The sequence below is a fragment of the Hakea prostrata genome, chromosome 2 (assembly GCF_041222555.1).
Source record: "Hakea prostrata isolate BN-2017 chromosome 2, UWA_Hpros_2, whole genome shotgun sequence".
Lineage (NCBI taxonomy): Eukaryota > Viridiplantae > Streptophyta > Magnoliopsida > Proteales > Proteaceae > Hakea > Hakea prostrata.
In genome coordinates, this window is record NC_142601.1 from 10152697 (window position 1) to 10213644 (window position 60948).

At 38.1% G+C, this 60948-nt stretch overlaps 2 protein-coding genes across 8 annotated transcripts in view; one reads left to right on the forward strand and one right to left on the reverse strand.

The window, feature by feature from the left end:
• LOC149023678 (photosynthetic NDH subunit of subcomplex B 1, chloroplastic-like) overlaps positions 1–3660 on the reverse strand; it is a 4502-nt gene extending 842 nt beyond the window's left edge. Inside the window, exons 1-4 of one of the 7 annotated variants that reach the window (XR_016171553.1) lie at positions 3309–3660; positions 809–1072; positions 602–670; positions 340–425 (exon numbers count right to left, since the gene is read on the reverse strand). Coding sequence is in view for 2 of the 7 variants with exons in the window: in XM_089144202.1 (XP_089000328.1) it covers positions 340–425; positions 602–670; positions 2207–2332 (281 nt within the window). In the remaining 5 variants the exon portion in view is untranslated. Of the gene's footprint in view, positions 1–13; positions 426–601; positions 1880–2206; positions 2576–3308 lie in introns of those variants that run through there. The other 6 variants (XR_016171552.1, XR_016171555.1, XR_016171554.1 and 3 more) reach the window with 6 other exon arrangements.
• A 22513-nt stretch (positions 3661–26173) lies between these two features.
• Positions 26174–58336, forward strand: LOC149023679 (uncharacterized). Its single transcript, XM_089144204.1, has 18 exons — positions 26174–28313; positions 28430–28498; positions 28599–28845; positions 28982–29090; positions 31196–31288; positions 31403–31484; positions 31588–31647; positions 31733–31785; positions 31872–32038; positions 44745–44955; positions 52555–52612; positions 52893–52949; positions 53064–53306; positions 53536–53600; positions 55913–55969; positions 56083–56176; positions 57369–57509; positions 57601–58336. Exons 1-18 carry the CDS (start codon positions 26532–26534, stop codon positions 57709–57711), a joined length of 3699 nt encoding a protein of 1232 aa, XP_089000330.1. The 5' UTR covers positions 26174–26531; the 3' UTR covers positions 57712–58336.
• The last annotated feature ends 2612 nt before the right edge of the window (positions 58337–60948 follow it).

Here is a 60948-nt window from a genome sequence, read left to right on the forward strand (position 1 = left end):
AAGAAATATGCACCTAGGATCAGACATTGTTGTTGCTCATGAGCCGTAGAGGGTGTTTGGAGAGAGGAGTTATTGGAGACTTAGAAAGTGAAACTACAAAACAAATTTGATGCAAGAGTAAATTGTCCGGTATCAAAATCCGATTACTGATTAGCCAATGAAAAGAGATAATTAGAACAAAAAGTCTAAAATCCTTAAGAACAGAGAAAGAAAGCAAAAAGCATATCATAGCAAAAATGTACAAGTGCAAATGCACATATTAGGGGCGGGCGTCAATAAGTTATTTTCTAAGTAAGAGTTAAATTTCCTGAACAAACTTTTACGGAAGAACATTATTACCTTGGTTTATCGCGGGCATTTGCTAATTGGATAGCTGCAATGTTGGTAGCTATTACACCTACAGAGTCATTTATAAGAGTTGCAAGCTGATTCAAATGCAATATAGCATGCATGTTAGTATTGACTATAAGCTACTCATTCGTTAACTGCAGCACATGTTTTGTTGATTAGACAAATCTGAAAAAGCAAGTTTGGGTTCCACTTATGCTTCAGAATTCAATTGGGAAAGAAGAAAAAAAGTTTATGAAAGAAGGGTACAGACCTGTCCAGGGGTAGTTATAAACACAACACTGGCATCTTCTCCAATTTCTTCTTCTACATCTTCCCTTTCCTTCTCATGTGGAATTACAAAAACTGGTTTAACATCCTTGTCCAGGGTGAAAAGAAGAAATTCAATAATGCAAAGGTGATAATGCATTTATTTTCACTAAGTACGCAGTGCTGCTTCACTACATACTACAATCAATACCTGATGGCCTCAGCTATCTTAACCCAGACTTGGACTTGGATGGGTAGCAAGCTATCAGTGTCTCCTCTAGATTGCATTGAAGCTTTTGAATCAGACAGTATCCCATGTATTACAATATACTTCCCCTTCACTGCACCAACTTTCTTATGTCTATCCTCCACAAAATCCTTGAGCTTCCTCGAAATCGAAACTCTATAAGGGGGAATTGGTTGCCTTGGCACTCCCCGCCCTAGTTTTGCCAACCAATCAAGCATTTGATGATACCTTCATTGAAGTAATGCACATCCAACAAATTCAGTAACGTCTGAATGTAAAATCCAACCTGCTACAATGCAACATTTCATCTCCAACTTACATGTGAAATCCACCTTCTTATAGGTTCATTCCTTCTGCTTTATGTTTCTGTCAACATTAACCCTACTCCAGCAACATTCACATTTAAATAGATGTAGCTAACTTTGTCCCTGGCTGAAGTCATAAACATAAAGGCTGCATGCCCAAATCCTGCCAATTTGGTTGATAAGACCATGTCATAGTACCTACCCTATCATTAAGTGCAAGCACACCTGCATTAAGACCCATCTCAGAGGAAGAGAGAGGTATTAGGTATACTATGTGCGTAAAATAAAAAACAAGAACTTTTCACCCATTGATTTCAAACGCATAGAGTATAATCTTATTTAAAGAACGCGAGCTGATTAACTCATCATAGTTAGCATTTGATGAACTAATATAATGAGGTCAATGAATAAAGATCATAAAAAAATTATGAAATATAGATATTAAGATGGCGAAACACCTCTGTGAAATCAAAGAAATCAAATAGAATCTGATGGAATTCTTTATCATTAACCACATCCATGAACAATAAGTAGTTATGAACTGTCAGTAGCACCCAGTAATGGGATTGGCAGTTTTAGTTGTTATGAACGTAGCAATGATTCAAATAAACCAAACTTCGTTAAAAGCACTTGAATTGAGTCACGTCAATTGCTCCATTCTATTCAATACAAAAATCTGCTGCCAACTCCTATCTTTTCACAAAGTTCCAATGGTTCCACACAACTTAGGAACCTTTCCCCTCACCCCACCTCCACCACTTACAATGATATTAATTCCAAAATTCGTGGTTGAACCATCCTAGATAACTTTCCTCATCTTGTCACCAGTAGTGACAGGTTCCCCAGAAAACACAAATTTCTTGTTCCCAATCGTTCCTAGTCTCTGAGATTCAATTATATGAACATTCTCATCTATGCTACAGAATTGACATGACAGTAACCATGGTATGAATTGCACAAACTTGTCAAAGGATAAACAACAACAGGAAAATAAATATTCCAGAATAAAAAAGAAAACCTAATGTAACAGCTAAAAATAAGATTAAAAAGAGGTTACCTGCATGATCTCACGCAAACGATACTCGACATCAGGGGCAAGAGCAAGTGTAACATCAGGAGACAAATTGTTAATACCAATACTCTGTGTGATGACCTCTATGGTCTCTTTAGGCACAATACTCATCTTCTTCTAATTCAGAAGTTATTCATCGATTTTTACACATTGAAAGCTTCACTCAAACACTGTAATTTGTCTTTCCCTCTCCCTCCAGCGCCCAATTTAATGGTTTGATCAGCTATCTTTGAGAGGTCTAGTGGAAAGAAGAAAAGAAAGAGAAGCCGCAGCCCTTCTCTGGGATCCGGCAATGGCCCCTCTCTCTCTCATGGAGCCCTCTTCTCATGGTAATCCACTTCCCGCCTCTCTTTATTTGTGTGAAAGATCCCTTTCTCCCAACCCCCCCCCCTTCTTCTCTTTATTTGTGTGAAAGATCCCCTTCTCTCTGCCCCCGGGGGTGTCTTCTTTATTCTCTCCCTTTTCTGTATGGAAGTGTGCTGCCTATTTCCCTTTTTTTCCCCTCCCTTCACCCTGTCGACAGCCTTGCTGTCCCACCCCTTGTTTCTTCTTCTTTTTTTCTTAACCACTTGCTTGCAGGATTCTTTTCCTACCCCTGTTACAGTAACGATGCTGCCTCTGTTTCTTCTAATTTTATTTGTATGGAAGTCTCCCTGCTGCCTATTTCCCTTTTTTTCCCCCTCCCTTCACCCTGTCGACAGCCTTGCTGTCCCACCTGTTCCTAGTCTCTGAGATTCAATTATATGAACATTCTCACCTATGCTACAGAATTGACATGACACTAACCATGTGTATGAATTGCACAAACTTGTCAAAGGATAAACAACAGCAGGAAAATAAATATTCCAGAATAAAAAAGAAAACCTAATGTAACAGCTAACAATAAAACTCAATGCAATAACATAGTGATTAAAAAGGGCAATTCCACAATGATTTTACATACTTGAATGGTATTTTTCTTAACAGTTAAAAAAATCAATCAGATTTAAGAGCAGCCCAGGAAAAGAAATCCAAAAAAAAACAATTTTGATTCACGATGAGAAAACTGAGATCCTAAAAAGATAGAGAAATCAGGGGATAACGATACCTAACACCAGCATCACCAACGATTCCAATTGCCATACCAGCAGACAGTCCGGCAAGACCACAAGAAAGGTGGGCGTAACCATCAAATAGGTAATTGGCCGTAGGGTTTATTCTATTACTGATGATGACAGCAATAATCAGTCCATAAATACCTAAAACTCCAGCCATAACAACTGGAACGATCGATTTCTCTACCAACTCCGATCGAATTGGAACTGACCCTCCACAGTTTAGATCCAATGTATTTGAAGGCACCACGGTTTAGATTGAATTGCTGATTTATAGAGAAATTCAGAGAGAGTTCGAGTGGGATAGAGATTGAAGGGATCGAGAGACTAATAGATTGAGAGAGACTGAGAGAGCTCGAGAGAGAAATCGGGAGATAAATCGAAAGAGAAATTAAGAGATTAATAGCGGGATTAAAATTAATAATAATTTATACTAAAATGTCAAAATTAGCCTTGCAAAAATAACTAAAAAAATAACAAATAATACAACATTATTGGTATTTGGAACAATGATAAGGACAGAAAAAGATTTACGAAAGAGATTTAATATATATAAGAGAGTAAATATATTCTTTTTACATGGTGATTTCTGCAATGAGAGAACAAATACATGGATTTAGAGCGAGTTCGAGAGGAAGAGGGATATAGAGAGCGAGAGACTGAGAATGAGAGAGGTTGTCAGAGATAGTGGTGATTTAAAGAGAGATTCAGAGAGAGTTCGAGAGGGAGAGGGATAGAGCGACAGAGTTTGAGAGAGATTGAAAGAGGTTAAAGAGATGAATCGGGATTAAAATTAAGGATAAATTCATAATAATTCATGACTACAATGTCCACATTATCCTTGCAAAAATCACTAAAGACATAACAAATAGTACAACATTATTAGTATTTAGAAAAAATCTAAGGACAAAAAAGGACAGAAAAAGATTTGCGAAAAATGTAGAGTACATGCTTTTATTATAGTAGTATGATTGCTTGCATTTATTATTATTGATGGTAAAACCGTGAATCTTGTGACGGATCGCATCCACGAGTTGTCAGGTGGGACCAATACCAGCGGGTGGGGTGTGACAGTTATGATCCTGGTTAATGGTAGGGCCTCATATAGGGTTTATTGCAAGGAACTGTAGGTTGGAATGTCCTAATGGAAAATAGACTATGGTAAGTAAAGGTTAGTATGGTCATTACAGTAAGAGTCTTCGCATATAAATGGATTAGGGTATGTCATGACAGGGTAATGAAGAATATTATTTTCCAAAATTCTAACTCTCTCCACTCTGGCGTTTTTCTTCTTCCCCAATCCCCAAATCTTCCGAATTCTACTCCCAATCCCTCTAAATTTCCTCTACTCTAGGTTCCCAAAATTGGAACCACAACATTAGTCAACCCAAACCTTTAAGGTTGCATCTGCAAAAAGGTTACTTCATATGCAATTAAGTTTTATTCACTGCTTAATAGAACGACAACATGGAGAGAGAGGAGGAAAAATCATTGTGAAAAATGAGCTCAATTATAGGTTTATATAGAGTCCCAAAAGTTGTGGGTGAAAGGGTAAGGCCATCTCTCTTTTGTAAGCTTACCTGTTCAAGTCACCTCCCTAAGGGAAGGTACCTCTCAAATGACATCTCCACATTTCCAGCCAACATTGAACTTTCTAGATCAGGGCCCATGACAAAATGGGTTTTCTGAATCTAGGCTATGACGACCCACGACCCATTTTTCAAGTCCCAAGTTTCAAATCATATAGATATATAGCTATATAAGCATGGTTGGGTCTAACTAGCATTAAAGCTAGGTTCACGTCGCACATGGGTTTGCATCGTACTACGTGAGTGCGATCCTTAACCACAAAGGCATATAACATAGCTTCTTACTATATAAATCAAATAACCAGCTCCTTACTATTCGATGTAGGACTAAAGTTCCCCGTGACAAAAATCATAAGATAAAACGATGTAAATATCTATATATATATATATATATATATATATATATATATAAAATAATATACATAAGTTTTTAACATTTTTCAATATTTTGTTTTCCAAAAAAATAGGGAATCTTTATTTGTTTATATTTTCTAGGTTGAAGAAGGTTTACTAACCCCTTTGTTCGTTTGTGGTAATGAGATTTAGTCGTTGGGCTGAGAAAAAGTAATGAGGTTTAGTCAATCACAGCTTGGAATTGGGTAGTCTTAAATTGACTTTAGCCTTTTCTTTTCTAATATGCCTTCCATAATATTTCTGTTCTAGAGTTCAGTTCTTGTATAAAACTCTTTTTAAATAATCTATGCTCATAGATATTTTTTTTGTTTGGAAACAAGCATTTGATTAACTGTTTTAGAAATTCACAATTAGGTCCACAATATGAAAAATCTAATTTTTAAATAAGAGAACAAAGTAGGAGAGCAAGCTAAAGGGATTTGCAAGTAGAAGTGAGATTTCTTGTTATGTGGTAACTATTTTATTTTTGTAATCATACTTTTGATCTTTTCAGTTAATATTACACTTCTATGACTTGAAATGAAATGAATAAAAATAGACACAAATCAAGTTCAACCATATAACAAGAAAATCCATGTAAAAGTAGATTCAAACAATTACAAACCTGTTAACATAATATAGACACCAAACCATAGCCAATCGAATTTAAAAAATTTATAATGGTTTGGTTTTGTTTTCCCCCAAACTAGAGGGAACAAACTAATACTACACACGGACCTGGCCACCTGGGTTAGAGAATGGGTTATTGTAATATATGTAACAGGGGGCATTTTGGTCTTTCTACTGGTATTTAGGATAGACTATGCCCTATGTATTAGTTAGAGGGGCAAGTGTGTAATTTCAGCCCTTTTATTTCATGATATGTAATTGGGGTTTGGGGTTTACGGTTTCAATTGGATCGAAACACTCTCTCTCCTCTTCTTTCTCTCGTTCTCGGTTTCTCTGGGTTCTTGTTCTTCCTGTGTGCAAGAAGCTTCAGTTGGATGCTCTCCCATTGATCTTTGGCTGTGTGATTGACTCTTATGAAGGTGGTTTAATAGCTCTTGCTGTTGGAGCGTGAAGGTGTCTCTGTGATGCTCTCGGTTGTGCGCTCAAGGAAGGATTGAAGCTAGGGTTCATCTGTGGTTACAGGTGTGGTTGTTCCTAGTCTTGGTTATTATCTTTCTTGTCCTTTGTATAGAGTTCTCTCACTGATCTTAGGGCTGTAATCCTTCTCTGTTATTCGATGATTGCATGAGCTTGGTGAGTGCTCAACTCATCCTTAGGCGTAGGTCTCTGACCGAACCAAGTAAAACCCTGTGTCTTGCTCTAATATCTTTCTTCTCTTCCTTTCTTTGTTAATCCGCTGCATATTAGGTTAGATTTTCTTAACAGTTTTGGTATCAGAGCTTCATTTATGTTCTTGGCTAGACTTGTTAACACCTAATTAACCTAGTTTACTCTGTTCATACTATTTTCTGTTAGTTCTAATCATTCTATATGCTTTGCAATTGCTGATGATACCCTTGTTGTCCTATTATTGAAATCTTTGCCTGATTCTCATGTTGGTGTTAAGAATGCTATTAAATATGGTAGAAAGTCTATAACTCTTGATGTGATGGAAGCATTGAAAATTAGGGATATAGAATTGAAAACTGAGAGGAAGGTAAAGCATGTTAGTGAGGGTTTGTATGTTAATTCTGACAATAGAAGTGTGTATGAAACTAAGAAGAAGTTCAATAATAATAATAAGAAAAAGAAGAAGCTTGTTGCAAAGAATAGTAATGCAAGTACAAATCATAATTTTAATGAATAGTTTAATAATAATAAAAAGATTTGTTATTATTGTAAGAAAGAAGGACACATAAGAAAGTATTATAGATAAAGGCTTCAAAAGATACAAAATGAGAATGGAAATGAGAGAATGGAAGCTACACATGTAGTTGATGTGACAAGTGATGCACTAGTGGTTTCCCCTTGTAGTGATCATGATGCCTAGATCTTAGATTCAGGATGTACCTTTCATATGACTCCTAGAAGGGAGTGGTTTTATCACTTTTGAGTCCATTAGAGGTGGTAAAGTGTTAATGGGTAATGATCATGCTTGTGATGTTGTGGGGATTGGATCAATTAGACTAAAATTGAATGATGGGACTGTTAGAGATCCAGAAAAGGTGAGACATGTACCGGACTTAGGAGAAACCTGCTGTCCTTGAGTCAGCTTGATACTAGGGGTTTTCATTACACCTCTAGGGATGGTTCTCTTAGGGTTATGAGGGGTAGTAGTGTAATATTAACTGCTGATTTGAAGAATGGTTTATACTTCTTAAATGGAAGTGTGGTTTAAGGGGCTGCATCAATCTCTAGTGGGGTTCTTAGTGAGGTGGAGCTTTGGCATAGAAGATTGGGTCATATAAGTAGTAAGGGGTTTAGACACTTGTATAAAAGTGGCCAAATAAGCCTTAAGAAATTTAGCCCTTTGACTTTTTGTGATGTGTGTGCTATGGGTAAGCTTCATAAGACTAAATTCCCTCATTCTTCATATAAGACCTCTCATGTGCTTGAATGTATACATTCTGATTTGTGGGGAAGTCCAAATGTACCATTGTCTCTTTCATGTGCCCAATATTTCTTATCTATTATTGATGATTACTCTAGAAAGACTTGGCTGTATTTTCTTAGAGATAAATCAGTTGTCTTTGATAAGTTTCTAGAGTGGAAAGTTTTGGTTGAAACTCAAACTGAAAAGAAAATCAAGAAACTTAGAACTGAGAATGGTCTTGAATTTGTGAATGAAAAGTTTCTGATTTTTTGTAAGGAACATGGTATTACTAGACATAGAACATGCACTTATACTCCTCAGCAGAATGGAGTGGCTGAGAGGATGAATAGGACAATCATGAATAGAGTTAGATGCATGTTGATTGAATCTAGCCTAAGTAAGAAATTTTGGGCTGAAGCTGCTAGTACAGCTTGTTATGTCATTAACAAATCTCCTTGTTCCTCTATTGACTTTGAAACACCTGATTTTAGGTGGAGTAAAGTACATATTGATTACAATGTGTTAAAACCCTTTAGTTGTGTTTGTTTTGTTCACCAAAACAAGGGTAAGCTAGAGCCTAGGAGTAGAAAGTGTGTCTTCCTAGGGTATCCTTTAAGTGTTAAAGGATATAGGCTTTGGTGTTTACAAGATAAGAAGATTGTAATTAGTAGAGATGTTAAATTCAATGAATTTAAATTTTTGAAAGTTTATTCATCTAGTGTTAGATCTAACTCCCATGATCTAGATAAGACCATATTTGAGGTGGAGTTAAGGGATAAATCTGAGACTGAATATGATGATGTAAAAGCTGGTAGTAGTTCTTTAGAGGTTAAAGAAGAGCTTAAAGATGAGGATCCTTTAGATGGTTATTTATTGGCTAGAGATAGGTCTAAAAGAGAGATTAAAAGGCCTTCTAGATATGCTAATATGTGTGAATCTAATTCTAGTCCAAATCTGATTTCTTATGCTCTTAATGTGGCTGACCAGCTTGAGGGATGTGAGCCTAGAACCTATAAAGAGTCTCTTGGATGTGGGGATAGCAAGCATTGGCTTGTTGCCATGGAAGATGAGATGGAATCTTTGATGAAAAATCAGACTTGGATTATTGTTGATAGACCCAAAGGAAAGAAACTAATTGGTTGTAAGTGGGTTTATAAATTTAAGGCTGGTATTCCTAGTGTAGAACAACCAAGGTATAAGGCAAGATTAGTAGCTAAGGGTTATTCTCAAGTTGAAGGAATAGATTATAATGAAGTATTTTCACCTGTTGTAAAACATACTTCTATTAGAGTTCTTCTTGCCTCTTGAACTTGAACAATTGGATGTTAAAACTGCATTCTTGAATGGTAAGTTAGATGAGCAAATATATATGGTTCAGCCTGAGGGCTTTGTTGTGAAGGGGAGTGAGACTAAGGTCTGTTTGTTGTTAAGGTCATTGTATGACTTAAAACAATCACCTAGGCAATGGTAGAAAAGATTTGATGAATTCATGCTTAAAAATAGTTACAAGAGAAGTTCTTATGATAATTGTGTTTATTATTGTGAGTTTAGCTCTAAGTCTTTCATTTATCTCTTGCTTTATGTTGATGACGTGCTTATTGCATCAAAGGATAAATCTCAGATTTGTAAACTTAAGTCTATGTTGAAATCTGAATTTGAAATGAAAGATTTAGGGGCTACTAAAAGGATTCTTGGCATTGATATTCATAGGGATAGACCTAGTGGTGTTTTAACCTTGTCTAAGGTTGGTTATATTCATAAACTTGTTAACAAGTTTGGACATGATAATATTAGAACTGTTAATACTACTCTTGGTGCTCATTTCAAGCTTAGAATGGATTCTAATGCTACTGTAACTGATAGACCATATCAAGAATGTGTTGGTAGTCTCATGTATTCTATGGTTTGTTGTATGCATGATATTGCTTATTCAGTTGGTCTTGTTTGTAGATACATGAGTAGGATATGTGATTCACATTGGGATGCAGTTATGTGGTTGTTGAGATATTTGAAAAATTCTGCATCTTATAAAATTGTTCATGATAATTCTTGTGTTAATAAGCTAGGCATTATTGGATATTGTGACTCTGATTTTGCCTCTGATTTGGATAAAAGAAGATCCATAACTGGATACTTGTTTACTATTGGTGGGAATCTGGTGAGTTGGAAGTCCACACTCCAACATGTGGTGGCACTTTCAACCACTGAGGCTGAGTACATTGCCTTGTCTAAGGCTGTTAAGGAATGCATGTGGCTTAAGGGGCTTCTAGGGGAGTTTGGTTTTCATGACTTGCATTCTCTTGTTTATTGTGATTCCCAGAGTGCTTTGTGTCTTGTTAGGAACAGTGTGTTTAATGAAAGAACAAAGCATGTTGATGTAAAGTTACATTTCATTAGAGATATAATTGCTAAGGGTTTAATTGATATATGTAAGATAGATACTTCTATTAACCCTGCAGATATTATGACTAAAGTTGTACCTGTTGATAAGTTTAAGTCTGCTTTAAACTTGTTGAAATTATTATCTCTATAGTTTGCTTTACATTGTTTTTATATATATTTGATGGGTTGTGTTTACTCTCAGGTTTATGCATCGGCAAAATAACAGAGTCAAGGTGGAGAATGTAATATATGTAACAGGGGGCATTTTGGTCTTTCTATTGGTATTTAGGATAGACTATGTCCTATGTATTAGTTAGAGGGGCAAGTGTGTAATTTCAGCCCTTTTATTTCATGATATGTAATTGGGGTTTGGAGTTTACGGTTTTAGTTGGATCGAAACACTCTCTCTCCTCTTCTTTCTCTCGTTCTCGGTTTCTCTGGGTTCTTGTTCTTCATGTGTGCAAGAAGCTTCAGTTGGATGCTCTCCCTTTGATCTTTGGCTATGTGATTGACTCTTATGAAGGTGGTTTAACAGCTCTTGCTGTTGGAGCGTGAAGGTGTCTTTGTGATGCTCTCGGTTGTGCGCTCAAGGAAGGATTGAAGCTAGGGTTCATCTGTGGTTACAGGTGTGGTTGTTCCTAGTCTTGGTTATTATCTTTCTTGTCCTTTGTATAGAGTTCTCTCACTGATCTTAGGGCTGTAATCCTTCTCTATTATTCGATGATTGCATGAGCTTGGTGAGTGCTCAACTCATCCTTGGGCGTAGGTCTCTGACCGAACCAAGTAAAACCCTGTGTCTTGCTCTGATATCTTTCTTCTCTTCCTTTCTTTGTTAATCCGCTACATATTAGGTTAGATTTTCTTAACAAATATGCTGTTTAATAATTCTCAAGAAACACAAAGAAAAGCTACAAGAAGAAGCACCCCTTGCACATTCACACTGTCCCTGACTCCAAAAGAGTGTGAGCACCGGCTCCAAGTTTCTGGTCTTCCTGCCTTTCGGTGAACACATTAAAACGGATTCACATCCTCTGTAATTCCTATATACCGGAATGGGAATGAGAATATTAATGTTGTCAAATGGGTGCGAATCCAAGACCTCCCCGTGGGAGGTTAGGCCTTTAACTGCTTTACTAACCCATCATTGGCACAATCAGGAAAGATCGAATTGTAGGGAATTGTAGGGAAAGGAATTACAGAAGATGTGGATCTCGCTAAAACTCCGTTCACATTATCCACAATTCCCACCCCTACACTTCCCTGTAATTCCTATATAGGATTGCGACATGTGGCAACTGATTATCCAATGGTCAAAATTAAAATCCAATTAGGAACTTAATCTAATAAATCCCTACAATTAACCCCGAAGGGTGGCTCAATTGGCAATTGTTTTATTCTCTTTTGTTTTTTGTTTTGGGATGAAGTCCACATATAGTAATACATGATGAAAGACTAGGCTTACAATTGATAGAGATGATGAGGATCTGTGGATTATATATGACGATATGATAAGGACTTGTGGATATAGCCAAATGACATGCTCTTTTTCATTTTTTTTTTTCTTTTCTTTTTTTTTTTTTTTTTTTCATTTTTTAAAATTTTGTCACTATTTGAAATAATGATAATTGTATCATGTCGTCCATATACCTGCTGACATGTATTGGCTTTGCACCATGTTGATAATGATACCAAATCAATTTATTTATTTCCTCTTTTTGTGGTGAACATAACATTGACTGCTTGAAACAATGGAGAGAAGATCTCTAATTTTGATAAGTACATTGCTTATCCTACATTCACTTGAAAATATATGGTTGTTATACAAGAACCGTTTACAACAGAATTTAGTTGAGAGAATATTCAAATTTAAATTTAAAATTGAATTCAAAATTTAAATTCAAGGACTAACAGATCTGTTATGGTCTTTCATCCTCCTTCAAATTCTGCATTGGTAAGTGTAAGAGTTTGTCTCTATGCTTGAAAAAAGCTTGTGACGTTAAGCCCTTAGTAAACACATCTGCAATTTGATCCTCTGACCGAACAAAGTGCACTTTTAGGGTGTTGTTCTGAATCAAGTCTTGGACAAAATGGTAGTTCACTTCTATATGTTTTATGCAAGTATGTAGCACTGGATTTTCAGCCATTTGTGTTGTAAACACATTATCACAATAAATTTTCATTCATCTTGAAAGTTGTGCTTGCAAATCATGTAGAACATAAGAAAGCCATAGTAACTCAGATGTTGTGACAGCAAGGGATTTGTACTCAGCTTTCATACTTGATCTAGATATTGTAGGTTGTTTCTTCGAAGACCATGATAATAAATTATCTCCAAGAAAAATGCAAAACCCACTAGTTGATCGGCGTGTGTTTGGGCATCCTGCCCAAAATGCATCAGTGTAAGTAGTTATGAAAGAAAGTTGGGTTGGTTTCAAGAGAACACCAGCACCAATAGTATGCTTGACATAACGTAAAATACATTTTGCTGCTTGTAGATGATCTTCTCTAGGAGATTGCATGAACTGACACATGTGATTGACTGCATAGGAGATATCTAGTCTAGTGATTGTCAAATATTGTAAGGCTCCTACTAATTGTCTGTATGTTGTTGGATCAGGTGGGGGGGGGGGACCTGTTGTTGATGATAACTTTATTCCAACTACAATTGGTGTTGTGCATGGCTTTGAAGTCTCCATGCCTGTAGACTTTAATAGATCGAGAGAGTATTTACTTTGAGTGAGTAAAATACCATCTGAACTTCAATTAGCCTCAACTCCCAAGAAGTACTGCAAGTGTCCCAAATCTGTCATTGCAAATTATTTGCTCAAGCTTTGAATAACCTCTTGAATTGCAGCTTCATTTGGCTCCTGTCAATATTATATCATCAAACTATAAATATACCTTGGGCTTTGTGTGTATACGTGGAAGAATCTGCCACACTTTGTTTGAAACCTTCTCCTTGTAAGTATGTTTTGAACTATGAAACCAAGCTCTAGGTGCTTATTTGAGACTATAAATTGCTTTTTGTAGATGACAAACATGTGTTGGTTTAGATGTGGAAACAAACCCCTATGGTTGTTCCATATAAACATCTTCTACTAAGTTGCCATTCAAGAAGGCATTTTTCACATCAAGTTGATGCACTGGCCATGACTTTGAGAGTGCAACAGTTAATACTATCCGAATGGTAGCTGGCTTTACAACTGGACTAAATGTTTCATTAAAGTCCACTTATGTCTGCTAGCTGAACCCCTTGGCAACTAATCGTGCCTTATACCTCTCAATGGAACCATCACTTTTTGTCTTGATCTTGTACCCACTTACATCCTACATTCATACCCTTGGTATAAGGCACCAAGTTCCAAGTATGATTGTCTATCAAGGCTTTGTATTCTTGTTGCATTGCATCAATCCACTTTGGGTCTTTTGAAGCTGATTTGTAGGTTTTAGGTTTAGTTGGGATGTTGGAGATGGTGGCAAGAAATATTTTTGGTATTGGGTGTCTAATAGTGAGTAAAGAGAAAGGGTTTTTGGGTTTGGTGGAATTGGTTTGACTCCTAATAATCATAAGATGAGATGGTTGGGCTGTGGTTGGTCTATTGATAATGATGGAGGTAGTTGAGGTGGGGATTGATTAACATCTTAAGTTGGGTTTGCCATTGATATGGCCGGTGAGGATGTAGCAGGGGTTGTTTATGATGGTTGGTTGTTTGAAATAGGTGAAGAAGAAGGTGAAGTAAGTGGAGGCACATTTGGTGGAGTATGTGGAATGAAAATAGGTAGAGAAATAAATTCAAATGGTGGTTTGTTTGATGATTGGTGTGATAGTGGATTTGAAAAGGAAAATTCATTTTCTTCAAAAATAACATGTCTAGATAAATATAACTTGTCAGTGTCCTTATGTAAGCATCTATAACCCTTGTGATAGAGACTATAACCAAGAAAAACACAAGCATTGGACTTTGGCAATAATTTGTCTTTTCTGTAGGGTGTCAAGTTGGGGTAACATAAGCAGCCAAAAACTTTCAATAAACAATAATCTGGTCTTAAGCCAAACAATGCTTCATGGGGAGATTTTCCTTGCAACACCGGTGTAGGTAACCGGTTTATTAAATAGACAGTAGCAGTAAAGGGTTCTAACCAATTTTCTTTGGGCATGTGAGCTTGGAATAAAAGGGATAAACTCATCTCTGTAATGTGCTTGTGTTTTCTTTCTGAAACTCCGTTTTGTTCTAAAGTGTGAGGACATGAAATCCTAGATACAATGCCACATTCATCAAGACAGTTTTTGAAAGCTCCCCTTGTTAACTCTAAGGCTCCATCACTTTGAAAAAATTTAACAGAAGTAATCAAGGAAAGCACCAAGGGGCACCATAGGAAAATATCTCATACCACCTCCACTGGTGTCCAAAGGCAGTAACTCCAAAAGGGCATTCCCCAATCACAACCTAGGCAATCACATTCCCAATCAGTCATTCACAAGCACAACTAATAATATAACATATAATCATTCATAACTGAAATAACAATTGAATAATAAGAACAAGTACTACTGTAGTTGAAGAACTACAACAACCATATGATTATAAGAAATTAATTACAATAGTTATATGATCATGTAATTTTAAAACAAATACAAGTAGACATGCATATTAGGTTATTAGAGATTAACCATCCTTACCTTAAGTAATCTTTAAAGGATTCTGTAGAATTAATGGGAAGAGGTCCAAGACTAGCAATTAAGACCTAAACAAACATATAATAATGATTAGGAATAAGACCTAGTTAGAAATTAAATGGAAGCAAATAGAGATGTTTTGAGGCTACTATCTGTGTTGGTCCAATCGACCAATGGGACAGTACGGGGCTGTAAACCCTAATTTGATCATAACTTCTTCGTTTGAAGTCTGATTGGTCCGATATTCGAAAGGGAGCATCCTAAAACATATTAGGACTATCCAAGAATGTCAAAGTATTAAGTCATGGTCAAAATATAGGTTCTTGATTGAGTCATAAGGATTAGGGTTTCAACATATCGTCCATGACTCTCATGGAAAGGTTAGGGTGAATAAAGATTCACTTTAGGAAATAAAAAAGTACTAACCATGTCTAGAAAAGCTTTGGGGATGACCCAATAATTAATAAAGGAAGTTAGGGTTTTCTAATTTGGTTACCTCCCATGAGGGTTAGGAGGTAACCTAGATTGGGTCTCAAGATAACCCAAGGTAGGTTCACAAGGTGAAAGGGAATAATTTGCTTAGCAATTCAATATCAAGAAAGAAATTGGGGAGGATTAGAAATTTAGGGTTTCCAATTGGATACTCTCTCATGAGGGTTACCCAATTTGGATATACTTTCATAAGGGTTGGTCTCCCACAGTCAACCACTTGTTAGATTGTCTAGATGGGTAAGGAAAGGGATTCACCCAACCAATAATGGGGATCCAAGGAAAAGTGTGTGAGACCTTTCCCATATCACAAACTTTGTAGGAACAACAATACAAGGGAGTGCAATCAAGAATCAAAGTAACAAGAACATCAAGAACCAAGAGCATAACCATATGGTTTCAAGATCATAGAGTGAAGGGCTAAAAGAATTAGAGAAGAGGCCATTACAGTAGTGTAATACCCTTCTCATTACCAGGAGATCAGAAGTATAGAAGAAAGAACGAATCAAAGAAGAAAAGAATCGATTACTAACCTTTTTAGAAGAAGAACCGATGAAGAAACCTAAACAGATGCTTGAGGATCTTCCTTGGCTTTGGAGGAGAGGCTCTAGGGTTCTTCCCATGTTCTCCAGAGGCTTAGAATTGATTGTGATTGAAAAACACGGAGTTCCCCCCCCCCTTTAAATAGCATAAGAAGTCCCAAAATTGCAAGGATTTCATAAAAAGACCAATATAACCCTATTGGTCGATTCATTGGTCGATTGGCCAATCGATCAATCAGTTGACCAACCAAGTCAGCAACTCTAGAACAGGGAAATGAAGGTCCAGACTTCAATATATTTGCATGGGCTTCAAACAACACCTCAAATAACTTACCTAGCCTTGAGGAATGCCTTCAATTCATGTCCAGATAGACTTTAGGTCCAACAACCATAGTCTCCTTCATCAATGTGCAGCTTCTTCTCCAACTCAGACAGGGTTTCTAAGTAGAGAACACCATCATCAATATCCATGGGTTCTGGATCAGGCACCATGTCCTCTACTGAGATGGCCCATAGTTGACTTCTACTTTCACTTCGAGTCTTAGGTCCTACAAACAGCAGGTTTCCGGGTTAGGGTTAGGGTTGGATTTCACACCCATTGCTCCTGGTACCTTGCATTCCATTTAGATTCTGTATATGCATATTATCTATGTGCCTAGATGCATGGCTAGAAACCCATAACATGCCATCACCCTTTCGGTAGGGGTATTGAAGCTCAATGGCCCATGACTACATGGTAAGGTTGCATACAGATGAGGGAGGCATAGTCTGAGTTGGTTGGAGTCATAAGATGCGACCTAGCCCATTATATGTGAATGACCATAGGGTTAAAGAAGGCGTAGTCCGAATTGGTTGGTGCCATAGGATACGACATTTCCTAGATAGATGAGGATATCGAACTGAGTTTGTTGGTGTCATAGGAAGGATATCCATTCCTAATGTCATGATTACATAGATGACTCCTTGCATTATTCTAGACAGTTTTCGTGACATTTGACAAGTCTCATGCCAATGGTCGTGGTGAGAGTGTGGCCCTATTCCCCAACCATGGTTGATGATTGGACTACTACCCCATACCTCGGTCGTGACACCCAATTCAGTTGGAGCCATTGGGTCATATGTGAGACTTCCCAGAGGAGATTTGTGCTATGTCTTAAAGTGTGTCTACCTATAAAGGCTAGCATGTTATATTTATAGGAGGATATCATACTCATAGTACATCTTTACATTTCATAGCACATACATGAATTAAATGCTTGATATATGATATTGTTGCCTTCACTGAGTTCATTGGAACTCATCCCATGTGGTAATATTCTTTTTAGACTCTTATGTAGATTATAAGGACACCGTCTTCCCAGAGTACTCGGTGTCGCCGGAGTCTTGTGATCCACCGGCAAGTGAGGAGATTGAGACCCATGACAACGCGTGTCCATGCTTGGACTATTTGTATGATGTTCAATTGTTTTGATCGCCGGGGGGTGCTCTTCAAAGACACAGTAGAGTTTGATTGGGAATGCATAACTTTGCTCAGGGAAATGAGGGTTTACCCTTTCAAACCTTTTAATAAACATTTTAAAGACTTCCATTGTTATAACAATGAATTTATATGTTTAAGTCAGATGATACTTTGATATTCAAATCTTAGATAACTGTAATAACTCATATTTTTAATAGCTTTTAATTGCTTGCTCCTTTGATTATACTATTGTGTATTGTATGGTTATGGATTGGCCGTAAACTAGATCTTTTAGTCATGGATCACCTCACGGTATGCTCAATACCGGTTGGTGGGGTGTGACATTAAGTATGTGTTTAATCTATTTGTTCAATTTCTCGAATTAGAGTTATGTAATCCCAGTCAAACTCCACCACATTCCTAAAAATAATCACACAACGATCAAAAGGTTGAACACCATAAGGGCAATCTATGCATGGACACGAGTTGTTGTGGGCCTCCACATCCTCATCCATCGGCATATCGTATGGCTCTGATGGCCCCAAGTACTTTATAATGATGGAGTCCTCATAACCTATCAAAGAATCTAAAGAAAAGTGTTTCCACATAGGATGAGTTCCACAAACTCAGTGAAGTCAACAATATCATACACCACGCATTTAAGTCATGTATAAAGTTATAGAGTGCAATGAAATGTAAAGGTGTAATGTAGATGGGAGTAATGCTTCTATGAGTCTAACCATACTAGTTTCTATCTAAGTAGACATGCATTAAGATATAACACTAGCATCCTCTGGAAAGTCTCACATAGACCCTAACGGCACCAACCGAACTAAGCATCACAACCAAATATAGGGATAATAGTCTAATCAACAACCAAATGCTAGGGATTAGGGCTGCACTCTCTTACGATGACCATTGGCATGAAATCTTAAGCATGTCAAGGAACTTCCTAGCAAAATGTAAGAGGTCATCTACTTAATCATGTCATGCTAGGTTTGAATATCATTCTTATGGCACCAACCAAATCGGTCCAATATCCTTGCCGATCTAGGAAAGGTCACATCCTATGCCACCAACCAACTCGGTCCAATATCATTGCTTATCTAGGAAAGGTCGCATCCTATGGACACCAACCAACTCGGAGTATACCTTCCTTAACCCTATGGTCATCCATATATAATAGGTAGAGCCCTCATGTCCCCCCACCTACTCCAATAGGGTATTCGGTGCACATGAGCCCCTTATTATATGCAATCCTATCATGAGTAACACTTACTTTATTTGTGCCCCCCAAGCAGCATTGTCACGGGTCACTCGGCTTCAATGCCCTTGCTAAAAGGGTGATGGCATGATAATGGGTTTCCAAACCATGCATCTAGACACCTAAAGTATATGTACATATATTCTATATGAAATGCAGGGTATCAAGGGCAATGAGTGAACCCATAACCCCAGTAATATATTCATATATGCATTATTCATCCATTTCCCCTCAAATCATAATCATAATCATAAGGGAAGATTAAATAACAATGTACCAGTTACAATATAAATTCATGTTACTACCCATGCATGCATGCCTTACAACATCACTCACATGAATACAAAAAAACAAGCATGATAACATGAGATATAACATGAATTAAACACATGATTATATAATATTGTATCCTTCTCCTGTCACGATGTTAGCACTCCCCAAAAAATCAAAAGGTGTACAATTGAAAAGCCAAATAATCACCCAATACCTAGCAATTACAAGTAGAACATTTGAGTTACAATTTGGTATCAATTTGGACAATTACCGGACATCGAATGGAGTCACCCAATCGAGTCAGTTGGTTTGCTAAGGCTGGTCAACCGCCCCCTGGGTGCAAACAAGTTTGGTCACTCCTTGCTCTATTTCGAACCCCCAACTATTTCAAAAACCCTAAAAGTTGGTCTGCTAAGGCTGGTCAACCACCCCCTGGGTGCGAACAAGTTTGGTCACTCCTTGCTCTATTTCGAACCCCCAACTTTTAGGGTTTTTGAAACTATAATATAACAACATCAAAGCCCCAACAACACTCTCCAAACAACTCAACTAAGCCCCATTGCATTTATCCCCAATTCATTAATAGAGAGCTTCCTATGAGCATCTCTAAAATGGGAAATCGAACTCTAATGGGGAGAACAACAAAATATATGCTCAATAGGGTTGGAAACATGAAGATAAACATCAAATCATCATCAATAACTCTCATATACCTCAATTACCAACATTCATCATCATCAATGCCAACAACCACCATAAATATCTTAATAGAATGGTTGAAAAAGAGGGATTGAGGGTTGTCTTTACCTCAATACGTGTTTATCCTTGTGATTCATGCTTTGGCACCACCCAACTTGCAAAGATTCCTCCACTCTTCAAGCTCACTTCTCCCAAGCTCTCAACCTCCAAGAACATAAAATGTTTGTTGGTGAGGCAAAAGAACAATAAAATAGTGTTTCAAATATCAAATTCCCAAAATTGCCCTTTTCTGGGTAAGGGGTAGTCAGTCAATAGACCAACTGCCTCCGGGAGACTGCTCCTATAACTTTCTCATTCGAAAGCATTTTTCCCAAGGCTTTGGCCAGTAGACTCTCCTAAACTTACTTGACTCAATTGGAACATTCACATAGGCATTGAGGTCGTTCAACCTTAATTTTTGTGCATACCAAAACAACATTCCTAAACCATCCAAGTTGGCTTTATCTCTCCTCCCGAAGTCATTTAAGGTGATCGGGTCATCTCCTTTAATATCCGTGTCCATGGGTTCAAGTCCCAAATTCATGGTCTTGACTTGGATGGCCTACAGTTGCCTTCTATATGCACTTTGGGTTCTTGGGCCAACAAGATGGGTTATTGGGTTAGGAATCTAGGGGATTTCACAATGCTAATATTTGAAGTCCTACCTAATTGCAAAGTATCTCTCAAAGCTTCAAGTCAGGGGCGGAGCCAGGATTGAACATTGGGGGGCCGAATATCGTGGGCCAATGCGGGACATTAAAGATTTAGGTAAATTAATAGGAGGACTAAAATATAGATAACACATGCAATTATAAATAAATTAAAAAAAAAATACTAAAATAAAGTAGGGGCTAAAATTGTGGGAGAAATTATAGGAAGAAAAAAAAAAATCGAAGTCTATTAAATTAAATATGGGATAACTCAATTTATCATAAATTAATTAAAAAAAATCAATAATTATGATTAGATATAATAATGTTAATGGCAGAAATTTAAACATCCAACTAATAAAACCTAAAATTTAAATTGCTATTAGTAGGAATCAAAACTTTATGAGAAAGTTTAGGGGTTCAAAAATAAAATTAAATGATTACGATTAGATATGAAAAAAATTAAATGATTACAATTCCAATGTCTGTTAACTACTCCAATATTTTGTGAGATGTGTGAGGGAAAAAAAAAAGGGAGAAAAAAATAGGAATAAAAGAGGAGATTCATGAGTAAATAAATAGGAATGAAAATATGAGAGAGAATATAGGGAGAAATTCATGGATCGTGAGTTAGTTGTTAATTAGAATTTAACCTTTTATTCTTGAAAATTAGGGGTTTAATGATAACCATTAGATAATGATTAAGAATGACATTTGTACCCATCATCTTTATCTTAAATTTTTATTTTTAATTTTGAAGGGGGCCAAATGGTGGTATTTCACACGTAAAGTGAGAGAAATAAGGAAAAAATATAAGGATCTTTAAAATTTCAAAAATCTGGGGGGCCATGGCCCCCTCCAGCCCCAATGTGGCTCCGCCACTGCATCCAGTTCTAGTGCCATCATAGATAGCCCACAATAGGCTATCGTTCTAGCTATTATAAAGTTTCCAGTCGCATCCCATACAATATGACTCTGACCTCCATCTTTAGTGCTTGAGCTTTATGCAGCACCAACATAGAAAGAACAACATGAGGGAGGTGGTGATACATGTATTGCTGCTAGATCTGAAGAAGTTCCTCTTGGTTCCTATTGAGATGTATTTGCATGTACAACCACCTCATTCAACATCTTATTTAATATATACATGGATTGAGAGAAAGAGGGAATAACACCATTGAACAAAAAATTATTCCTTGATGACCATACAATCCAACAAAGTGTGTTCCACATAGAGCTAGTATATCAAATTTAGTTGTTGAGACTCATTGAACCTTTGTTCTATAAAGTCCATCCAATCCTTAAGAGAATTGCCTATACAGTACGATGTGTCTAGCCTCAATGGAGAGGCCTTCCAACATGCCCTAGCATGTTCACATCTAAATAAGGTATGTGTTGCTTTTTAGGTTCAAAATAGCATAGGAAGCACATGGGTGAAAGACATGCTTCTCAATCAAATCATATGAAACATGCCACAAAAAGGATTTAATTTTTGGCATGGTATTAATTCTCCAAAGCTGCCTCTAATGTGCAGAGATGGATGTGGAGGCATTAAGAAATCCAATAGGATTGAATTCAAAGATTGCAAGAGAGTATGCTAACTTGACATTAAAGATACCCGACTTTGTGCCCATCCATACCCATTCAACATGGGTGGTATGAGAGAGGATAGGGATAGATTGGATGGCCAAACTAATAGGGGAAGGAAAGAGGGAATTCAAAAAGAAACTTTTCACTTTTGCCGAGGCCACTCAATGAGGTTACACACTAAGTTAGGGCCTTGGGAAGGGATACGAAGGGTGGGGGAGGGATAGAAAACCAAGAATCCAAGGATCTTACTAACTCTTTGCAGACCATCCATTGCCTATGCTTTTCATCAAACCTTTCTTAGAGGATTTCTCTTTCAGCCATGATACTTCTTCAGCCTCATAAAGCTAAGGGAAGTATAGGGGCATCAAGAAGAGAGTGATGAGAAAGGTACTTTGCCCTAAGAACTCTAGCTCAAAGGGAATTAGGATGGTTCAATAATCTCCATGTTTGCTTTGAAAGGAGCGCTTTGTTGAAGATATGGAGATCCCTAAAACCAAGCCCTCCTTAATTTTTAGGGAGACACATTTTACCCTAGCTAACCCAATTAATCCCAAAGCCATATTTATTTTTCCACCAAAAGGATCTAATAAGTCTAGACAAATGATTTTTCAAATGCTTGGGCAATAAAATTTTTGACATTGCATAGGTGGAAAGGGCTATCGCCACAACTTTTATTAAAACTATAAGTTTTTCCTTTTACCCTGCAAGTTTATCATTCAATCTATCACTTAAGAGAAAATCTGAGATTTAGATTTACCAAAACTGGAAGGGAGCCTTAGATAGAACCATGAGATTATACCTCATTATGTCAAGACTTGAGGCTACGTACCTCCTGGTTGGAGAGGAGACCCCCTAGTTCAAGAGAATGCCAAATTTTGAATTGTTGATATGTTGCCTAGATATCAATTGGTTTTCTTGCATGACATAATAAATCATGTAAACTTGATCAGGAAGAGTAGAAGAAATCAGCATGCAATCATCAACAAAAAACAAATTATTTATTTCAGACGCAAATCTATCAATCTTAATGCCAAGGAGTCTAGGGATCCAAGGGAGGAGGATAATCTCTTGGACATAGCTTCCTAATCATATCATATCATACTACTATTATAAAAGTAGGAACTCAAAAAAGATGGCTACATTTAGTTTTCCCCTATTACCCCTCTAAATTCATACAATTATCAGATTCACATAATTAGATTTACACAATTAGTATGTCTACAATTGTAAATGCAAATTATTGAATTGATTTACTGCAATTATTGAATTGAAGAACAAGAATTCAAGTCGATCGTTTTAATAATTATCATATTATCATAATGAAATTCAATTATCAATATTAAAATTAAATTCAATGAAACCCCTGGAAATTCAAGTCAATCGTTTCAATCATCATATTATCATAATGAAATTCAATGAACCCCCTGAAAATTAATCGACCGTTCAGCTGGCCCAATAATCCCAAATAATCCCAAACATATTGAAGAATTCATCCAATAGCTCCATTCTCAGTTTCATCCTCCTCCCTGCAACTCTCTGCCACCGAAGAGAACATGTGTGGGATCTAAAATTATTGTAGAATTGCAACTCCATTGTCAGTTTAACCAGCTCCATTATGAGAAATCGTCACTCTGACAACACCTAGCAGCAATTGTAGAGGTATGTTAAAATCACCATTAACATAAACATTCTTAAAAATTGTTTAATTCCATCCTAGCAGTGAACATACTTTAGTTTGATGGTGTACAATTTTATCATTTACTACATATCTGTATACAATTGCTACCTCCATGACTGTTGACTTCCCAAATTTCCGCTTCCTAATCTTCTACCAACTCTTCATAATCTTGAGGTAGAAAATCCATCTTAGAGATTTTGTATCTTAGCAAATCACTATGATAAGTCAACCCATAAAAGGAATTGCACCTCTGTCACAGATATCAAATAAGCAAATCCAATATTTCATTAACAGATCCAATATTTGATACACCATTCATGTTGCTTTGAACCTTACAATATTTGATTAACAGATCATAGAATTGTTTTCCCTTTAGTGTAGTTTTGATAATTTAATCCATGTATGGGCCAAAAGTATATGGGATGGCTATTATATGGAAGAATTTGTTGCTTAGCGCTTATGCTCTGTTTTCTAACCCAATTTGAAACGTAGATGAGAGATCTAACCATGAAGTGTTGAGGTATTTGAGTCATACCCAACTTAGGTTGAGGTACTCAAGTTATACCCAACTTATTGTTGAAGTATTTGGGTCATACTCAATTTATGTTCTAATGTGAGCCATCAGATTAGTTACGATCTAACAGTGTAATGGGCCTTTGTAGGAGAGTCCAATTACCAATAGAATTCAATATTTATACTATAAATACTAGCTGGAAGCAGCGGTATGTGTATTCCAAACTAGATACTCAGGGTGTAATGCTTTAAGCAACCTCGCGCTTAAACCCTAACCCTAACATGAAGTGATGGGATTCAATCATGTGGAATAATTTAATCTAAAATTGAGTAAATCCAATGAACACCCTTAATGGGGAATTCAAGGAACTCTCACTTGTCCAAATTGAGAAAATATGCAATTATAAAAGTAAATTACATAAAATAGAATACAACCACGTGCATTTGCACATGTAATCTTACTAGTATAATATAAAGATGTAAAGACTATAAGAACATCTTAGTCCCATACCTCTAGTGGGGTTAGACAAATGATGCCAATCACGTGGGCCGATCCATCGTACCTCCGCGCACCGGATCGGGCTCGGGTTATCCTTTTTCCGGTGGTTTAACTTTTTCTTTAAAATATAGATAATCGTGCGTCGGTGCGGTCTTTTTTTATAAAAATGTAAAGTGTTTCATCTTCTTTTTATCGGTCGGTTTCGATTCCGGTTTGTTTCGTGCCTTTCTTTTTGCCGGTTCGTGCGTTCCGGATCGATACCTCTATGCCCGCCGTGGGGTGATTCTTTGAGATAATTGTCCATTCACTTTAACTTAGTACTCTACTATTGTAATACATTATAGAACTCACCGGACCCATTTCTCATAAAAGCCCATGAATCTAAGGGACTCTTGGATAAAAGGCTATTCAAGCTTGTCATAAGCAAATGATGTCCAATTTAAGAAAATGTAAGCACTCATCTGCTAGGTATATATTATCCAAGATGAATCTACTTGGCACAAAAACACTATAGATCTCACTAATGATCTGCTAGAGCAAAGGCGACAGCCAATTGGTTAGATAATGTGGAATTATGAATTGTTTTGTTTTATTCTAGTAAGAGGCAGGGCCAAACGAGAATATATGTGTGACCTGGCCAACCTAGCCTTGCAAAGTCAAAATTAGGGGTGTAAGTTTGGCCCTGATGATCTGACTTTTCCATTCCCACCCAAGCATTAATATGCCACGAGCTTAGGATTTCGGCCAAAGGGGCAAGGTAAGACTAAAGACGAGCTTAGGATTAGTGTTTGCCCCGCTTGTTCTATCATGACTTGTCCCTGATTTTAAATTTAACAAAAGGTTATATCATAGATTTTTTTTTTAATTACTATACATCTAGTTAAAATATTATCATATTGTTTGAAAATTTAAATATTTGTTTTCTTTGGTCTATTTTAAATTTAACAATAATCTAAATTCTAGGAAGTTCAATTGCTTTATTGGGTATTTCATTTTCAATTTAGTTATGGTACATTTTATACTAGAGTTGTCTAGCTAGGACTAGGGCCAATCAAGTATAGGAATATGGTTAATCAGGCCATAGATAAGGCCAATTAAGGTCAGGGAGAAGAACTGAGCCAATAAGGGAGAGCGGGATGTGCATGGACTTGAATTTTAGGCCTTGAATCAACATTAGATCAAGAATGGCTTAGCTATGATTCTATGAACATTCATGAAATCGGATTGAAGGTTTGAAAAAGCCCGGTCCAGACCGTCCAGCCCTAGTTGAATCCAAGATTTTAAAAGACCTGCCCCAGCCCGGTCCTACTAGAACCCTAACTAAAACCCTGATCGCCACGTAGGATAGAAAACCCATCTAATAAATAAATTAATAAGAGAAGTAAATTAACGATTAAATTACCAAAAAGTGCATGAGAAATGAGAACAGATGGGAGAGTATCTATGGGTGAAAGAGGGTAACGTGAAAACCAACCGGTAAATACTTAACAAATCCACGTGGCATAATCCGACGAGTCCCCATGATGGATCCAGTATACAGCCTCTCCCTCTGTTGTCAAGTTTACAATTTTCGCCCCTTGTAGCCGCTTATCTCCTCTCTCTCTGTTCCTTCCTTCCCGCCTCGTCTCTTGGCATTCCAACTATCAATCTTCGTCTCTTCATCGCCTTTTTCTATTTTCCGTCAACAGATTCATTCATAGCGATTAACCTCCTATCTATCGGATCTATTGCAGACGATTAAGTTTCCTCTTGGTAATCGGTTTCAAGAACGCGAACGATTATTTCCCTATTGAAGTTTTTTCCGGTGAAAATTCCGTTTCCAATCGACAAAACTAGGGTTTTGTTTTCTCGTTCTATAAGGTTTTTGCATTGAGTAGATCGATTTTTGGCTCGCAGATGTTTGTATTCTAGCAGATCTATTGGTTGACATCTACCGGATGGCAAACGGCACTGATTCGGAGCCGTTCCTGTTGCTTTCCGGGGTTCGTACTGGTCTTAAACGTGAATTCGCTTTTGCTTTGAAGGTCCAGTCGGAGCTGTCTGGTTCACTTGGTCGGACTAGGGCGAGAAAGTGTCTAAATAACTCCCCTGTGAATGCTGTTTCTGGGAATTCGAGTAACAAGAGATTAAAGAACTCGCATGGGAAGAAGGAAACGAAGAATGATGCTTTAAAGCATCAAATTGACGAGGAGCTGAAGAAAGATGTGGATAATTCCCGAACCCAGGAAGAGACCGAAGTCAATCTGGCGAAGGCTGCGGGTGGTGAGGAGACCAAGAACGATGTCGATCTGGCGGAACCCTTGAGAGTAGAGGAGCAGAAGAACGACAGCCCATTGCGATCCAAAGACAATGAGGTAAAATCCGCAATTGAAAGGGAGGAGAGTGAGATTGCAAAACCTGTTAAAGAGCTAGTGACTTGCGTTGGATCCCCAATGCTGATTGACGCTGAAACACATAATGCATCGGAACCCATGAGAGTAGAGGAGCAGAAGAACGATTGTCTATTGGAGCCCAAAAACGATGATGCAGAACCCATTAAGGAGAGGGAGAACAGGGAGATTTCGAAAGCTGTGGAAGAGGAAGTGACCCATGTGGAATCCCCAATGCTGATTGACGATGGAAACCAAAAACAGGATGCTTCGGAACCCGTGATAGTAGAGGAGCAGAAGAACGACTACGCAATGGAGCCCAAAGACAACAACGCAAAGTCCGCAGACGAGAGTGAGAAGAGTAAACTTGCGAATCCTGTGAAGGAGGAAGTAACGTGCGTGGAATCCCAAATGTTGATTGATGATGCAAACAAAACACAGCATGCATCGGAATCCATGAGAATGGAGGAGCGGAAGAACTATGACCAAGTGGAGCCCAGAAAGGATAGGACAACGTTTGCAAACGAAAAGGAGAAGAATGAGATTGTGGAACCTGCGAAAGCGGAAGTGACGTGCGTGGAATTCCCAATGCTGACTAATGATGGAAACAAAACACAGCCCGCATTGCCGGAGAAGCCCCTGAAGAGGTTTACTCGATCGGTCTTCAAATATAAACCAAAGCCTGTGCAGGTCTCAGAGAAGAAACTTGGCGGTTCTTCTGCATCAGAAGGTGTCAAGGTGAATAGTAGTGAGCCGACTGAGGAGCCAAAAAGTGACTCGGTGAAATCTTTGAGCGAGGGGAATCGCAAGATTGATCTGGTGATCCCGGCTACACCTGCAAGAGAAGTGAAGCTCGAGGAAGAGGTTGTTGTGGAACCCAACCCTGATAAGAGGATGTCAGAAGTAAGGGAGCAACTGAAGAATGATCCCGTGAGAGTTCAAACGGAGGAAGCAACTTGTGTAGAACCCATGGTGTTGGCTGATGGTTTGAGCGAAGTACAGAATGCCTCGCTTATTGGTCTTTCGGACGTAAAGCCAAAGGCCGAACAGAAGGTGGTTGAGGTCTCCGCTGTTGCTGATGGTGATTCTGTCGGATCAGTGTATGCTAAGGATGAACAATCTGCAAAAGTTGGTTCCATTACGTCGGAGAATGCGAAGACAGGGGCTATTGTAGGAGACAACTGCAAAACTACTGATATTGTTACCCCTTTGAGAGCATCACCCAAGAAGAAGTTAGAAATGAAAATGTCCAAAAAGATTTCCTTGACCAAATTCCCCTCAAAGCTCAGGGAACTCCTTGATACTGGTATGCTTGAGGGTCTGGCTGTCAGTTACCTGCTCCGTGGGAAGGTAAGTTTTGGAGGTCCCATCGCTTTATTTTCTCATCTTCCCCTACTGCTTCTTACTACGTGCTTCAAAGTGATGACATATTTTGTTGAGACTTATTTGATGTAACTTTGTTGTAGAAAGGACTTCGGGGAGTGATCAAAGACTCTGGAATTTTGTGTAGTTGTGCTTTGTGCAAGGGAAGCAATGTAAGCATACTTCGATGTTGAATTTATGTTGATCTGGTATCTTTGTATTGCTTTAGCCTTTAGAATTCAGTTACCTATGCTTTCCTTGTCATTTTTTCAGGTTGTTACTCCTATCCAATTTGAAATTCATGCTGGTAGCTTAAATAAGCGCCCATCAGATTATATTTATTTGGAGAATGGGAACAACCTCCGTGATGTTATGAATGCATGCAAGGATGCTCCTTTAGACACGTTGGAAGCAACAATTCAAAGAGCAGTTGGTCTCTCTCCAGTGAAAGATGCTGCCATATGTCAGAAAGTTTCTACCATATGTCATAAAGATGTTCCCTTATGTCAGAGCTGCAAAAGTGAGCTCTGCACTCATGACTTTGGATAATATTAGCATGTGTGGTTGCAGTTGAGACAAATGTCATGATACCATTAATTGTTTATTGAGTTATTTTTCTCCTAAATGTAATACTATTGGTGTTTATTGTTCTCTAGGGCCTTTTTCTGCATCATGCACTAGGAGATCAATGCTTTTATGCAGTTCATGCTTAGAGGCGAGGGAGTGTCAAGACAGTCCACCTTGTACTACTGGTGCTACATCTAGGTACGTTCTTCTAGCCTAAGTGTCACATCCTGTAAATGTGATACAATCTATGTATGTGGATATGCCTGCTTAATTCATCTGTCTAAGCTGGATTGCCCATTTATAACCTATATCTGTATACTCATTCATCAAGCTCACTTCATCGTATGTCTTTGTAGTTGAGTATCAGTTAAACTGGTTTTTTTCTTAAATGGCTCTTAATTGAGTTGCAAATATACTTCAGTTCTAGTTTACCCAGAGAAATATATATTGGTTTATGCTTTTTTATTTTACTTCTACTCATTAACTGTTGTTCTTGGATGAGTCATCCTCTTCTTAATAGCCTATTTGAAACTGACAGAATTCCCCATGGTTTAACTCTTCCCTTCCCAGTCAAACTCAATATGTGAAGTGTTAAATCCTTGGATGTAAATCCATGCCAACCAAGGTTTGTAATCCCAATATCAGGGTCGGATCATGTGTTTCAGATAGTATCCTCTAAACGTGGACCAAACATAACACTTTTACCCCTGATTTTTGTTAAAAACAATCCATTTTCCGCTTTTGACCTGTACAGGAAGATTGGAGTAGTATCCGGATAAGTCTTGGCTGATACCTTGCTGATCTATCCAAAGCTGATCCGACCTGAGATCATAGACCTTGATGCTAACTGTTCTGTTAAGTCTTTATCAGGGTCTATGAATGGTGGTTGGGATCTGATATTGGATCGAATATACTTGAGAAGTAGTTCCTATGCAAAATTTCAAATCATTATGAGCTGAACAACAGCTTGGTAGAAATGATACAAGCTCTGCAAGTCCTGTGGAAGGGCTACCATGTAGGAGTTTTTTCACAAACAAAGTTTCATTCTGAAAAGCAAAATGAAAAAATATAATGACAAAAACTTTACACCAAGACCACAAATTCCCCCCCTCCCCTCCCTGGTTGGGTTCAGTGTGGAGGGGTTACTGTGGATGCTTTAATGGGTGACATAATAGAGAAGAAAGAAGGATAGAGAAGACAAGGGGGAAGAAAGTGATACTTGAGAAGAGTTAGAGTTGTAGTAGAGGAAGAGAGAGAAGAATGCTTATAAGAAGAGGAGAGGAAGAAAGGTTTTTTTTTTTTTGGGGGGGGGGGTGTGTGTGCTGCCAACGTACAAAGCTCAACCTTTAATTAATATTTTCTATTCCCTCTCAACAGGCTGATTGCAACTGTTTATATAATAAAGAGGCATACTCCAATAAGAAAACAACTACCCTAGGTTTCTTAGCACTGTAGAGCTAACTGAAACTAAGCCTAAGTATCCTACCTGAATTAAAAAGCGGCTTTCATAATTGTCCCATAAATTAATTTAGAAGAATCCCAACTATCTAATAAAATATCACTTGGAACACTGTTTATGTTACTATAACATGAATAGTATTGAAATCCTTCCTTTCACCTAACAGATTCAGTCTTGTCCTTTCTTTTACCAAACGGCGCCAGTCTTGATCACAAGCTAACTGGCTGTGGAGCCAATCAGTTGTTCTCTCCTAGAAATCAGCAAGCAATTAGCAGATAATTCTGGGAAGTAATTTCCATTCAAATAAATTTTCATCTTGGTAATGAAATTCCTCAAAGTAGGTTGGTAAGGCCAAAAGTTGAGCCAAGATAGGCTGGGTTTATGGATTTAATTAAATAAAAAATTCAGGCTAAAATAATCATGCAATTTGAACTCCATCTCAATTAGTGCTGCATCAGGCTACCTGTGGATGCTTTAAAGGAAGGTTGATACTAAATCACTGAGATAAGCCTGCATTAATTTTTTTAAGTATATATGCAGAGACCAAAATGTATTTTTTTCCTTCAGATCAATTATGTTTTCTATCAATTTCTTTATTTACTTGGAACAGATTCACCTACTCAATTTTGGTATGACAAACTGAATAGGATCCATTTATTCATATCTTCTGATTCCTAAGACATACCTTGAACTGTATATTCAAATTGTGTGATTCTATACCCAAGGTTCATATGAGATCAATCATTTCCTTTGTGCTCTGCTAGTTTATTTTCTGAATTCAAAATTTGTATCCATCTTCACATGTAGCCCTTTTTAAGATGCTCCTGTGTTTGGATTGCATCAGGTCATCAAAGTTGGCTTTGACTCCCAAGTGTTCTAGTGGTGTTTCGAAGGGTATCTCACCAACAAATGGTAGTAAAGGGAAGATAACAAGAAAGTTGGTATTCTGTTCTTGTGCTTATATGTTGATTTTGTCCATTTGTTGAATGTGTTATTGTTCAGTTTGGAAACTCTGTAAACAGTTCTAACTAATCTATGCCCTTTATTTCAGAGACTTGAGACTGCATAAGTTGGTCTTTGAAGAAGGTGGGCTACCTGAAGGCACTGAAGTAGCTTATTATGTTCGCGGACAGGTTTTCCTTTTAACAATTCTACAAATAAATTTGCTTTTGTTTTGATTTATATAATTCATATGGTTTCCTTTTGATATTAATGCATTTTCCTGATGTTTGGCAGAAATTGATCGAGGGTTATAAAAAGGGTTTTGGGATATTCTGCCAATGCTGCAACAGTGTGGTATTGCAATTACTTCCTAGACGTTTGTATTTTCATAGACATCTCTTCTGTGGCACTTTGACAATATGTTTTGTTCTGAGTGCAGGTTAGTCCTTCACAGTTTGAAGCACATGCTGGTTGGGCTTCACGTCGCAAACCGTGAGTTATAATTGCAAAAACAATTTTCTGGACTCTAAAGTTATTTTACTGTCCTTTCCACCTAACTATAGCTTATGTTCTGGCAGATACCTGCACATTTACACATCTAATGGGGTTTCGCTACATGAATTGTCGATATCTCTTTCAAAAGATAGGAAATTTTCTGCTAAAGACAGTGATGACCTCTGCACCATCTGTGCAGATGGCGGGGATCTGCTGCTTTGTGATGGATGCCCCCGGGCATTTCACAAAGGTATGTTTTACTTGCTTCAGTCATTAACTGTTCTCAGTTATTAAGAGCTTGATGGGGAAAAATAAGCTATGCATGGCCTTTGATTGGTTCTAGTATGGTTGTTACAAGTTGTAAGAATTTGAGGAGAACTTGGTCCATTATTTAATAGCACCTCCAGTGGCTTGCTTCCAAATTTAGGGTTTCCTTCTCTATTATACTGATCCACCAATTGTGGACTTCTCTGCTAGATTAAGTGCATGCAATTTCCTGATCTCGTTTAATGTATTTCATATTTAGGGTACTATTTTAGTCTTCTTCTACGTCTATACCGAGCTTTGGATAATCTCACTTGGGTCTATTGTGGTTGCCATGGTTATTAAAGCGGCAAAGCGACCAAAGCGATTGGGGTTTTGTCTTGGCGATAGGTGACTAAGCGGCACTTAGGTGGCAATAAAGCGACCAAAAGCGGTTTAGTCAATATTTTTAATATAACTGCTTTTAAACTACTTTTTAATACAAATACTTTTTATAATAAACTAAAGTACTAAACAAACATTCAGCAATTACATTCATAAAAATAAAAAAACATTCACGAATCACAATTATGAAAAATTAACCAAAAAAAGAATAAAAACATAACTTCATTTAATCAAGCACCATAAGATTAATAACAATAATTATGTAGTATGTACTATATTAGTAATCAATGTGAAAAATGAAAATCAAAGTAGTAATTTACATTCTTACTTACCTCTATGACAGTGTGGCGCCAAATAAGTGTCTTGTACTCTTGTGCATAGATCAATAATCAGAATTGATGTATCCATTTTTTTTTTTAACCAAACAATGCCGACATGATAAATTAATAGATCTCATTATTCTGATTTCTAAGTCATTGTTTATTTAATGATTCATTGATTATCAATGTTGAATATGACTCATGCTTCACATTCTATTGTCGACAGACATTTTGGGCCTCGATTTTGAAATGGTTTACATATTTAAATTTATATACGGCATTGTAGAATAAATTATAATAAAAAAAATAATATGCACAAATTACAAAATGTAAAAAAAGCGGTTGCTTTAGCATCTAGGTGGTAATATGGCGTAAAAGGCGGCAAAGCGGTAGTGCCTAAGTTAAAAAGCGGCAAGAAATCAGCCCGTTAGTTAAGTAGCAACAATATAAGCGGCAAAAACCGCTTTGCCACCTAGGTGTGCCTAGGCAGACGCTTTGATAATCATCGCGATTGCCAATTGGCACAAAAACAATTGATGGTGGCTTAGATGTGCTTATGTTTACTTGGTGGAATTAATAAGATATTGAAACCATGGTTTGATATTTCGCCGAGAATATTGAAATCCTTATAAAAAATACTTTGATCTTGACAAGGTTCAAATTAAATGGCTGCTGAATTTGACTAAAATATTAAGATTTTAGCAGCGGCCCAAATCCCACCATAATCGGAATTTTTAAATCTTGGTTGGATGGACTGAATGCATTCCATTAGTTTGACAACAAGATCAAGAGTAGACATTCAAATGAATTATTGCGAATGAGAGGCAAACAATTACTGTTTCTGTCAAAGAATCTGAAAGAAGAAAGCATTCATACTGGTTCTTTATACTCATGAATTTTGAAATTTTTGGGCCTTCATCTATCCTTGATTTCTAGTTAATGCATATCACATCTGCAACAAGAACAACAACAACAAGCGTTGGCCCAACAAAATGGGGTCGGTTACATGGATCTTTGCCTAATCAGCTCTATTTGAGGCCATGTTATATAGAAAGCCTAAGCTATGCATATCCTTTCTCATCATTTCTTTTAAGGTTATCTTAGGTCTATCCTTAGCTCTTTTAATTCCTTCAATTTGGATTAAATGACTTCTCAGGCATTTACAGGCTTTCATTGAATGTGGCCGTGCCAGCCAAACGACTTTCTAGTAGCTTATCACTTATTGGTGCTACTCTTAGACCAGCTCTAATATGATCATTCATTGTCTTATCCTTCTTAATCTTGCTACTGATCCATCTTAGCATCCTTATTTCTTCTACACGGAGTTTATCTATATGATGTTTTTTAACAGCCCAACACTTTGCACCATACATCGTAGATGGTTGAACTACGATCCTATAGAATTTGCCTTTGAGCTTTAAAAGAATACAACAGTCACACAAGACCACACAACTCTTCATTTCAGCCACCCTATTTTAATTCTTTAGGAAACATCTTCCTCTATATCACCTTTTTTATTTATGATTAAACTAAGGTACCTAAAACAGTCACTTTGAAGAATCTCCTTATCATCAAATTTCCCCACCTCATCGTTCGGCCAATCATGACCAAAGTAACAAACTAGATATTCTGTCTTTGTTCTACTTAGTTTAAAGCCTTTTGATTCCACAATTGCTCTCCATGATTCTAACTTGGTATTAATCCCTACTCGTGTCTCATCTGTCAACATATTATCATCAACAAAAAGTATATACCAAGAAACTCATCTTGATTGTCTTTGGTTAATTCATCCATTGTAAACACAAATAGATATGGGCTTAAAGCTGATCCTTGATGTAGTCTGACTATAATTGAAAATTTTACCTTGTCTCCCACCATTCTTACACTCGTCACTGAACCATCATACATATCCTTAACTATGTCCATATATTTATTTGCAACATTGTTTTTCTCTAGTATTATGTCCATATATTTACTTACAACATTTCTTTTCTCTAGTATTATGTCCATATATGTACTTACAACAATTCTTTTTTCTTTTAGTAATTGCCAAATTAATGCTTTAGGGACTCTATCATAAGCTTTTCTAAGTTAATAAAGACTATATAAAGATCTTTCATACACTCTATTCCTTTCCATAAGTTGCCTATTAAGGTAAATACCTTCCATTGTAGATCTTCCCAGTATAAAGCCAAATTGGTTTTCCGGAATTGTGGTTACTTGCATTTGTATGGGGTCTACCTATAAAATTTTCTATACTACTTGTGTAGTGAACTATTTTACACTTTGAATTGTTTTTGTTATGCATCAGTGTTTGAATTTTACAACTTAGGGGTGGGTCTTGGCGAAATTGTCGGTTTCACACAATTGCAGCCAGAGTTCAAGGTTCTGAAATAGCCTCTTAGCAAAAATTGCTGGGGTGAGGCGGTGTAGGAAAATTGCTTGTGTGGAAGCCTTTGGCTGCTGGTTTGCCCTTTATGCAAATACTGTACCCATCCAACAATGACTTGTTTGGATGCAGATTCCGCACCAAATTTGGTTCTTTTTGCTGGAAATAGGCTTTAGGGTTGGGTCATCTAGGTATTGGTAGGCCAACTTGATGGGCCTTAAACATGGGTGACACGAGTTGTGATCTAGGTATTAGGCCTCCATTGTCCGCGATCTGCATGACATATGAATGGCACATCATGGTGTTCAAGAAAAGACAAGTGTAGTACACAACAACTGCCTTGTAGATGGTTGTATCTACATACTGCTAGTTTCCTATCCTAGGGTATGGGTGATGTAGAATAATCACCAAATTGGGCTTTCTTCCTTAGAAACAATCTAGGATTGGGTTGTATCTGTAGTTTGCCTTTTTATTCCTTGTAACTGATCTATTTAATGAGCCCAAAATATGGGTAGAAAGTAGGAAAGCAGGATTGTTTCGTTAATTTTGTTAAAAATATTATTTTAAATTTATTAACTTTATTATTTCAATTTCCTAGTCAATAGGTACTTGATAGGTTGAGGGTTGGGTTATGGTGTTATGCCTTTCCTTTTAGCATTGGAGTCTATTTTCGAGTCAGTTTCTAATTTTGAGTCTTAATTTGAGTTTGAAACTTTGTTAGCGGATTTGACTATAAAATATAGTGTTTTTACGTGAGCCCCCTCCATTTCAATTGAAAACTTAGTGCACCCCCTTCAAAATTGAAACCTTACAAAGCCCCCCCTCCACATTTAGCCCCGTCAAGTTTCCTTTTGTTTCAAAATTTCTTTTACAATTTTATCCTAACTTTATAAATTTATTTGAAATCCTGAATAATATCTGTAAGAATTTTTTTACATGAGCCCCCTTCATTTCCATTGGAAACATGGCGCACCCCCTCCAAAATCAAAACCTCACAAGGCACTGTCACACTTCACACCATTAGTGAAGGTACGCAGTAAATTGATTAAAGTCAAATTAATTTGGTTATATGACCACATTGGCCATAGAGTGATAAAATGATCATGCAATAGTTTTTTTAATTTGAGGAAAATTTCGGTCATATAATCTGGGGTAATATGGTGACATCAAAATATTGTTAGGATTCTAAAATGAATATTAAAAATATTATTTATGATTTTATATAAATGTATTTAAGTGTGGGTGAAAAAGTAAAATCATATCATGGTTAGAAGAAAACAATTGGTGTGAAGTGTGGATGGGGGGGGGGCGCTTTGTAAGATTTTGATTTTGGGAAGGTGTTGAGTGTTTCCAATTGAAATGGAGGGGGCTCGTATAAAAACTTTTTAGGATTTTAAATAAATTTATTCAAATGAGGGTAAAATTGTCAAATTAGAGTTAAAACTAACGAAAACCTACCAGTGTCAAATATGGAGGGGGGCTTTATAAGATTTCAATTTTGAGGGGGGGGGGTGCACTGAGTTTCCAATGGAAACGGAGGGGGCTCATGTAAAAAATTCTAAAATATATATGTAATTGCTCAGTTGAACCATGAATTATGAATTGGATTTTGAGTCTTTTTTCTTGCTGCTGGTGAGGCACAATAACCAGCATTTCCCCTGTCTTTCTCTCTCTCTCACATGCAGTTTCTTATCTTCTCCTTTTCTCTTTTCAAAACCCTTACTTTTTGAGTTGGGATGTTGGAAAGTTGGCCCCAGGCGAAGCTGGCCAACAGCACTTCAAGTCATTATTATTTTTTTCTGTACTTAGTAGTTTTAGTAGAAGTTTAGTAATGCTCCCCCACTCTGAAGTCAAGGAAAGCAATATCATTTAGGTTATTAGTCTTTTATATAAAGTCTGTGTTATTTCCCATTTATTGATTCATGCAATGCAGCCCATGTTTTGGTTGCTGTGAAGTACAAGAATAGGTTAGCTGCTGTCCTAGTTTAAGTTGGTTCCAAAGTCCTAATTTCACTAGGACTTCATATGTAAGTACTAAGTATACAAATAGCTCCTCACTTGATAAAATAGACTACAGTTGACTACTAATAAATTATTTTTCATCCTCTCTCAAGCCTTGAGTGCTTTTGTGTGTGTTTGCTGCTGCATCTTCTAGTTTATGTCAACTTTAGTCAAAATAGGTCCAAGAGGTGTATTCCCTAAGGTTCTAGGTGAAGTCGAACCAAGATCCTTGCTGTCACTGAATTAATAGCCTTCAAGACTTCATTACAGTTCAATCCAAAATTCCAGAAGACTCCCATATGGCCATATCTAGGCATCTAGCAGCCTAAACCAAATGCCGCTTTCCTACCATCTTTTTGTCATTATTAATTCTTGAAATTTTGTACTCCACATAACCCTAAATACAACAAACCACATTTTCCAATTTAGCCACCATCCTAACCAACCAAAATTTGAGGATCATATCCCTATACTATCACCTGCATTCCCTCCAAGTTTCAACCCATTCTAACATCTATGGAACTTGGATTCCTTACTCTAAGGCTTCCTCCTTTGTCACCCATATTAAGAATTCCTCAATCCTCATAAACCTTGTATGTTGATTATTATCTAACCTCTTGTCAACCCATTTGGTTCCATCTTCTATTGTCGAATAATTCCAACAAGTATTGTTAAAATGTCAAATGTAATCCCAAGCATAGTTGTTAAGGTGCCAAGGCAACAAGGCATTTGAGGGTGCAAAGAAAACCAAGACGATGTCTAGGTGACAGGACGACGCCTGGACGCCTTACCTCAAAAAAGGGTCAGAACACCTAGATGACGGGTTGACAAGTATGATCCCAAGATCATATATGAGATTTCCCCATTTTTACCCCATAAACCCCTTAGCCAAATTTCAAGAAACACTTTTATGGACCGATTTGAGGTTCTTATCAACATCTTGGTAACCGCTCCTAGTTTTTGACCTATCAATCTAGGAGTGCACTATTCCCCCTTCTTTAGGTCAAAACCAGTGAAACTGTCAAAGTGTACAAATTTCAAAATGAGTTTGTAAGATGGGATTTCTCTATGTGTTTATGTTGTCTGGCACAATAGGCAGAGATGGTATCAAAGATCTTGCCAAATTTTAGTTGTCCTGGTTAAAACATTGCATGTCCTATGTTTTGTATATGGTTTCAACATGAGTAGGTGGAGATTTTCTAGATATCAGCGAGATTCTGAACTATGGATAACACTTGGGATGGGGCTACTGTTTGTTATGGCAGTGCCACTAATGGAGAAAAAAAAAACGTGGGAAAGGCGGTAGAACAAGTTATGTTCCGACTCTGACCAAATTGTGGAGTTCAGGGGTGGAGGGGAAATCTGTGATGAAAGTGAAACTCAGAGTTGCATGTTAAAGAGAGAGGCAAGGAGCAAATTTCAGTCAAAACCTGAATTTTGACCCAAGCAAAGGCCGAAAATTTTCAGTATTGTGACTTTTTCCTTGAAGTTTTGAACTTCAGTTTCAGGCCTTATATGGCCTCAAAATGATTTGGATTCTTGCCTCCTACCTATTTCAAAACATAATAAATACAATGGAACTACTAGTTTACCCCCCCCCCCCTCCAAAAAAAAAACCATTGAAAAGTGAACATTCAAGTATATACTAGCATATTTGAAGAATCGAGAATATTACCAAGTACAAGTAGGCAACTGTTTTACATTAGAAGCAACTTACAAAGTTTCAAACCATCATGTCGTAGGTTTAATAAATGTCTCCCTCTGCACCCTATATACCAAGCACAATACATGTCCTTTAATGTATGGTCCATATAGTTGTCAACGTAGTTGATGACTACAGCTCTATGTGTGGCCTCATCCATATGCCTAAAATGTCTTGATGGTGGGAAGTTCGAAATCTCCAGATAATCAATTGGTTCAATTACTGATGGAAGGGCTGGTGGTGGTTGTGGTATAGATGTAGTGTGGAAGATTTGCTCAACAAATAAAGCACCCTGGTCGTTGGCAGGGACAACATAAGGTCTATAATCATAATAAGGTCCCAGTGGCTAACATCGATAGATTAGAATGGGAGGGACACCATATGCTTCATGACCATAAGGTTTCATTGGTGGGTGACTCTGAGTTTGATAGTTGAGAGGGACACTATAAGGTCAATAACCATAAGGTCCATAAGTCGACTCAGAAGTAGAACCAATACTCTCCATAGCAGTATCATATGTTTGGGACTCTACGGGCTTATGCCATCCAGGTCCTCTATAGGTGGAGCCTTTGGAATCATTTATGCTCATCGATCTTATAAAGCCCACCAAGCTCTCCGCATTAGTCAAACGGTAAGACCAATATGATGGTGTGTCCTCCATGCTATATCCTTGTTGTTTCCCCTTCCCCTTCTTTGAATATGTCGATGAAACATTACGGCCTTAAGATGCAACTCCACCCTGGTTTGAACTTTGAATCCTATGTTGCATAGATGAACTGACTCTAAGCCGTGTATCTTGGTGGTCGTCCTCCCCATCCCTCACTCTCACATTCTGCTGGTGGTGGTCTGTCTCTAGGATCAGCTGAGTCCTGATCATGAGGTCCAACATCCTCATCATCCCCTCCATCATCGTCGTCATCGGGGGATGCGTAGTCGCATCATCTTCGATGTTAGACCAGACAATCAAATCCTTACTCTAGTTGCATCATCTTCGATGTCAAACCAGACAATCAAATCCTTACTCTAGGTGGATGCACTAGGGTGTGGCATGAAGGGAGGGGTGGGCGTTGTTGTGCGCTTCCCTCTTCGGTAAAAAAGTCATCCACATCAGCCTCCATCTGCTTTGCAATATGTCTACTAAGACGATTTCCCTCCTCAATAGCAAGGGCTCTCCATTGTCCGTAATCCACTCAGCTACTGGGTTATCATCATCATCCATCTCAAATATGGTAGCCAAATCGATCATGTTACTGGCTCTGTCAATCCCCTAGCTAAATGATCCTCCCTCAGTCTCATATTATAGTGTATGTAGACAAGGTCCTTTAGATGCTTTACGCCTAATCGGTTGTGCCTCTTTGAGTGGATGACGCTAAAGGTGCTCCAATTTCGCACACAACCAGTGGTAGAACATGTCTGGGAGAGCACTTTGCATGCAATTGTACTCAAGTGAGGTGAGTTATGGTCAAATTGCAACAACTATTCAGCTGCAACAAGTATAGACTCTAAGTCATTTCAATACTTAAGTAATTGACTGAAAGATAGAATATAACTAATTAAATATATAATAAATTAACTTACCTCCAAGGGCAGATTCCCGTCCCCATAAGGCCACGGAACAACCAAAACTCCCAATGGCATTCCTAAATGCCTTTATCAAATCAAATATGTAAAGTGGAAAACAATAACTAGGTTAATAACTTAGTATAAAATTATGAATTGTGAATATCAAATCACCATCTCACCTCCAAAAGGATGATTGTATGTTTATATGAATTTGGTTCCAACCTCTTCACTACCTTTTGGACGGCATCTATCAAATCTTGCCTCATCCCAAGCATGTCTTTGTAATGGTACTTAGGATTTAGATAGTATGTTGTGTAACAAAAAGCAAAAATAAGTGGGAATAGTCAGTAGCGTGATAATATGACGAAAATTAAATTGATTACTAGACTTACCAACTTATCAGCCTCATGTAGTGGATGCTGCAGTTGCTTCTCCCATCTATTTTGGATGATGTCGAGGATTGTCTTATTGCCTTGTGGGTAGACTTGAGCAACTTGTTGTTTCATCCTATCTACTGCTGCTCATATGTGTGGTAAAGTAGTTCTTCTCTGCTGGTTTACCATCCTTATACATACACCATAAGCTCAAGCATCTTCACTACTATCCTCACATTATTCCAAAAGGTCTCATTGAACATGGTCAATTGTGCTCTCCTTCCTCCTACCCACGAAGAACCCTGTTAAACCACTGCTCTGATGCAAACATGGTCCTAGGGCCAATCTTCTTGCTCCCAAGCTTTGCAATGCAATCCAACTAGTAGCAAATTTGGTTATGCCTAGCCTCACTAAGTCACCGTGACCCCTATCCCTTATCATCTTTAGTGCATAGGTGTGGTTATATATGAATGTACTTAACTTGTCGAGCTCGCTCCACGGTCTTCTTCACAATCTTGGCCTTCCCCATGTCTTTTAGCATTAGTTCAATGCAATGAATAGCACATGGAGTCTAAAAGTGCTTATATTTGTCCAGATAAGAATGTCCAAATGAATAATGATTTACTGAACCATCAAGTCATCAGCATAAATTGTATATGTACTATGTACTTCAAATTAAAATTAGTACTAGAAGTAGAAGCATGTCTTGATACCTACATGGTTTTCAAAGCATCCGCCTAGGAGGTAAGGCGGTTCAACCGCCTTATTTGCCACTGCTTTGTTGCCTTGTGCGCCTTATTGCCTCCTAGACATCAAAGTGGTCACTTTTTTTACATTTTGTACATAATAATATATTTTTTCATTTTTCTTCATTTAAATTTTATTCTACACGGCCATACACAAATTTAATAGTTAGTCATTTTGGAATTGGGAATCAATGAATTGTTAGATGGATAAGACAATTATTTGGCATCATACTATCATAGAGGCAAGTAAAAATGTAATTACTACTTTCATTTTGATACTTAATTTGATATAGTTTATATTCATATGGTAAATTGCTTGATGAGATGAACTTATGATTGTGTTATTTTTTGGATAATCTTTCATAATTATGATTCTTGAATGCTTGTTTTATTTTGGATGAATGTGATACTTGAATGTTTGTTTAGCTTATAATAGAAAATTTATCAGTTTAAAAGTAGTTGTATTGAAAATTTTTGACCCAGTCGCTTCGGTCGCCTTATTGCTGCCCAGGCACCACTTTGTCGCCTAATTGCCTAGGTGGAGCCTCAACCACTTTGGTCTCTTTGCAATGTTGGCAACCATGGATATCTAGGGTTCTCCATCATCTTCAACCCAACTTTCTTGTAGTTGGAGCCATTATCAGTCACAATTTGGACCACATTCACCACTCTAATCTCCTTTACCACTTGTTTCAAAAATTTGTTGATATATTTTGCATCCTTCTTCTCATTGAATGCATTTACTAACTTGAGGAATATTATCCTTTCATCACAGTTCAACATGAAATTGATGATTGACTGTTTAGTGGGAAAAGTCCAACCATCACAGTTACTCTATAATGAGCCCAACTGGGCTCCAATCCAGCAATGTACTCATTTAAGTCTTGTTTATACTTAGGCAAATACACATTATATATCTCATGTGTGGTGGGCCCATGTACACCACTCCTAGGCCAAGCCATGACTATCTCCTCAGTTATATTCGTGTAGTAGGGCCCTTAGGCTGTATGTGCTGGAATACTATAGTATATAGCCCATTTGGAGAAAGCCATCCCCACTTTCTCCTTCACACTCCCCCAAAAGTGCTTCAACTTCTTTTGCTTTTGCTGTAGCCTCCTAAATAGGGCCAGATCATTATGAAGAATTTCAAGATCTAGATTTGTAGCATACTAGCATGTGCTGATGAAGCTCAGGCCTGTGAGATAAGAATCTCCTCACTCATACTTTGACTCCTCCTCATAGGGACTTGGAAGCTGCGTGTGCCTCCTATACTTACTGGCTCTCTAGAGGACCCACAACCCATGACCCTCTACTGCTGCCTTATCTCATGAATCCTTGCCTCCTCCATACTCATTATCATCGCTTTCCTCATTTGTGTGGAATCTGAGTCAAGCTCACATCCATACTCTTCTGACTCCTCTTAATCAAAATCTTGCTCTCCTAGCTCTAGATGGTCATCTAGGCATGCATCCTCGAACTCCTCCCTTTGTATTTTCTTCCCTTTCCTCTTTTGCTCTCCCCCAGCCAAGTATTAGGCTAGTGTCTTGTTGATCTCTAAGGCCACCTTTTTGCATCCTGTTACATCCCTACTCCCCCCCCCCCCCCCCAACTAAATACACCTTCAATGTTGACCCCAAAAAAAAAAATACACCTTCAATCTAGTGGCCCACCTCTTTCTATCTGTTTCTTGCAATAATTGCACTCACCCTTCTTCTTATTGGCTGTCACTGGCCTCCAGTGTTGCGAGGCTATGTCTAACATCTTTCAAAGAGAGTGCTTGATACAATAAATACACATTAAGTATCTTAAAAAGCATTGTAATAAGTTCAAAAAATTACATACTTGCTTCTATAAATAATCTCCTATTTATAAATAGATAACAGAAATTAATTAGTACTTTTTTAATATTTAAATGAATTTTGAAAATATTTTAATATCTCTTAAACAATTAAAATTAATAATTAACAACAAAAAATCTGATTCAACACCATCACTGCATAGATCAAGTGATGGTGTCTCACATTCATCAATTTGAAACTCATACATGAGTGTATACATGTATTTTAACAAGTGAGAATTTAATAAGTTCCACTTGAAAAGGTTAACTTTTATAACTGAAAATGTACAATTTCGGCCAGTACCGAAATTTCGTGTCATATTGACTGAAATTTTGGTAAGTTTACACAAACCTTTTAAACCTTTTTACTTGACGAAATTCTTGCAGTTTTATCTCATTTTCTGAAAATGCAAACATTTGGACTGTTTCGGTCGAAATTTATTCCATGGAGAGAGGACAGCCATGCATGTCGGTCCAATCCCAATTCAGTTTTCTATTCATAAATCATCTGCAGCAATAAAATTTTTGTAGTATATTGTTGAACTGTCAAAAAACAGAATACAATTATTTCTATTAGACTTGATTTTAGATTTTGAATATGATATTCAGACATTGACAAGACAAGGATGCAAGAAAACATGATGCCAGGTTCCAATAGTTTCCAGAACTGCTTAAGCTCTGTTGAGGACCAACAGTACCTGTTGACGGCAAATATCGAACCAACTTGAAATTCTATAAAATTAATTGGCGCCCAAAATTAACCTAAAGACTTGCAGACTATTTGTTTGTTAGAGAAGAAGGGGCTGGAAAGTAGGACCCACCGGTAGTGGGGTGGGGGAATAGGAAAGGAAAGGGTTTGTGGAAAGGTTGAAAATGTGGGTCCCATGATAAATAAAATAATGTTTATTTATTTATTTATTTATTTCCCTCCCTTTTTCACAAAGTCTCAGCTAAAAATGTAGGACTTTTAAAAGAGATGCAGTGGGAAAAGTTGTTTTGCCACATAAGCAGACAATTACCTTAAATTATGCAGAGTTGTCTCTCCATTATCCCACCCGTTCTTAACAAACAAATCCAAAATTTTGGTATTTAGTGGAAAAGGTTACTTTTTCCGACCCCTTTTTTCCCACTCCACTTTATTCCATCAAACAAATCCACTGTTGTTGGCGCTTCTTGTGTCTGAAAAATGGTCCTGTGGCTTCTGCTGTAGGCCTGGTTATCGTTGTAGGATCACTTGTATCCAGCCAAGCTATTGCTGGACTACATTACCGGCTGTTATGAATGATGTTCTTTTTACCTGTCACTATACAGATTCTTGCAGATGTGTTTTTTTCAATATTGGATTTGATGTTTTTCCCTGAATTGGCGTTTTGCAGATTGTGTGTCTCTATCAAACATCCCTAATGGTGATTGGTACTGTAGATATTGCCAAAATATGTTCCAAAGAGAAAAATTTGGTGAGCATAATGTCAATGCTAAGGCCGCTGGAAGGGTTTCTGGATGTGATCCTATTGAAGAAATATCCCAGAGATGCATAAGAATTGTCAAAAACTCAGTAGTTGAAGTTGGTGGATGTGCCTTATGCAGGTAAGCCAAACTAAGTCTGTTATGAACAACAATTTTTTATGTGGTCTTTTATAAGGTCAGAAAATTTAATATTCTAGCCAAAATTGATAATGGTTCTAGCTAGTGTAGTTAAATAACTCCCCAGACTTTGGCCACAAAAAAGTTTGATGCAGATCTCACACACATACAGAGAAAAGAAATGGGCTAATTTTCTTTGAAATCAACCTTGGGTTGATAGATATGGTTCTTCGGCTTTTGTTCAATCAGTTTTATGTGGCTGTGCACCTGTTCGATGGTCCTAAAGTTAGGTGCCTAGGCTAAGTGCAAAAATAATTTAATTATTTGCTTTAATTATGTAAATTATGCCTAACTTAAGTTATAAACATCCAAGTTTTTTTAATTAGATGTCGGTTAGCTTCTGTCTAGGTTTTGGGACCCCCCCCCCCACAAAAAAAGAGAGTTTCTGAGTGCTAATTTCAGTAGGACTTCTTTATGGAAGGCTATAAATAGCCCCCTGTCTGCTAGAATGGAAACAGGTCAGATTATTAAAAAAGTTATCCTCAGTTTTCGAGTCCTGTTAGGGATTGTTGCTGTTCAATTTGGAAGGTCCAACATTGAAAAACATTTAAGGTCCATGGTGAAGTCAAGCCTAGAATCTTGCTATGGTTGAATTGACAGCCTTCAAACTCCATCTTGATTCAATCCATAGTTTTACAAGGTTCTGCCATTCAGGTATCTAATAGTCTGTACTCCAGTCCCCTTCCTTATCACCCTTTTTGCTATTTCTTTGGTTATTTCCTTGAATTTTTGGATTTTCCAAGACACCCTAATTTGAAGGTCACATCTACACCAGTCTGACTATTGGAATTGATTCAAACTTGGAGGAACCTTCCTTCCTATAGTCTAATTCCCTCTCCATCCAAATCCTATCCTCTAGCAATCAGAGACCTACTATGATTTAAACTCCTACCAAATTTAGAGTTCTCAAACCAGTCATTAGATTTAGCCAAATGTCACTCCATATCATTCTTAGGACCTACATATCAGTCCCTTAAAGTTATATTAAAACCAAAGCATTGGAATTACCCAAAAATATCCGTTTACAACAGAGTTCAGAAATCTGATTTAGGGCTGACTTCATTGAAGATCTTGTAGTGGGCTGCCTTGTAGGGACACCCTAGTTGAGGCTGCATCAAAATCACCACTTAAAGAAGATATTGCGGTAGATGTTTCTTATGCTGTAAAGCTTTCAGGGAAACTAGCTTCATTGCTGTAATGACCCATTTTCCACTCCGTGTGACCATCAAGTGTGTGCCTGTGTACTCTATCCAAAGAATTGGTCTTCATTAATGGACATCATATTCTCAATGATCAGAATGTGAATACCCTTCATGTGGGATAGTTTTGACCAGCTGGTCTGAATGATGAAAATGTCCAGACTGTCAAAAGTGGGAAGACTGACTGAGTTGCCATTGGGTCATAATCTTTTTTTTTTTTGGGGGGGGGGGGGGATGCTAAGACATCCTGCTGTGGAGATTCAAAAGAATTTGTCAGCATCATGTACTGAAACCTTGCTTATCACAACTAATTGTTTTTTGCACAGCTCATCACATTTTTTGTGTTTTATCCCAAAGCTTATGCTGACTTCAGTTACCTGTTTGGATTAGACTGATCTGATTGTTTGATGTGAATGTTGGAGCATTTGATGGTTAACTGTGCAGCCAAATCCTCCTGATGTCTAGTGACTCTGGTCTAATTTTAAAACATTGACTTAAATCTGGCTTGTATGCCTGAAGGGTGGTAGATAATACAGCTTGAGTAGTTGTGGCTGGCTTTGTTAGATGTAGAAATAAGAATGACTCGTGTGACTCTCAAAGAGAGTACAACACATATATATATCAAGAGTATAAAGTGCAATATACGATACAGTATATGTGTAGAATACACAACTAATACACAGTATAATACTAGTCTCTAACACCCTCCCGCAAAGTCAAGGGGCCAGAATGAAGCTTGATTTTGGATCTTAAAAGTTGAAAGCGAGAGGAGGAGAGTCCTTTGGTGAGAATATCCGCCAACTGATCTCCCTTGGCAACCTTGTCTCTAACAAAATGAAAATCCACCTCAATATGCTTGGTACGAGCGTGAAACACAGATTGGCCAGATAAATAGGTAGCACCAATATTATCACACCATAACACAGGTGGAGAAGACTGAGGAATACTCAACTCAGTAAGTAATGACTGAATCCAAGTGAGTTCAGTAGTAGCCAAAGCCAAGGCACGATACTCACTTTCAGTGCTAGATCTTGCCACGTAGCCCTGCTTGCGCGACTGCCAAGAAACCAGGTTATTGCCAAAGAAAATAAGAAACCCTCCTTGAGACTTCCTATCATCAGGACAGCCTGCCCAGTCAGCATCAGAAAAAGCTGCCAAAGAATTGACTGTAGAAGGCGTAATGTGGAGACCATACAAGATAGTGCCTTTGAGATATCGTAATAACCGCTTCAAAGCCACCCAATGATCCTCAGTGGGAGAAGCAAGAAACTGACAAAGCTTATTGACAGTGAAGGCAATCTCTGGACGAGTCATAGTGACATACTGAAGAGCACCAACCAAACTACGATACAAAGTTGGGTCAGAAAGACATTTCCCTCCCGTACTAGATAAGTGGTGAGAGGGGACAATTGGAGTAATAATAGGTTTTGCATCAGATAAACCAGCCCGTTGGAGAAGCCCACAAATGTAACGTTGCTGAGATAACAAACCCGTAGAAAGAGGGATAAGCTCAACCCCTAAGAAGAAACGTGCAGGACCAAGATCCTTTAGAGCAAATTCCATGCTAAGAGAGTGGATAAGATCATCTATGGCAACAACAGATGGCCCAGTAATCAAGATGTCATCAACATAAATCAGCATATAGAGAGGCCCATGAGAACGATGACAGTAAAATAACGAAGAATCAGTCTTAGACCCCTGAAAACCAAGGGTTAGTAAGAACGAGCTGAGACGCTGAAACCATGCTCGGGGAGCTTGCTTAAGGCCATAAAGAGACCGTTGAAGCTTACAAACATGTGTGGGAAAACGAGAATCAACATAGCCAGGAGGTTGATGCATATAAATGTCTTCAGATAAATGACCATGAAGAAAAGCATTATTGACATCAAGCTGGCGAATAGGCCAAGTGAAGGACATCGCCAAAGTTAACAAAATGCTGATTGTAGTAGGTTTGACCACTGGACTAAAAGTCTTAGTATAATCCAGGCCATACTCCTATGTGTAGCCCTTAGCTACTAACTGTGCCTTATAACGTTCAATGGACCCATCGAAGCGGCGCTTAATATGGAATAGCCATTTGCAACCTATAAGTTGACGATCCGCAGGAAGTGATGTCAAAGTCCAAGTCTGATTAGACATGAGAGCATTAAATTCGTTATCCATTGCTTTGCGCCAAACCTCATGCTTGGATGCGTGAGAGTAACATGTGGGCTCAATATCAGTAGTGACTGATGCAACTAAAGCATGAGGCAGAGAGTGGCGTGTCGTATGAAAACTCTTTGGGACACGTGGTATGCGAGTCCCATCTTGGGATCGAGTGACCATGGAGTGAGACCGAAGAGGTGCATGAGGTAGAAGACAAACTTCATTGAGAAGGGTAGATGAAGGCCCACTACTATGATCATTAACCAAAGAAGGTTGACTAGGAAGACAAAGCCCATGACCAACAGTAACAGTGTTAGACCCATGATCATAAACATCAACAACATCTTTATTAGGCCCATGACCAATAGCAGCATTATTAGGAGGCCCATGACCAACAACAGCATTAGGAGGCCCAGTAGCAACATCAACATTATTAGGACCATGAGCAACAACAACATTGTGAGGACCATTAGCAACATCAGCATTAGTAGGCCCATGTTCATGTAAGGTCAGAAATCACATAGCAGAGAAGAGGTAGGGATCTACAAGCATCCTCAGCAGAATCAATGTGTTGCATACTAGAAGCAGAAGTATTAAACCCATTAGTGCAAAGTCCAATAGTCCTTTTAGGTACATGCCCAACAGACTCAACACGAGTACTGTGATTTTTAGTATTATTACAAAAATCAGCAACTATAGGCAAAACAGAATTTGTAGAAAGACTAGATGGACCAGAAGTAGCAGCTCCTTGACCAACCCCAGGCAATGTACATGGCACCCGAATTGTTGTAGAAAAGAGATCTGAAGGTTCACCAGAGGCCAGAGCTGTAGTAAAAGACCTGTCCTTATACGGAAACAAAAACTCATCAAAAATCACATGTCTAGATATGATAACCCTTCCATTGACAGGATTAAAGCACTTGTAACCATGATGATGAGGACTGTAACCAACAAAAATATAAGCTGCAGATCTGTAAGCCATCTTATGAGCATTATAAGGTCGAAGAAATGGGTAACAACAGCACCCAAAAACCTTCAAAAATGTATAGTCTGGCCAACGCCCAAAAAGCTTATGATAGGGGGAATCAAACTGTATAGCTGAAGAGGGAAATCTGTTCATAATGTAGACAGCAGCATAAAAGGCTTCACACCAAAAAGAAAACGGAAGACCAGACTCAGCAAGAAGAGAAAGTCCAATTTCTACAATTTGCCTATGTCGCCGTTCAACCACTCCATTTTGCTCGGAGGTATGCGGGCAAGAAAGTCTATGAGATATCCCACAAGAGGTCAAAAGTTTGGAGAAACTCCTAAATTCACCACCCCAATCAGATTGAAAACATTTGATGGTAGAATTAAATTGATTCTCCACAAGGTTTTTAAAAACCTGAAAAACCTTAATAGCATCTGATTTATGTGCTAAAATATATAACCATGTGTATCTGGAGAAAGCATCAACAAAAGAGATGTAGTAACGATGACCTTCCTTAGAGACCGCATCAGACGGACCCCACAAATCAGAATATATAAGCTGGAGAGGAGCAGTTGCAGTAGAAATGCAGGATACAAATGGCAATTTATGAGACTTGGCAAGTTGACATGCAGAACAAACACCAACAAATTTAGAGCTACCACAAGGTAAATGAAACTGAGAAACCACTCTAGAAACCACAGCAGGTGCAGCATGGCCAAGTCTAAGATGCCAAACATTAGAAGACTGTCTAACAGCAGATAAAGCGATACCTGGAGGAGACGAACACCCCACAGAATCAAGCCGATACACACCGCCTTCAAGAGGGCCTTGGAGAAGAATACGGCCCGAGCACAGATCCTTTACATAGAAGCAATCAGAGTAGAATTCAAAACAAACATTGTTATCATCACAAAATTTGCTTATAGACATCAAATTAGAAGATGCAGTTGGCACATGTAAGACATCTGGCATGTTGAATACCGAATGATTAACAGAAAAATCAGAACGACCTATATGTTGAATTTTCAAACCTGAACCATCCCCTATCATCACCGAATCTGTTCCAGAATACTCAACAGGGGTAGTTATGTGTCGCAGATTAGGGGTGAGATGATGAGACGCTCCAGTATCAGGAAGCCATTGAACACTCTGAGAGGTAGCAGAAGTGGCAATATGAGCCTGAGGAGAGTCATTAGGCTGAGACCGGTGATAGCAGAATCGAGGAACATGGCCATAGCGATCACAAATATTACAGTAAAGAGTGCGACCCCCTCTGCCAGAACTGCGACCATTAAACCGACCACCAAAGCCCCGACCACGAGCAGTGTAAGACCTGTTTGAGAAATTCTGTCTAAAATTCCTCGGAGTAGCAGAAGAAGCAGACCGTTGATGCTCAGAATTAACAGAGGTGTGAGCCAAATTAGCAGTAACAGTATTGGTAATATCTTGAAAAGCTGTAGTAGATCTTATTTCTTCACAAAGAAGAAGACCCTGAAGATCAGCAAGCTTGATAGGAGTCTCACGTGTAGTAACAGCAGTCACAAAAGCTTGAAACTCAGGTCCAAGACCTCCCAAAATGAAAAGAACAAGTTCAGGTTCTGAAACAGGTTGAGAGGCAAGAGCCAAAGAATCTGTAAGTTGTTTGACCCGTAGAAGATAAGCTGAAATTGAGTCAGAGCCTTTTCGCAAGCTGTGAAGCTGCATCCTGAGCTGCATAATACGAGCTTGAGAAGAGGATGCATAAGTCGAAGCGAGAGAAGACCAAACACCATGAGAAGTAGAGATATTAACAACCTGGGAGTGTACAAACTTTGTTAAAGAAGCCAAGATCCAAGATAACAACATTTGATCATGCTTATGCCAAGTAAAATAGGTAGGATTAGGGGTTGGTGGTGTAGTCTCAGAAGCAAGAAAAGGGGAGGGGCAAGGATTGGTGCCATCAACAAATCCCATCAACCTGTAGTGCGAAGAACAAGAATGAATTGCGATCTCCAAACCAAGTAATTGGTGGAATTCAATTTAATAGGGAGATAGTGATGAGCATGAGACACCGAAAAAGAAGAGGTAGCATCAGACAATGAAGGATCAACAGATTTGGAGGAAGAAGAAGCCATCTCAGAAGCCATTAGATGAAAATCAATCAAGAAAGAACCACTTGTAGAATGGGAAAAATAAGAAGCTGCAGATCAAGAACCGATTGCAAAAATTTAACCAAATGAATGATCAAAGAAACACAACAATTCGGAGATGCAAGAACAGATCTGAAAACCTCAGTTCGAAAAACAGAGTTGAAATTCAGCAGATCTGAAAATCAACAGAAGATTTGAAAAACCAAACAAAGGAGAAATGCAGAAAGATCAGAAAAACACAACTCCAAAAACAGATTAAAAAATTGCAGCAGATCTGAAAAACAGCAGAAGATCTGCAACTCCAAAAACGCAGAAAGAAAGAGCAGCTCAAAAAACAGAAGAAGAAGCTCTTCAAAACCAGAGACGCAGAAAATAAAGATCAGCAAGAGATTTTCCAGATCTTCTTCACAAGCAGAATCAGCACAGATCAGAATCTGCACAGACGAAGAACACAAAAAGCCTGAGCAGAATCTCCACAGACAAAGAACTCGAACATCTGAGAAGAATCGTTGGAGAAAAAGAGATCAAGAACCGCCAGAGAGGTCTAGAATCCAAGATCGTAACACTCGCTCTGAGATACCATGTTAGATGTAGAAATAAGAATGACTCGTGTGACTCTCAAAGAGAGTACAACACATATATATATCAAGAGTATAAAGTACAATATACGATACAGTATATGTGTAGAATACACAACTAATACACAGTATAATACTAGTCTCTAACAGGCTTAGTTATTGAGGCTTTTGCTTTGGCTTCTGTTTGGAAAGGTTCTGTGGTCGAGTCCTTGTAACATGGAATAGTCTCCTTATCGAAGCAAAAATGCTTCCGTCTTGAGTCACAGGTCCACAAGAATTTATGGCACTCCTTTTGAGACAAATGTCTCATCTAAAGATATTGGATCCACCATCAATCATCTGTGATAATTCATTTATTACCATGTAAAATTGTTCTTGATTATGTGTCAGTGAACAGTAGTTTTTAATTAATTTATTTATTTGTTTTACTATTTTTGAATTTTTTTGGGCTTATTATTATTATTATTATTATTATTATTATTATTATTTATTTTTTGGTAATTCAATGTTGTGATTTGCAGAGGCCATGGGTTTAGCAAATCAGGATTTGGTCCACGGACTGTTCTACTATGTGATCAGGTATGTGTTTTCTGTTCTCTAAATTTTATTGGCAACTTTGATCTAAGTTTTAAAGTTCTCATGATCTGGTTTTGTTCCAGTTTTATATATTGTCAATAATGGGTATTTTAATCAATTATGTAAACTTGTGAGTGCGTTTAATTACTTAGGATTTTTGTTTCATTTTGTAATGTGTATATATAGTGGCTTGTGTACTGGTTTGCCTCTTTTCTTCCTCCAAGACCTCGCTTATTCACTTCTCTTCATTTTCACTAACATTGGTGTATATTTATATTTGCAGTGTGAGAAGGAATTCCATGTTGGCTGTTTAAGGGATCACAAAATGGCAGATTTAAGGGTTGGCTTATAAATTATCTGTTATCTTTTTGGATGGACTGTTTGTCATTCTTCTCTGCTGTGTTTCTGCCACTTCTTTCCCTGGATTGAAGTTTTTATATACTGTATATTACAGGAATTACCCCGGGGGAAGTGGTTTTGCTGTTCAGATTGCCATAGGATTCATGCTGTCTTGCAAAAGTTACTCAATCGTGGAGCAGAGAAGATGCCAGAGTCTCTTTCTAACATTATAAAGAAGAAGCATGAGGAAAATTGTCCAGATGGCAGTGATCTTGATATCAGATGGAGGCTTCTCAGTGGGAAGATTGCTTCTCCTGAAATTAAACAGTTGCTTTCGAAGGCTGTGGCTATCTTTGGTGTAAGTAGTTGTGACATTCAAGTATCAAGATATTTTGGTTCCCCTCATTGGCTGGTCTAGTTCAACCTTTAGAGAGTGATTGTAGGTTATCTCTGTTGACTACATTTAGCTAAAGTTTATGTTTGCTCTTTTTTGGCTTAATTTTGGTTCTTATTCCTCGAGTTCTGCCAGCAATATACTATTACTGCACCTGCTGATGATCTGTCCTTTTTTCTTCTCTTTTTCCTAGGACCGGTTTGATCCTATTTTTGACTCAACAACAGGTCGTGATCTGATACCATCAATGGTCTATGGGTGAGCAGAAACGCTGATCTCTTATTGTTTCTCTTGTTAAATACCTCTCCTTATGCTTGGTCTCTGTTCTTTGTTATTTCATCGAGTTTTTTACTAGTGGCCACCTTAAGTGGCGGTGAAACTCTAGTCTCCCCCCTTAAGTACAGGTGACCCACTTTCAACAAAACCCAATATTACTCATTAACCACTGTTCTGTTAATTTGAAATTGAAATGACCATTTTGTCCAAAGGGAGTGTTATGACTAAATTACCCTCCCATACTTAACTCGTAGGTACCCATCTTCTACCTACACCTTGCCTGCTGGAAAACACCTGCCACCGTCGGCCGCCTGCCGGAAATCTCTCTCCCCAGAAACCACCGCCCCACTGGTTGATGCATTTGTAGTAGTTACTGCATTTTCTAGCACAGCTGATGGATGGTTGTCTGGTGAACCAGTGGTGATGATCACCAAGGCAGTACTTTGAACAGGAATTAATCCATTTCCACCATTTCCTGCTGGAAGCCAAATCCGATCCTATGGGTCATCTTGGTACCTGTGAAAACCATTAATGGAGATGTTCTAGCTTACAATTAGATTAAAGGACTACAAGGGTTATGTTCTGAATTGCAGCATTAAGGCTTATTTACTTGAGGCATTCCTTCTACATATTATCAGGCCCTTGAATCAAACCGTCGAAGGAAATGGATTTCCTGCCAAACAAACCCACTAGATTCTGTTCGATGAATGACATGAATACCAACAACGAAAACAAATTTGGTGTGGTTTTTTCTTGATCATAGACCCATTCAGTCTCTTCACCCTCTAATTGTGTGTTCCTTTTTCCTATTTTTCTCTTTTAATGTAAATATGAGGTCTGCAATGGGTTTATAATGGAAATGGATAAGAATTTCTGAACAAAAATTGCAAAGCAGCAGAAACCTTATTGCAAATCATACCTTTTGCTGCTCATAAACGATAGAAATAGTTAGAAATTGACCAGCCATAGAGGGTTTCCCTCTATGCAGTGCTTCGAACGCTGAAACCCTCTTCTGCTTGTCGATTTTTTTTCCAATCGTTCCCTCTTCTTCACCTTATTTTCAGTCGTAATTAATCCAGTATATTATGTTCTGCACCAGACGCAGCTCTTATGGCATGGGGGAAGGTGGGGGCAGAACATTAATGGGTTGATTTCTGGCGGCTCTTCAAATTCTGGCAGCTTTTCAAATTCTGATTTGCAGCATTAATGGGTTGATTTTCAGTGTAGGCAAGGACATGTGCTGGTGGGTGATTTCTGGCAGGGGAAGAGGGGAAGGTGGGGGCAGAGGTTGCCAGCAGGGGTGGCTGTGGTGGTTTCTGGCGGTGTTGGGCAGTTTCCAGCAAGGTGTAGGAAGAAGACTTGTGAAGGGATTTCACCCACCTGAGGGTTGGTAGAGGAGGGACTATGAGTGAGTGATGGGGGCATTATGGTCATTACACCTCATTAAGGGCAAAATTGTCATTGAATTTTCAAAATTTGAAATCACTGACGGAATCAGGGTGACCCACTAACAGTCGGTACGAGTGGGTCACCAGTAAGTTTTCCCCCATAAGAGGGGAGACCAGAGTTTCACCCCCACTTAAGGTGGCCATGGTAAAAATATTCTATATTATATTACTTAGATTTTGTTAAGATATATGACATTTATGCAACATTGAGGTGGGCTGCTGTATGTGTTGTTGGTTTTCTGTTTCTTTTTAGTTATTATAGTCTTTTTGTGCCATTTTCTCTTTCATGGGTTGGTCAGATGATTGATATTGTTGCATAGGGCACCGTTTGTTTGCTGAATTTGAAGTGGGGTCAGAAAGAAGGGGGTGGGAAAAAGTGAACTTTCCCTTGAAATCCCAAAGCATGAGTTGTTTGGTTCAATGAGGTGGCAAAGTTGGCAGACAAGTTCCTTAATTTAGGGAAGCTTGTCTGCTGATGTGGCATGTTACTTTTCCCACTCCATCCCTTTTCAAAGTCCCACGGAAAAGTGTGGGATACAATAAAAATGGGACCCACATTTGAAACTTTTCACAAAATCTTTCATTTTCTTTCCTATCCCCCTCCCTCTCACTACATATGAGTCCACACATGTTTATATTTGAGGCCTTCCTCAACCGGTAGGGTTACCATTTAATGCCTTTCTCCCCTGCTTTTTAGTCAGTCCCTGTTGAAAAGCTGGTTGATCCGTGATGCCTTAACATATACATTGGATTTTAATGTCATCTCGTAGATATGTGATATATCCTTTGTTTATTTTCTTTCGTATGGTGTGAAACTTATGTGTTCCTTTTTTCCCGTACCTACAGAAGGAATATCGGGGGCCAAGAATTTGGAGGGATGTATTGTGCAATATTAACCGTGAAGTAAGATTTGTATCTTTAACCCAACCTAAGCTTATTACTTCATGGCTGGAATGTATCTTGTACTCAACCTAAGCACTAACCACTCTTATACGGGCTTTGCTTCTGCTTTGCAGCTCGTCTATTGTATCAGCTGGAATTATTCGGATTTTCGGAACAGAAGTTGCAGAACTTCCTTTAGTTGCTACAAGTAGTGATAAACAAGGACAGGTGAGAGTGTTATGTGGTTCTTTTTTTCTTCTTTATTTTTTCTCCTATCTTAAGGTCTTTCTCCATGTTTTAAGCTTTTTATTGCGCTTTAGTGGGGATTGCTTCAAGGAGAAATCTATGGCATTTCATATTTCTGGTGTAACCTTTCTGAATCTACTTTTCTTTTTGTGCAAGCTCTGGTACAAAACTCACCGGAGGACTAGCAAATTGTCCTCCAAAAATGATACCTGTACTAGAGTGTGAGAGAGAGGCTTACAGAAAGCAGTGTTTACTCCTGGTACATGAAGCTCGGAAAAAGAAGGGTCACTTATAACTTCTTACTGGTTGCCTGCTAAACCAAAATTCCGTTGGCTCTGTCTGGTTTCAAAGGAAGTGAATTAAATGAAAATGGAAAATTCTGTAATCATCATCTAGCATATGGGTAGCTTAAAACTTCAAATCTTTCATGTTTTTTTTAGTAAATTTACTCTGCTACCAGTTTTCATGAATTTTAATTCTAAAATTAAAATTACTTCTGAAAGTAATAATGACCTAATATATTGTGAGTTTTGGTTAAGTTCTAAGATAATGACAAATAATTATCACTTTTTTTTATTTCTTTTTTAAACCAACTTTACTTCACTTGGCACTTGTTTTTCTTTCTTTTTTTCTGCTCGCTATGCAAAATGAAACAAGGCAGACAAAAATATTAAGTTCAGTGACCTATAATAATGTTTATTGACATAACATGAAAACGAGAAAAGAAATAGAAGATAAGGGTGCTGCAAAGTGCCTGACCACTATGTTATAGATGAAGTCTAAAAACTCGACCACAAAGAGGAATGAGTACAATAACCAGTTTAAGTTTTTATATTGCTTCTCTTCACATCCAATGCGACAGGGCCTTAGTTTAAATCTTGTTTTCCGTGATTATTTTGGGGTGTTTTTTTCTTACCCTTTCAAGTTATCATTTGTTGAGAATTTGTTTATATTTTTGAGTGGCAATTAGATAAACATGGGAGCATAAAATAGCCAACTAAGTTCTGCTTTTAAATGAATAATTTCTCTTCCAGAGCCAGTTAATCACTTGCACTGGAACATGAGATCTGTATACGTTAAGAACAAACAAAAGGCTTGTCCCAACTACTTAGAAGGTCCTGTTGGGTATTCTTCATTGTGAAAGCCTAATATTGAGGTGCTTCTCTTGGTGCAGGGCTACTTCCAGTCCTTGTTCTCTTGCATTGAAAGGCTTCTGGGTTTCTTAAATGTGAAGAACCTAGTGCTCCCAGCAGCTGATGAGGCTGAATCCATATGGACAAAAAAGTTTGGGTTCTTGAAGATACCTCCAGATGAGGTGAGTTGGTAGTCTTTATCTTTCCCTTTTTCTTTTTGTACAGGAAGTGGCTTGTTTAGTGGTGACTAATGTATTAATTTTTATGTTGCAGCTGAGTGAGCTACGGAGAGTGTGCCACCAGATGATGACCTTTCAGGGTACTTCAATGCTACAAAAACCAGTGCCGAAGTGTCGAGTTGTTAGTAAACCATCTGATAGCTGATGGTGAAGCCCCAGCAAGGAGCAAAGATGGGGAGGCTTTCTGTTCTTGGTCGTTACATTCAGCCCCATTCTCTTTAATTGTACAGGGGGCAGTCAGTCTATAATTTTTGTGTACATAGAAGAATGGGACTTGCTTCCCCAGGAATTTGTTTTGCCTTGCTGTTTTTTCTTGGTTAATTTTGATATAGAAGCAAAAGAAATGATGAGTGATCCAGTTGGTAGATGCTTAGGAGTTTGCTAGCAGTTGATTCTATAGTCTGAGAATTCAATATTTTTGAACTTGAGGCGTTGTGAACAGGGCCCGCATCCTTTTGTAAATGGTGGGAAATTTAGTTCCTGGTTTTATTTTTGGATGCTTTGGTGGACCAGTTGATTCTTTATTATTTATTTGTTCAGTGCTTTTCAAGCAATATTTATCTTTTGGCTATTTCTTTTGGGTCGTGAAATTATATGTGAAACTTGCAACTTGAAAATTTGTCATTTCATTTCAAACCTAACACCCTGGATGAATCTTGGTTCTGTTGTGGATAGAAAGGCATCATCTCTTTTTCCTGAATTGTTTCCGTCCCTTTGTGGCCTCAATGGCTCAAGGTGTACGAGTGCATAAGCTTCCATGAGTTGGAATAGTTCCCTTCACTTGAAGTTTTTTTTTTGAGAAAAGAAAACTACCATTAAATCAAGTTGTTGCAAATACATTCATCATGGTCCATAGTTGCCACATAAGATAATCCTACGTGTTGCCTAGTTAAGCTGAGAAGCCATAAGCTGAGAAGCCATAGTTTGGCATAGTTCCTGTTTAAATTACATACCTTTAGTTTAGTAGTTATAGGTAAAATTTGTGCTAAAATAGGGAATAAGGAAGGGGATAAATGTGGATCGATGTTCCCTTGTAACATTTGCTGCATTATGTCCTCCTCACACCACATTATGTCCTCATCACACCAGAGTTGCTGTATTTGGATTTTTTTTTCAGTTTTGCTGCCTGTGTTGCTTTCCAAATTGCTTGTAGTTGATCTTTCATTAGTTGTTCTTTGGGTGCTATTCCTTTTATGATTTCTTGAATCTTTCCTTCCCATAGCATTCCCACGCTCCACCTTCCGCCTGCTAGTCTATTAGATAAGCCTGCACACATGAGTATTGGTGAGTATCCAAAATTATATGATGTTCTGAAACACTTAAAAGAAGGAATTTGTTGTGTTTCTTCTTCATTATTAACTCTGGTTTGGGGATTAAGCTTTAAATCGCCAATCCATTTATTGATACTAGCTAGTACCTTTAGTGGATTTGGGTTGTTATTGTTGAATACTATAGAATTCCTTTCAATCCAAATGTAGTAGCAGGTAATACTAAAAATGGAAAAAAAACCAGATTTTTGTGTTTCTATCCATATCATTCCGGGTTAGAAAGGAGGTGCATAAGTTGATGAATGAAGTATTGTGTAAAAATTCTGTTCGTAGTCCCAAAGGTCCGGCTGCCCAAATTCTTTTTGTCCAACTACAGGATAAGAAGATATGCCACATGGTTTCTTCATTGGTGTTGCAGAATTCACATGTTGAATCTCCTCCTGTCCATTTGGATACTATTGCCTTTGTTGACAAATCATGCATTCACAACGTGTCAAATAAAATTCTTAAATTTTGGATGAATAGGTAACTTCCAAAAGAAATTCCACCATCTTGAGAGAGATGGTTGTGATTGATGGTTATTTTGTTTTGACAAGGCTTTCCCGGCTAGCTTAGCCGTGAATTCACCTGTTGTCGAAATTAAAGATAACCATGAATCCGGTGTTTGTGAGAGGTTGATGGATTGAATTGAGTGAAGTAGAGATGTTGGGATTGGGGGATTTGGGTTCAGATTGTGTGGCTCCCTTGTTCTTTGTAAAAGAGCGTTGCATACTTCCTGTACTGTGGCCTATTTTCTCCAGAGATCAAAATTTTGGTCGGTTATCATGTGGTCCGCCGAATTTTTGTTCCATGGATCCATCCAGAAGTATGTGTTCCTTCCATCTTCGACTTTCCTTAGCACCATCTTTTGCAGAATGGGTAGAATTGAGGTTATGCTATGCCAAATCCATGATCCTTTTTTCTTTTTCACCTTGGGGTCGAACAGTGTTGAATTTGCAAAGTACTTGGCTTTCATGATTTGTTCCCACAAAGAGTGTTGGTTGTTGAGGAGTCGCCATCCCTGTTTAAGAAGGAGAGCACAGTTGAATTGTTCCATTTTTTTGAAACCCAGTCCTCCTTGTTGTTTAGGTCTGCAATATTTATCCCAGGAGATAAGTGTTAATTGCTTTTTCTGGTTTGGCTTCCCCAACCAGAATCTCTGGCAAATCGCATCTACTTTCCTGCAAATATTCTTTGGGAAACGAAAGCATTGCATTAGATAAGTAGATTGAGATTGTAGGGAGGATTTCATCAGTACTTCTCTCCCTGCGTATGACAATGACGATGCTCTCCAGGTTGCCAGTTTGTTTCCCATCCTTGTTAGGAGAGAGTCGAAATTTTTTGCTTTCTTCCTGTCATGGAACAGTTGGGTTCCTAGGTACACTGCATCTTTCCTTATTTCCTTGATCCCTAGGATCTCGAGTACTGCCAGTTTCTTGGTTGGGTCCACATTCCTTGAGAAAAAGGCAGCACTTTTGTCGAGGTTAATAGTTTGTCCTGTGAGATCAGAGAAAAGATCAATTGCAGCTTTCAAAGCCAGCACATCTTCCTTTTCTACTCTGCAGAAGAGAAAAGTGTCATCTGCAAAAAAAAGGTGTAAGATTTCCGGTGCCGATCGTGAAATTTTAATGCCTTGGAACATGTTAAGGTTCCTGTATTCAGTTAGGAGTCTCGAGAGAATCTCCATAACTAGTAGGAAGAGATAGGGGCTCAGTGGACAACCTTGCCTTAGGCCTCTTGTGCCTGTGAACCACAAGTATGGGCTTCCGTTTAGTTTCACTGAGAAAGAAGTTGAGGAGATGAGGGCCTTGATTAGTGCACTCCAATGGTTGTCAAAGCCCCATAGGTGAAAGAGTTTAGTGATTATGCCCCATTCCACTCTATCATAAGCTTTAGACATATCTAACTTTAGAGCCACAAACCCTTTTTTTGCCTTGGTTTTGTTCATGAAACGAAAGATTTCATGGGCAATGATAATGTTATCATTGATTTGACGTTGTGGAACAAAGGCCCTTTGAGTCGATGAGATGAGATTTTGGAGATACGGTTTTAGTCTTTTAGCCATTATTTTTGCA

Excerpts from the sequence above, each read along its gene's own strand:
- LOC149023679 (XM_089144204.1), top strand. The coding sequence starts at position 26,532 with ATGGCAAACGGCACTGATTCGGAGCCGTTCCTGTTGCTTTCCGGGGTT. Across the intron at positions 31,648-31,732 it reads GCCAATGCTGCAACAGTGTG|GTTAGTCCTTCACAGTTTGA; the intron begins GTATTGCAATTA and ends TTCTGAGTGCAG. Across the intron at positions 57,510-57,600 it reads TGAAGATACCTCCAGATGAG|CTGAGTGAGCTACGGAGAGT; the intron begins GTGAGTTGGTAG and ends TTTATGTTGCAG.